The sequence below is a fragment of the Dasypus novemcinctus genome, chromosome 6, assembly GCF_030445035.2.
Source record: "Dasypus novemcinctus isolate mDasNov1 chromosome 6, mDasNov1.1.hap2, whole genome shotgun sequence".
Lineage (NCBI taxonomy): Eukaryota > Metazoa > Chordata > Mammalia > Cingulata > Dasypodidae > Dasypus > Dasypus novemcinctus.
Genome location: NC_080678.1, coordinates 17,979,905 through 18,051,993, shown reverse-complemented (window position 1 = coordinate 18,051,993; position 72,089 = coordinate 17,979,905). Strand labels below are relative to the sequence as shown.

Sequence of the window (72,089 nt, the reverse complement as noted above, 5' to 3'; positions counted from 1 at the left end):
TTAAAAGCTCTAAAATAGCAAGCTGCCTCTCTTGCTGCTGTGGTGATGCACAATCACAGGGCTCTTGACATGCTAACTGCAGCACAGGGAGGAGTATGTCCTTTCCTTAAGGAAGAATGCCATTTCTATGTAAATTATTCAAAAAAGTCCTAAACAGTATTCGAAACCTGCAAAATGAAACCCACCAATGTCAGGGAGATGCAGTCTTTGCAGGCATCTGGCCTTTTCTACTTTTTTGGTCCAGTATCCTCTTAGTGTGACCATATAGTCTCAAAATTTGAATCAAGTATATTTCTTCCAGAATCAACATCTTGTTAACCATATGGGGACTTTAACCAGCTTTGCCCAGGATGCCAGATCCATCTTCCTCCAAGATAGAATAGCAGGAGGGTTTTACACATTGTCAGGTAGGACCTACTGCCCCTAACCAGCAGGAAATAGCTACAGAAGGAAGATCATCTCCCTTCAGCAACCCTTTAAGAATAAAGGTGTAAACTCAATAGATGGATCTGGAACCTGGGAAGAAGTCCATGTGGACATCAATAACCCCAAGACGGCTGCTGGAAGACCCCCAACAAGATTCTGCCATTCAGAACAAGATTTCCTCTGGAAGCCAGGAGAAGCCCTGGATATTCCCCAAGGACTTTATCATTGGACCCTCCCAGGGGATTGATGGGTGGGGTAATCAATCAAAACAGTAAACAGCTGGGACTCTTCCTATTCCATCAGCAAAGGGGAGAATAATTAACAGTTCAAAGAGGAGACACAAGGCCTGAATTTGCTCTTTCCCCTTTGTACCCCAATTCTGGCCACCTTCTTCCCCCACATAGATCAACACACAAGTAAAACCTGGACATTTATAATCCATAATGGGAAATTGTAGTCTGTAAATCAGCCCGCTGTATCACTTTTCAGCCCCTTCCTCTTCACCTGGGGCACATGCTCTGTTATTTTCTCCCATTTCTCTTCCCTCCCTACATTAATAAGTTACTGGCCTAACTCACCCAACATGCTTTTTTCTTTTTTTAAAAGATTTATTTTATTTATTTCTCTACCCTTCCCTCCCCCCCGCCACCACGGTTGTCTGTTCTTGGTGTCCATTTGCTGCGTGTTCTTCTTTTTGTCCACTTCTGTTGTTATCAGCAGCACAGGAATCTGTGTCTCTTTGTTGTTGCATTATCTTGGTGCGTCAGCGCTCCCTGTGTGCGGCACCATTCCTGGGCAGCCTGAAATTTCTTTTGTGTTGGGCAGCTCTCCTTATATGGCACACTCCTTGCGTGTGGGGCTCCCCTATGTGGGGGATACCCCTGCGTGGTGTGGCACTCCTTGCGCGCATCAACACTGCATGTGGGCCAGCTCCACACGGGTCAAGGAGGCCTGGGGTTTGAATCGTGGACCTCTCATGTGGTATACAGATGCCCTATCCACTGGGCCAAGTCCATTTCCCCGACATGCTCTTGACATTCATTTCTGCAGCACAATCAAGAGCCTAGACAAAAATCTGGTAACACCATCTCAGGGTATATGCACATATTGTTCCTTTATATGAAATGGTCTCTCATTCTTCCTCTATCCAGTCCCTCCAAGTTTTTCCAGTTAACTTCTATTCACTATCTTTCTGGTCTTCATTTTAATTTTTCTTCTTCAGTGAAGTTTTTCATGTTACCCTAGACTAGGTAGGTCCTTTGTTGATGGTTTGATTGTTCAAAATATTTGCTGAGCTGGGCGGGGGGAAGGGAAGATGGTGGCAGAGTAAGGCGCTCCTGGAGTCAGCTTCTGCTGCTACAGAGCTATCTAAAGGACCTATTTGGGGGCTCCAGGACACCAGAAAAGCATCCTGCAACATCCCTGAATGTATGGAAGGAAGAGACTGGACATCTGCAGAAAGGAATTGAGAGTAGAGCCCTCCATGCCACAGAGGTCAGTGCCCATGGCACAGCCACCTCGGGAGCTATTCTGTGGCTGGAGTTGGAAGACCCACTTCCCAAAAAACAGGGGAGAAAGACATGGTATGTCACCTACTTCAGCTACTGATTAGTAAATTTAGCAGGCTAAAGTATAATCCCAGGAACAGCTAAACTTTGAGCCTGTCCAGGTCAGAAGGAGGCTGGTAACCACCATTTTGACTCTGTCCCTGGCAGAAGGGGACTGGGATGGACTGAAAACCACAATGTTGGTAACAAGCTTCCTTCCACCCAGATCAGATTGCAGGTCTAGCCTAAACCCCAGTCCCACCTCTGGCAGGGAGGAAGCTTGGGGGACCTGTACCACCTCTCTGGGAAACTGCAAGCCATGCTGCAGAGGCTGGTGCCCATCCTACTCTAGCGGTGCAAGCCGCCTCAGGAGCTATTCCATGGCTTGAGTTAGAAGCTCCATTTCCCATAAATGATGGAAGAGACAATTGTCCACCGACTTCAGCTACTGATTAGTGGACTTGGCTGGCTAATGTATAATCTTAGAAACAGCTAAAGTTTGAGCCTGTCCAATTGGGAAAGAGTCCGGTGGCTGCCATTTTGACTCTGGCCCTAGCAAGAGGGGAAACCTGGCTGACTGAAAATCCAGTGAAGTTAGTGACTGGCTTCTTTCCACGAAGATTGGACTGCAGCCCTAAGCTAGGCTCCAGCCCCACCTCCAGCAGAAAGGAAGCTGGTGGGACCTGTACCAGGCTCTCCAGGCAACTGGAAGTGCTTTCCACTGGCAAAGACTGAATAGTCAGTCACCTGGGGCTGTATGCCCATACCCCAATAGGACAGGAAAGAAGCTGGGTATCCTCAGCCTCTCCAGGCAATGGCAGGAATTTTAAGCTTGTTGAGTGCCTTTGAGTCCATCTCCATCTCTGTTTCCCCATAGGATAGGAGGGGGATGGTGTTCCCTCAGCCTCTCAGGGCAACTGCAGGTGCTTTCAGCCTGCACAAACCTGACCATTGGGCACCTGTGGCTCCACCCCTACCCCCAATAGGACAAGAGACTGTGTTTGTCCAGCCTCTCTGGGTAACTGCAGGTGCCTTTGGCCCACACAGCCTGGACTGGTGGGTACTTGTGGATCCCCCACACTCCCCAATAGGAAAGGAGGGGTCTGGTGTCTCTGCAGCCTCTCCAGATAATGGCAAGTACTTTAGGTCTACAGGGACTGAACTGTTGGGCACCCATAGAACGCCCCCCCCCCCCGCGATAGGATGGGGGTGGGGGGGCTGGAGCTTCCTCAGCCTCTCCAGACAATGTCGGGTACTTTCAGCCTACAGGGACTGAACTGTTGGGCGTTGGTGGCTCTGTTCCCACCTCCTAAAGGGCAGAAGGGACAGTACTCCCTCAGCCTCTCAGGGCAACTGCAGGCTTATTTGGCCCACATGGTATTGGATTGTTGGGCACTTCTGGGGTCCCATTCCCACCCTTGGCAGGGAGGAGCTCTGGTGCTACATCAGTTTATATGGGCAGCTGTGGTCATTTTGGACCTATATGGCATAGATTGCTGCACACAAATATAGCTCCATCCCTGCCCAAGGTAGGGAAGGAAGGGGTGTGAAGCTTCATCACTCTCTCTGGGCAACTACAGACAGTCTTATCCTGCCCAACTTGGATTATTTTACATGGCTGCAGCTCTATCCCTATCCCTGTTAGAGGATAAAAGTGGGAGAAGCTTCATCAATTCCTGGGGCAATGTGGGCAGCTTCAGTCTCCATAGCTTACAGTACCAACTACATCCTCAACTTCTACTACACAATGAGCAAGGGAGAAAAGACAAGAAATCCCTAAACTAAAGGGAGAAACTGCACCCAGAATAAATACATCTAGCAAGCCAGATGAAAAAACCCCAACAAAAAATTACAACCCATACCAAGAAACAGAAAGATATGGTCCAGTTAAAGGAACAAGATAAGCGTGCAGATGATATAAAAGAGTTGAGACAACTAATTGCAGATGTTCAAACAAATCTTAACAAATTCATTGAGATGGCTAAAGAGATTAGGGATATTAAGAAGACACTAGGGGGAAGCGGACTTGGCCCAGTGGTTAGGGCGTCCAGCTACCACATGGGAGGTCCACAGTTCAAATTCTGGGCCTCCTTGACCCGTGTGGAGCTGGCCCACGTGCAGTACTGATGCGCGCAAGAAGTGCTGTGCCACACAGGGTGTCCCCTGCGTAGGGGAGCCCCATGCGCAAGGAGTGCGCCCTGTAAGGAGAGCTGCCCAGAGTGAAAGAAATTTCAGCCTGCCCAGGAATGGTGCCGCACACACAGAGAGGTGACACATCAAGATGATGCAACAAAAAGAAACAGATTCCCGTGCTGCTGACAACAACAAAAGCAGACAAAGAAGAACATGCAGCAAAAAGACACAGAGAACAGACAACTGGGCGGGGAATGGGGGGAGGGGAGAGAAATAAAAAAAAATTCTGGGAAAAAAAAAGACACTGGAGGAGCACAGAGAAGAATTTGAGAGCATACATAGAAAAATAGGAGATCTACGGGAAAGAAAGATGCAATAAATGAAATTTAAAAAATGCTGGAGGCATATAACAGATTTGAGGAAGCAGAAGAAAGGATCGGTGAGCTTTAAGACATGGCCTCTCCCGTGTGCAGTGCTGACGTGCGCAAGGAGTGCTGTGCCACACAGGGGTGTCCCCTGCATAGGGGAGCCCCACGCGCAAGGAGTGCGCCCCGTAAAGAGAGCTGCCCAGCGTGACATAAAGTGCAGCCTGCCCAGGAATGGCGCCACACACATGGAGAGCTGACACAACAAGATGACGCAACAAAAAGAGACACAGATTCCTGTGCCGCTGACAACAACAGAAGGGGACAAAGAAACAAGACACAACAAATAGACACAGAGAACAGACAACAGGGCTGGGGGGTGGGGGAAGGGGAGAGAAATAAATAAGTAAGTCTTAAAAAAAAAAAAAGACATGGCCTCTGAAAGCAAATGTACAAAAGAACAGATGAATAAAAGAATAGGAAAAATTGAATAGGGTCTTAGGGAACCAAATGACTGCAAGAGATGTGCAAACATACAAGCCATGGGTATCCCAGAAGGAGAAGAGAAAGGAAAAAGGACACAATGAATATTTGAAGAAATAATGGTGGAAAATTTCCCCAACCCTACTGAAAGTCATAGATATCTATGTCCAAGAAGCACAATGTATTCCCATCTGAATAAATCCAAATAGACCAACTCTGAGACACATACTAATCAGAATATTAAATGCCAAAGACAAAGAGAATTGAGAGAAGCAAGAGAAAAGCAGTCATAACATATAAGGGATACCCAGTAAGATTTAGTGCTGATTTCTCATCAGAAACCATGGAGGTAAGAAGACCATGGCATGATATATTTAAGATACTGCAAAAGAAAAACTGCCAGCCAAGAATTTTATATCTGGCAAGATTATCTTTAAAAAATGAGGGCAAGATTAGAATATTTACAGGTAAACAGAAACTGAGAGACTTTATAACAAAAAGACTAGCTTTGCAGGAAATACTAAAGGGAGTGTTATAGCCTGAAAAGAAAAGACAGGAGCGAGAGGCTTGGAAGAGAGTCTAGAAATGATGACTGTATCAAGTAACAGTAACTAAAATTGTCAAAAATAAAATGACAGATAAAATGCAAATATCAAAATGGATGAAATAAAAGCTGCTTTTACAGTAATAACATGAATGTTAATGGATTAAATTCCCCAATCAAAAGATAGACTGGCAGAATGGATAAGAAAATACAAGCCATCTATATACTGTCTGCAAGAACACTCACCTTAGATCCCAGGATACCAATAAATTGAAAGTGAAAGGTTGGAAAAAAATATTCCATGCATTCAGTAAATAAAAACAAAAACAAAAACAAAAACTGGGGTAGCTATACTTGTATCAGATAATATAGACTTTAAAAGCAAAACTGTTATTAGAGACAAGGAAGAACATTACATATTAATAAAAGGGATGGCTCATCAGGAAGAAATAAGAATCATAAATGTATATGCACCTAATCAGGATGTCCCAAGATACATGAGGCAAACACTGGCAAAACTGAAGGGAGAAGTAGACATCTCTACAATACTAGTTGGAGACTTCAGTACACCTCTCTCAGCATTGGATAGAACATCTCGGCAAAGAATTAATAAAGAAACAGAGAGCTTGAATAATATGATAAATGGAGTAAACCTAGTAAACATGAACAGGACACTGCACCCCAAAACAGCAGGATATACATACTTTTCAAGTACCCATGAATCTTTCTCCAGGATAGACCATGTATTTGGGTCACAAAGCAGTTCTCAATAAATTCAACAAAATGAAAATTATACAAAGCACTTTCTCTGATCATAATGGAATAAAGTTTGAAATCAACAAGCAGCAGAAAAAGGGAAAATTCACATATATATGGAGATTAAACAACAAACTCTTAATCAGTGGGTCAAAGAAGAAATTTCAAGAGAAATCAATAAATATCTTGAGGTGAATAATAATGAGAATACAACATATCAGAACCTATGGGATGCAGCAAAAGCAGTGTTGAGAGGAAAATTTATAGCCCTTAATGCTTACATTAAAAAAGAAGAGTTAAAATCAATGATCTAATTACAAAACTGGAGGAACTAGAAAAGGAATGGCAAACTAATCCCAAAGCAAGTAGAAGGAGTGAAAAAACAAAGATCAGAGCAGAAACAAATGAAATTGAGAACAAAAAAACAATAGAGAGAATTGACAAAACCAAAAGTTGGTTCTTTGAGAAGATTAACAAAACCGACAAACCCTTAACTAGACTGACTAAGAAAAAAAGAGACAAGATGCAAATAAATGAAATAAAAAATGAAAACGGGAACATTGCTACTGACCCTGCAGAAATAAGAGTGATCGTAACAGGATACTATGAAAAACTTTATGCAAAAAAACTAGACAATATAGATGAAATGGAAAATTCTTAGGAACATACAAACAATCTACACTGACCCTAGAAGAGATAGAAGACCTCAACAAATCAATCACAAGTAAGGAGATTGAAACAGTCATCAAACAGCTCCCCCAAATGAAAAACCCAGGACCAAACTGTTACACAGGTGAGTTCTACTAAGCACTCAAAGAAGATTTAATATCAATCTTACTCAAGCTTTTCCAAAAAATTGAACAAGAAGGAACACAACCAAACTCATTTTATGAAGTCATTATCACCCTAATACTAAAGCCAGAAAAAGATATGAAAAAAGAAAATTACAGACCCATTTCTCTAATTAATACAGATGTAAATATCCTCAATAAAATACTTGCTAATCAAATTCAACAACACATTAAAAGAATTATTTATCATGATCAAGTGGGTTTTATACCAGACATGGAAGGGTGGTTCAACACAAGAAAATCAGTCAGCATAATATACCACATTAATAAATCAAAGAAGAAAAGTCACATGATCTTATCGATTAACACAGAAAAGGCATTTGACAAAATACAGCATTCTTTCTTGATAAAAATACTACAAAAGATAGGAATTGAAGGAAACTTTCTCAACATGATAAAGGTCATATATGAAAACCCCACAGCTAATATTGTACTCAATGGTGAAAGACTGAAAGCTTTCCTGTTGAAATCAGGGACAAGACAAGGATGCCCACTATCACTACTGTTGTTCAATACAGTGCTAGAGGTTCTAGATAGAGCAATCAGGCAAGAAAAAGAAATAAAAAGCATCTGAATTGGAAAAGAAGAAGTAAAACTTTCACTATTCTCAGATGTTATGATCCTATGCCTAGAAAGTCCCAAAAAATCTAAAACAAAGCTGCTAGAGCTAATGAACAATTTCAGAAGAGTGTCAGGATACAAGATCAATATGCAAAAATCAGTGGTGTTTCTATATACTAGTAACATACAATCTGAGGAGGAATTTAAGAAAAAAAAATCCATTTACAATAGCAACTAAAAGAATCAAATATTTAGGAATAAACTTAACCAAGGATGTAAAGCACCTGTATTCAAGAAACTATAATGCATTGCTAAAAGAAATAAAAAAAAGACCTAAATAATGGGAAGAACATTACATGCTCATGGATTGCAATACTAAATATCATTAAGGTGTCAGTTCTACCCAAATTGATATACAGATTCAATGCGATCCCAATAAAAATTCCACCAGCATTTTAAAAATTAATCATTTTTTTTAAAAGATACGTAGATCACACAAAATGTTACATTAAAAAATATGAGGTTCCCATATACCCCCTCACCCCCACCCTGATCAACAACCTCTTTCATCAGTGTGGCACATTTATTGCATTTGATCAATACATTTTGGAGTACTGCTAAATAGCATGGATTATAGTTAATGTAATTTACACTCTCCCCCAGTCCATTCAGTGGGTTATGGCAGGATATATAATGTCCTGCAACTGTCTCTGCGGTATCATTCAGGACAACTTCAAGTTTCAAAAATGCCCCCATATCACACCTCTTCTTCCCTCTCCCTGCCCTCTGCAACTCTTGTGGCCACTGTCTCCACATCATTGATACAATTTCTTCCATTGCTAGAGTCGCGATAATTCTACAATAGAATACAAGTAAGCACAGTGTGATCCATATTTTATTCCTCCATCCTGAGGACCCTGGGGTGGTGATGTCCACTCTACATCTAAGTTGAGAGGGAGCTTAGATCCCACATGGTTGGGATTTTTTAAACAAATGGAAAACACAATTATCAAATTTATCTGGAAGGATAAGATGTCCAAATAGCCAGAAACATCTTAAAAAGGAAAAGTGAAGTTGGAGGACTTTCACTTCCAGACTTTAAATCATATTACCAAGCTTCAGTGGTAAAAACAGCATGGCATTGGCATAAAGACAGACACATTGACCAATGGAACTGAATTGATGGCTCAGAAGCAAATCCTCACATCTATGGCCAAGTGATTTTTGACAAGCCTGTCAAACCCATCCAGTTGGGACAGAACAATCTATTCAACAAATGGTGCTGAGGGAAGCAGACTTGGCCCAGTGGATAGGGCGTCCGTCTACCACATGGGAGGTCCGCGGTTCAAACCCCGGGCCTCCTTGACCCATGTGGAGCTGGCCCATGCACAGCACTGATGGCGCAAGGAGTGCCGTGCCACACAGGGGTGCCCCCTGCGTAGGGGAGCCCCACGTGCAAGGAGTGCGCCCATAAGGAGAGCCACCCAGCACGAAAGAAGTTCAGCCTGCCCAAGAATAGCGCTGCACACATGGAGAGTTGATGCAGCAAGATGATGCAACAAAAAGAAACACAGATTCTCATGCTGCTGACAACAGAAGCGGACAAAAAGAACATGCAGCAAATGGACACAGAGAACAGACAACTGGGGTGGGGGAGGGAAGGGGAGAGAAATAAAAATAAATCTTTAAAAAAAGAAATGGTGCTGGGAGAACTAGATAGCCATAGCCAAAAATTATATACCTTATACAAAAATTAACTAAAAATGGATCAAGGACCTAAATATAAAAGCAAGTACCATCCTAGAAGAAAATGTAGGGAAAGATCTTTAAGACCTGGTGGTAGGTGGTGGATTCTTAAACCTAAGCCAAAAGTAGGAGCAATGAAAGAAAATATGGATAAATGGGACCTCCTCAAACTTACTTTCATTACTTTCAAAGGACTTCATCAAGAAGGTGAAAAGGGGAAGCGGATGTGGCTCAAGCAATTGGGCCCCCGTCTCCCATATAGGAGGTCTAGGGTTTGATGCCCAGGGCCTCCTGGTGAAGGCAAGCTGGCCTGTGTGGTGAGCTGGCCTATGCGGAGTGCTATCCTGCACAGAGTACTGCCCCACACAGGAATGCTGCTCTGTGCAGGAGTGCTGCCCTGAGCGGGAGTGCAGAGAGCTGGCGCAGCAAGATGACACAACAAAAAAGAGACACAGAGGAGAGAAAATGAGAGACGTAGCAGATCAGGGAGATGAGGTGGTACATTCTGGAAGGTCCCAGGATCGGTTCCTGGGGCCACCTAATGAGAATACAAGCAGGCACAGAAGAACACACAGCAAATGGACAGAGAGAACAGACAATAAGGGGGAGAATTAAGGAAATAAAAATAAATCTTTAAAAAAAAAAAAAAGGTGAAAAGGCAGTCCACTCAATTGGAGAAAATATTTGGAAACCACATATCTGATAAGGGTTTGATTTCAACTCTGTATAAAGAGAGCATACAACTCAAGAGTAAAAGAGCAAGCTATCCAATTTAATAATGGGCAAAAGATTTAAATAGACATTGCACATAAAAAATGTTCCATATCACTAGCTATTAGGGAAATGCAAATCAAAACAACAAGATATCATCTAACACTGCATAGAATGGCCATTATTAAAAAAAACAGACAAAAATAAGTGCTGGAGAAGATGTGGAGAAATAGGAACACTCCTTCACCATTGGTGAGATTGTAAAATTGTATAGCCTCTGTGGAAGATAGTTTTGTGGTTCCTCAGGGAGCTAAATAAAGAACTGCCATATGATCCAGCAATTCCTCTACTAGGAATATATCAAGAAGAGCTAAAAACTATGACCCGAACAGACATCTGCACACCGATGTTCATAGTGGCATTATTCACAATTGCCAAAAGAGGAAACAACTCAAGTGTCCATCAACTAATGTATGGACAAACAAAATGTGGTATATACATACAATGGAATACTATGCTGCAGGAAGAAAAAATGAAATTGGGACACATACAATAACATGGATGAATCTTGAAGACGTTAAACTAAGCAAAATAAGCCAGACACAAAAGGACAAATATTGCATGGTGTCATTAATTTGAACTAAATATGAAGAATAAACACATGGAGTTAAAACCTAAGTATTGGAGGGTTGAGAAGAACTACTGATGCTTAATGTATGTAGAAGTTTTCATTAACTTGACAGTAAAAGTGTGGAAATGGATAGAGTTGATGGTAGCATGTTATAGTGAGTAGTAACTAGTTTATAAATGGGATTGTGTCTGAAAAGGGTAGTCTGGGGAAGAAAATGTCAATTGAAACAAAACTAAAGAATAACCTAGGGACTGAATAACACACTGAACCCAGAGGTGGATGAGAATTTTGGTTGAAGGTACAAATGCAAGAGTATCCTTCTGTGAGCTAGAGCAGATGTAATTTACTATTGCAGGGTGGTGGGACTGTGAAGAAGCATGGGATAAATGCAATTGGTGTGACCTATATACTGGTTAACAGCAATACTATAATATTCTTGTATGAATGCCAAAGATGTATTGCGTTGATAATGGAGGTATATGGAAAAAGTGTGCCAAATGTATGCTATGGACCATGGTGGTTGGCAGTAGTCTGATATTACGTCATATTCTGTAACAAATGTTCTACCGCAGTGTGATGTATTGGTGAAAGGGTGTTGTATGGGAATTCTACATGTGTATGATTGTTTTGCAAATTCACAACCTCTGTAATAAAAATATATTTAAAAAAAATAGGGTGCGTTGGGGGAAAAAGACACCACCAATGTAAGATAGGGACTATAGTTAGTAGGAATAGTTTGATGATACTCTTGCATAGTTTGTAACAAATGTTTCACAACAATGCAAAGAGTTGGTAGAGGGGTAAAGTATGAGACCCCTGTATGATGTTACATATGTTTATTTTGTAAGTTCACAATCTTTACCATATATTTATTGTTCATGCATGTTGATGTATTAATGACATACTTCAATAAAAAATGCATTTAAAAATATTTGCTACCTCTCCCCATGGAAGAGTTACTCCTCTCTCCCGATGATGTCAGTATATTTCATAACATACTTTGAGAAATTTTATAACACTCATCACACTTTAGGTGATTGTTGTTATGTGTTCAGCTGTCTGTCCTCCTGACTAGACTGTACTCCAGGAGGGAAGGGCCCCATATTTGCCTTACACATCACTGTACCCCTAGTGTTCTGTCTGCTGCGGGCCCACTGGTATTAAGCACACCAATTAGTTACTGAATTAATAAACTTAGGTTCTACATACATGTGTAGAGGTAGAGGAAAAAGTCACATTATTTCAATGTTTCTTTTGGTTGTCTCCTCATCTAGACTGCTTGCTTGTTATTTTTTCTTTAAGAATGTCTAAATATATGAAAATAACAATTGTATCCAAGCTATCCGCAATGTATTTTGAATTAATCTAGTCATACTGCTGTAAATTGATATAGAATGCTATTTAAAAATTCACAACCCTAAATTTCAACCCCCTGGGTTCTCTGTAACAAACAAATTTTCTCCCTATGGCTTAAAAACTTCTCCGTCTTTACCATTTTTATTTCTCAGCGAACGACAAGAGTTCAGTTTAGCCTAGAAGGGCATCTGGGCTGGTTAGATGTGGGTGCGGTGGGCGAATTTGGCTTGCTCTTGTTTGCGAACTACCCGCACAACTTCTTCTTCTGTCCCTACCTCTCTCCGTCAGCGAGCGGGCAGCACTCTTGCCACTCGGCTTCTGCTGTTCGCCTAAAATCTTTGCCAGTCAAAGAACCTGTCAGTTCTTCCAGGAAGACCAGAGCTTCCCCCGCAATCCGTGACTTTTGATTCGTACGCTGGCTCAGAACCAGCAGGGCTCACTCTCCCAAGTTTCCACTTCGGTCCGGTCCCTTGGCTTGCAGCCGTCCCAGGCCAGAGGCTGAACATGTCACGTGCCAGGACTCCAGCGTGAAGCCGGTGTCGCCATGTTGATTTCTGGCGGCGCCAGCTACGGAAAGAGGGAGGACCGCTGAACAGCCGCCAGGAGTTCCAGCCCCTTTGCGCAAGTGCGGAAATACGCTGGCCCCCAGTGTGACTGGCTTCCGGCCGGTGGCGCTGCACCGGCTATCCGGAGACGTGTAACGGACGGTGGGCCCCAGCCATGGCCGAGAGGAAACCTAACGGCGGCAGCGGTGGTGCCTCCACGGCCTCGTCGGGCACTAACTTACTCTTCTCCTCCTCGGCTACGGAGTTCAGCTTCAACGTGCCCTTCATACCTGTCACCCACGCTCCCGCTGCCCAGGCCTCCCTGCTCTTGCCAGGAGGTAGTAAGGGGAGGGGAATCCCATGGGAAGAGTGTGTGCAGGGAGGCGGACCGGGGACGTGGGGTGACGAGGGCCAGACCGGAGGTCTTCTGCCGGATCCATTTCCCCAGAGAGCTTGCCAGGAGCATCAGTGGCCAGATTTGAGTGGCTTGAGAGATTTGGGATCTTGGAGGCGGGGGCTAGGTTCTGAGGCTTGCTCTTTGTCGAGCGATCAAGTTGCCTAAAGTACCGGATACTTGTGCACTGGCATTCCGCAAATCATTGTGAGCACGTATAGTGTGCCAGGCGCTTGCTGCTGGTGCTGGCAGGGAATGCAGGTGAATCAGACAGTGCCCCTTTCTTAGGAGCTCACAGCCTGAAAGAAGAGCTACAGAATGAATTCATCTTCAAAACAGTATGTCGCTTCCTCTAAGAAACTTTTTCTTGTTCTGTTAGGCCCCTTAGCTCTTTGTTCATATCTTTATTATTGTCTAGGGAGATGGTTTTTTAAATGATTATGTGGCATAATCACAGCATAGCGTTTAGGAGCCTACTCCTTCTGGTTTTCATTCCTAGCCAATAATTTGCTGTTACTCAGGCATATTACTTTAACTCTCTGTGCGTCAGTTTCCATATATGTACACCCTTATGGAGCTGTAATGAGAAATGAATTAATTTTTGTAAAGCACTGAGAATAGTGCCTGGCACATATATTATGTGTTTGTGAAATAAATCTCTCTCCCCATTTGGACGGTGGACTTCTTGAAGTTTGCACCTATGACATAATTACCTTTTATTTTCCATTAGTTTGTTAGGATAATGCCTTTTGTGTAGATTCTTATTAAATGCTCAGTATTACCAGTGAATTTATTCTTGCTTGACAGATTAGGGAAAATTTCCATGGAGAAGTGAAGAAAGGCATACTGGGCGCAGCGATATGTGACTATTCCCCTTAGGTTGCTTTATGTTTCTTACTGCTTATCACCACCAGCTGAGTGTATTTATTTGTTTATCTTACCCCAGAGGACAGGGATTTAGTTGTATTCACTATTATATTTCCAGTGCCTAGGTGAGTGACTGGCATGCATTGGCCAGTTATTCAATAGATATTGTTGAATGAATGAAAGGACAGTAGTCAGGAATATGTATGTCCCACTTTGATAATGTGACCAAAAGGTCAGGCATTGTCATCTTTGGTGAAGGACAAGCTTGGCTGGCGGAGGATGCAAGAATAAATACTGTCATACCTGGGATTTTCCAGTCATCATGCTTTACAAACGTTGCCTTGGTTCATGGCCATCTTCTTTGCGTGTGCTCATTCTTTTTCTCTTTCTCTTTCTCTCTTGTTTGGTTTGTGTTTGTCACTATATTAATGCTGAACATTTTCACTTTCAAGTACTTGGATTTACCTAGCGTTAAAACTCCCGTTTCTTGAAGATAGGGTTTATTTTTTGCGAGTAAAGTAACAGTTTTTTTAGAACCACAATTCCAAATCAAGTATTTTTCCACTCTTAAAAAAGATTTGATAGAGAATTTCCAGAGACAAAAGAAGAACCTGTATCATTGGAAGCCGGAGTTAATCAGTGAAAGAGACACAGAGGAAACAATTATATTCATAAACGTGGATTGAGCAGTTTCTATTTCCTGGGCCCTGTGCAAAATGTCAGGGAGACAAGAGCAGAGAGCCCTGCCCTCAATGACTGCACAGTATATAAGTATGCATCTATACCCAGCTGTGTAAGCAGTTGCGATAAAGGTTTATAATGGGTAGAAAGAGGGATTGATAGCCTACTTTGAAAGTTACTGGCCTCCGGTCAGCTGACCAGAGAGAGGATGACTCTTAGGTCTTCAGAGCCTCACAGTCCTGAAGTGGTGCTTGAGCTGAGTGTTGAACATAGAGAAATTAGGAAGTCTGGAGAGAGAGGCATATGTAAAAGTCAGGAAGTGTGAGAAAACGTGGAGTTGGCAAGAGTTGGTGAGGGATGCCATGGGATGATCTCCGTCTTTGTTTCTGTCTCTGTCTCCAAGTAGATCCGTGTGACTAGTGTGTGTACAGGGGAGTGGCTTGAGTGGTAGACCGCATGTGGGGGGGTGGGGAGGAGATCACAAGGAACCTCATTTATCACACTAAGGGGTTTGTAGTTCATCTGTGAGAAGTCCAGGAGCCTTTGAAGGATTTTAAACAGGGTAGTGATAGTAGAGGTATGTTTCAGAAAGACTGGATTGCCCAGGCGTAAGGCTGACTGGAGTAGGCTACCTGTAGCCAGAGCAAGGAGCCTAGAGTCCATTGTGAGAATCAGGATGGAGCTAATGGTGTGTTACCCCAGGTCTTTATTGGGTGTAAAGATCAGGGAACAGATTTAAGAGGTTGTTAGACTATTAAATTGTTGGGTCTTTATGGCCCACTGGAGGCCAGACTGCTCTGAGAGCAAGATGCCTCTCTGCCTCATTTAGTTTTAGCCCTCACACCTAGCACCCTGTCAGTATGTCTTGAGTGAGTATCTGAATGCTTAAATGAGAAGTATGAGAGAGAGGGAGAAGTCTGGGAGACTTAAGGTTTCTGGTTTGAGCGTCTGGGTGAATGTTGGCCAACACTTGTTGAGGTAGGGAGATACGTTAAGAGGAGCTTATGGGGACAGTTAAAATCATTTCGGTTTTAGACCTTTTTTGTTTGATGTATATGTGGCTGAGTCTGCCAGAAGTGCTGAGGAAGTAGTTGGAAGATAGGATCTGGAACACATGAGAATAGTTAGGGTTGGAAGTACCCCATCTGTCCAAGTGCTCATTAAAGATGTGAGTGTAGTTGTGGTATGTGTCAGTATGTAGTTAGAAAGTGTCTCTGAGTTGAGGCTAATAATATATTGAGATCAATATATGGTAGTCAGAAAAATGTTTCTCAGACCAGGTAGATCTTAAGTTTTCTTAGAGGGTTAAAGATGCCACAGAAGTTTTTTTCCAGGCATGTAATCATTGGGAAATGAGCTAAGAAATACAGATGAGTTCAAGTGAGGTTCACCTGACTGAAAAGAGAGGGTATGATCTGAAGTGTATCAGAAAAGTAGAAGGATGCAAGCAATCAAAGGGCTCTCGGTGTGAAGGAAGTGATATTTTTGTTACAAAGAAACAACTGAGAGGAATATTTTGAATAGTGGATTATCTTTGTTAAATTGATATGTGGAATATAATGGGAGCAACCTAGAAGCACAAGCCGGAATCTACTGGCTTCAGTAGAAGTCAAGAAGGAGCAAGGAATTGAAACAAGGCCAGCCCTTTGGCAGTTCTCCAAGGGCAGAGAGCATAGAGTGCTTGTGTGCTGAGTGAGGCCACCAGTGATGCACTCCATGCCTCCAGCAGGAGGAGACAGGAGGGAATGAGACAGGAGGAGGAAAAGATTAGGTGGAGGAAGGTGAAGTTACAACAAATTAAGGGCTCAAAACTAAGGGTGCAAGCATAGGGTGGACTTTTTTTTTTTTAAAGGAGGTACTAGGCATCGAACCCAGGACCTAGTACTTGGGAAGCAGGTGCTCAATCACTGAGCTACATCCACTCCCCAGTGAGAGTTGGTTTCTTCATTTGTTTGTTTTAGGAGATACCAGAGATCAAACCCGGGATTTGTACATGGGAAGTAGGTGCTCAACCACTTGTGCTACAGCCACTCCCCTTGAGGTCATTTAGGGGGGAAAATGCTTTTATTTTACAACCTGGTCTCAGAACAGAAGATAAATGGTTTGGTGGTGAAAATATGGTGAGATCAAGTTGGGCAAAGGAAGGCATTCTCTAATCACTAGTTTGTCTGTTTGTGATACTGTGTGATTTTAGTATTGGCAATTAATGATTGACCTACTTTGCCTTGGGAATACAAATGCCACGTGTTCATTTGTACAATAAGAGCTTTGTAGGTAAGAGTTCTGACACACCCTTCTTGTCAACAGTTAATATCTGCACTTTAGTTTCTGGACATTCCTATAGAAATAAATTGTGTGTATTTGAATGGTAGAATAACATTTGAATTATTTCTTACCAGGAAAAAAATAAGTATTCCAAATAATATGTGACTCTAGTAGGTACAGATTTTGTTTCTCTTTTTAAAAGAACTCTCCTACATATAAATATTTATTCAAAAAAAATGGAAAAAATATGTACCAAATTGTTAACAGTGATTGATTGTCTCTGGGAATTGGGCTTATGAATTAAATATAATTTTCTCTCCTTTTGTTTTTTCTTATCCACATTTTCTAACTTTTCTTTTCAACGATCATTTATTTTTTCTGTAATACAGAAATACAAGTTTGAAAAACAAAGAGGTTAGGTTGCTAGGTCTGCCTTCTAGAATCATCTCTCCAGAGTTATTCAGGGAATGCTGTTTGACCTGTTTGTACTCCTATTCTGTTTCAGAAGATTCCACAGACGTTGGGGAGGAGGACAGCTTCCTTGGTCAGACCTCTGCTCATACCTCTACCCCACAGACCTTTAGTTACTTCTCTCAGGTATCAAGCAGTAGTGATCCTTTTGGGAACATTGGACAGTCACCATTAACAACTGCAGCAACACCGGGCGGACAATCAGTCTTCTCCAAACCCCCAACTGCTCTCCCTTTTACAACTGGATCCCAAGATGTGTTGAATGCATTTTCACCGTCTGTTTCAAAGGCTCGACATGGTGCTCCCTCTACTTCACAGATGGGAACAAATGCTTATCTGCCTTCTCAGCCGAATAGTCTCCCTCCTTCAAATTTTGCAAGCCCTCCGCAAGGAGCACCCCACCAAGGATACAACCCGTATCGCCATACCCCTCTAAGCAGCAGGGCTAATCCGTACATTGCACCACCGCAGCTGCAGCAGTGCCAGCCACCGGGCTTCCCCCCCCACCCTCCACCCTCCGGACCCCCTGTTCAGACGTACCCAGTGCCTCCTGGATCTTTGCCACTGGTATGGAGACGTGTTTTTACATCCTAATTATTTACGATAATTTTAATTTTTCTCCCACCTTAGCTATTTTTTAGAATGCTGGGCATTTTATAACTGATATGATGGCAGATTATTTTCAGGGGAGGATATTCTGTGTAAACTACATGCTTTACAGTAAACATCTTTTAAAGGTAGCTCATTGGACAGTCCATATTTTTCATTTTAATTTATATCACCTAGCTAACGAAGTTGTAATTGATTTTAGTAAGTTACATGCCAGTATTTCTAGATTTTAGTCTAAGATACCAGTAATAAATAAGGACTTGTGAAAGTTGAAGCAATTATTAACAGATTGCCAAATTTTCATCTTTTAATTATACTGCTTAATCAAAACACTCAAACACAGAGACTAATATTGATTACTCCAGTAATTTCCTTTGTTAATGTTTATGGAATTTGATTCTAGACAGTTAAAATCTATCTCAGAATGACAGAATAATATTTGCATTGGGTATATTTTATGAAATTTCCTTAAGCCTTTTTCCCAAATGATATTTAACTAACTTCAAAAGGGAAACCAACTGACTCAAAAAAGGCAAAAGGTTAAAAGGAAGAATTAAGAAACAAATCCAGGGCAACACAGATAATAGTATTGTGATCAGAGCATAATATAGCTTCTTTCTTGGAGACAGAGAATGGGCTCTGTTTTAACATTTAATTTAAATCATACCCACACACAAAATCTTGATAATGTTGTGTTTCAAAACAAAAAACTATAAAGTAACTGTATTCATAGTTTGTAGTGTAGTTAATATACTAGTTTGCTGTTTTTTTAAACAAATCAATTTTATTGCTATATATTAAAAAAGCATACAGTCCATCCAGTGGCTTTTGGTGTAATCACATAGTTGTGCATTCACAACTTTGATCATTATTAGAGCATTTTCATTATTCTAATAATAATAAAAAACAAAAACCACATGAACAAAAACCCATCACCTTTCACTTTTCCTATGCTTCCCTGCTGGACATAGCTGCTCTTCTGTTTCTTTCTCCCTGGTTTGTTTGTATTTATATTTTATGTATATGGAGTCAAGCAATATGTTGTACCTTGTGTCTAGTTTCTTTCCCTTAGTATATTTCCTTTTTTTTTTTTTTTTTTAACGCTTACTGGAAGATTATATACTTCTGTCCATAGTTTGCTTTGGTTGTATTTTTGCCTGATCTTTACATCTTGTAACATTAACATACATTTGTTTGGTTTCAAAGAAAAACAATGTTATATATGCAATTTTACCCATATACATATTTCACATATATAGTCCCATGTTATATTTTTTATCTTTCCTTCTAATGGTATACATGACCTTAAACTTTCCCTTTCAACCACTGTCATGCCCATATAATAGCACTGCTAGTTAACAAACATTATGTTATGATTTCACCTTTTCTATTAATTTCCAAAAATTAACAGCTTTTTCTTTTTTTAAAAGATTTATTTTATTTATTTATTTCTCCTCTCCTCATCATTTGTGCTTGCTGTCTGCTCTCTGTGCTGTGTGCTCTCTAATTGTCTTCTTTTTAGAAGGCACCAGGAACCGAACCGAGGACTTCCCATGTGGGAGGGAGGTGCCCAATCACTTGAGCCACCTCCACTCCCTGCTTGTTTTGTCTCCCATTGTGTTTCCTTGTTGTGTCTCCTCTTTGTGTCATCTTGTTGCATCATCTCGTCACATCATCTTGTTGTGTCAGTTCACCATGCCAGCCCATTGTGTCAGCTCAGTGTCTTGCTCATCTTCTTTAGGAGACACTGGGAACTGAATCCAGGTCCTCCCATGTGATAGGCAGGCACCCAACTGCTTGAGCCACATCCGCTTCCTCAAACAACCTTTTTAACAATTCTGCTGATTAACCTTTAGCTTTCCATTCTCTAGCCTCATTCTGTTTTTTTTTGTAACCCATATTTAAGCTTTTAACTCCATGAGATTATTCAATATATTTAGTTCATTATAGCACAGTCATACAGTATTTGTCCTTTTGTGTCTGGCTTGCTTCACTCAACATAATGTCCTCCAGGTTCATCCATGTTGTCATATGTTTCACAACATCATTCCTTATGGCTGTACAATATTCCATAGTATGCATACATCACAATTTGTTACCCATTCATCAGTTGATGGATACCTGGGTTGTTTCCACTTTTTGGCAATTTTGAATAATGCCAGTATGATTTAAAAATTTTTTTTTTAGTTAGAGAAGTTGTGAGTTTACAAAATAATCATACGTAAGTTACTGGATTCCCATACACCACCCCACCAACCTTTCATACACAGCAAATGTTGTGGAACATTTGTTACAAATAATGACAGAACATCATCAAAATATTACTGCTATGTCATCCATAGCTTATATTTGGTGTATTTTTCCCATAAACCACCCTATTGTTAACACCATGTATCAATATTGTATATTTGCTATTGTTAATGAGAGAATGTTCTCATGTTTGTACCATTAATTGCAGTCCATAATCCACTGTTGTATGGTCACATGCCTTGTACAGTCCATCCAAAGTGTACACTCAGTTGCTCTGTTTTAGCACAGAGTTGTGCTGTTATCACCTCAATTTTAGAATGTTTCCGTTACTCCTAAAGGAAAAATTCCCTACCCCCTTATACCCCTCTATTGTTGACCCTTAGCATTGATATAGTATCTTCTTGGCCATTGATGCAAACATATTACAATATTATTATTAACTTTTGTCCATAAATTACATTAGTTGTATTTTTCCCTTGTATCATCATTTTATTAACACCTTGTAATAGTGACATATATTTGTTCTAGTTCATAGAACATTCTTGTTTTTGTATTATTAACAGTCCTGGGGAGGGGATGTAGCTCAAATGGTTGAGAACCTGCTTCCCATGGACAAGGTCCTGTGTTCAACCCCTGGTACCCCCGTAAAAAAATCCTGTCTTTTTTTTTTTTTAAGATTTATTTATTTATTTAATTTCCCCCCCTCCCCCGGTTGTCTGTTTTCTGTGTCTTTTCGCTGCGTCTTGTTTCTTTGTCCGCTTCTGTTGTCGTCAGCGGCACGAGAAGTGTGGGCGGCGCCATTCCTGGGCAGGCTGCTCTTTCTTTTCACACTGGGCGGCTTTCCTCACGGGCGCACTCCTTGCGCGTGGGGCTCCCCCACACGGGGGACACCCTTGCGTGGCACGGCACTCCTTGCGTGCATCAGCACTGTGCATGGCCAGCTCCACACGAGTCAAGGAGGCCCGGGGTTTGAACCGCGGACCTCCCATATGGTAGACGGACGCCCTAACCACTGGGCCAAAATCCGTTTCCCAAAAAAATCCTGTCTTTATCCACCACTGAGTTCATTATGTTATATAGTAACTAGTATAGTTAACTAATTTGCTGATTAAATTTTTAAAAAAATTTTAATTGATCTAAAATTTTATTTCAAACTCAGTTGCAAAAATAAAAATAGCACAAAGAACACCCATTAGCCTTTAACGTAGATTTGCCTTTTACTCCATTTTTAAAATCATTTCACTCTATTAACATTTTACTCCATTTGTTTTATAATTTGTGCATATATACACTCTCACCTGTCTGCCCACCCATGCTCTTTTTTTCTCCCTCTCTCCTCCTCTCCTTCCCTCCCTCTCTACATATACCCACACACACACACATAAATATGGAAGCATTTGAAGGTCAGTTAAATACATTATGACTCTTCTCAATACTTTAGTGTATACGTCTTACAAATAGCGATATTCTTTTATATAACAACAGCACAGTTATCAACCTCAATAAATTTTTTTAAAGATTTATTTTATTCCCTGTGCCCCCCTTTGTCCCCGCCCCCCCCCCCCCCACTCTCTGTGTCCATTCGCTGTGCGTTCCTCTGTGTCAGCTTCTATTCTCATTAGGTGGCTCTGGGAACTGATCATGGGACCTTCCAGACTGAGAGAGGTGATCTTTCTCTTGTACCACCTCAGTTCCCTGGTCTGCTATGTCTTCCTATGTCTCTCCTCTGTGTCTTTTGTTCTGTCATCTTGCTGTGACAGCTTTCTCCGTGTTGGCCGGCACTCCTGTGTGGGGTAGCAATTCCCACGTGGGCCAGCTCACCATGTGGACCAGCTTGCCTTCACCAGGAGGCCCTGGGCATCAAACCCTGGACCCTCCATATGGTATATGGGAGCCCAGCTGCTTGAGCCACATCCATTTCCTTCAACTTCAATAAATTTAACTTTGATAACACTTCCAAATGATTATTAATTAAAAAAATAAATAATTATATTCTGATTTTTAAAGAAAACTTGAAAAATGCAGAATGGTCAAGTGAATAAAAATCCACCCATAGATAATCCCTGTTTTCATTGTTCTGTATCTTTTCTCTAGGCAAACGTTGCAAGGTGCATGTTGTTTTATAATCTGTTTTTTTCTGAACCTGATTTAGATGTAATGATTTCTTTCTAATGCATTATTTTTAATGGCTCTAGAGAGTTTCAGCATTTGAATAAAGTTACTGTTAGACATTTAGATTATTTATAGTTTTACTATTAAAACTAGTAGAATGTACATCCTTGTAGGTAAGTTTTTCCTCATTTTTATAATCATATCTTTAGGATAAAAATTTAGAAATGGAAGGGGTGAGTCAAGATATAAGGACATATTGAAGGTTAAATAAACCATACAAGACATTGCTATGTTGGTTTCTATAAAGTTGGTGGTTTACTTTGGCATAAAAAAGACTGTTACTTAAATAGTTGATTTTGGGTTTTGTTAGATTAAAAAAAAAATTACAATTGCTTTGGGCCTAGTTATTAAACTAAATAGGGAAGTGGACTTGGCCCAATGGTGAGGGTGTCCGCCTACAACATGGGAGGTCTGCGGTTCAAATCCCGGGCCTCCTTGACCCATGTGGAGCTGGCCCATGCGCAGTGCTGATGCGTGCAAGGAGTGCGGTGCCACACGGGTGTCCCCCACATAGGGGAGCCCCACGCACAAGGAGTGCGCCCCATTAGGAGAGCCGCCCAGTGCGACAGAAAGTGCAGCCTGCCCAAGAATGGTGCTGCCCACGTGGAGTGCTGACAAAACAAGTTGATGCAACAAAAAGAAACACAGATTCCTGGTGCCGCTGATAAGAAAAGCAATCACAGGAGAGTGGACAACTAGAGGGGAAGGGAAGAGAAATAAAGTAAATCTTTAAAAAAAAAACAACAAAAAACTAAATAGCTATCCAGAAATATATGTAGGATAATTATTAGTAATATCAGATTTTGAATCTGAAGCATGTACAGAATTGTCCTTTTGGACAAGCCTGATGGTCTTAACTTTTTTGCCTCCTCCAGATTCCTTCTTCAGTGCAGTCAGTGCTGCCCCCATCAGCACAGCAACAGGCATTTGCCAGGCCTCCGGGTCCATCTGTACAAGCGCCATCTCCTTTTTTACTTCAAAACCAATATGAATCTATTCAGCCCCACTGGTTTTACTGCAAGGAGGTAGAACACAAACAACTCTGGATGCCTTTCAGTGTGTTTGACTCTATGAATCTTGAAGAAATCTATAATTCAGGTAAGTACTGGTTATGCAACCTCTTGTATGAGATTTGAAGAAGAGAAGAAATATGAAGAATGTTTTATCCATGTCCTAGTTTTTGTGAATATCAGATTCCTTAATCCTTGTAGACCCTACTAGACTCTGTACCTTAAGATGCTAATACTGATAAAGTTCAGCTTTACCTGAGCAAGGTATTTGAAGAAATGTTTTAGTAATTTCCTTCATTGTTTAAAGGTCTTTTAAGTCAGAGTAATTCATATATTCTAGATTTGAATTTCCCTATTTTTCTTATTCATTTTTTTTTAATGAGGTATATAAAAGCATTTTCTGTGGAACTCTTGCTTCTAGAGATAAAGTGAAAAAAGTGTTCCTTATGCAGATAGAGTTTTGGAAATGCTGCTTACTAAATCTACTTCTTGGAGAGTGACAAGTACATGGGAGCATGTTAAGGCTCTAAGTCCTGCAGTATAAAAATTATTTATTTGTTTATCTTAATATTATTTGATAATAGTACTTTAAAAATCACCTATTAATGTCCCTTAGAAACAATTTATGGAGTATTGCTATAAGTAGATATTACTCCTTTGATTAAAAAATATCTACCAGTTGTTTTAATTATTTTATGATAAATAAAAACATTTTTTATTAGAGAAGTTGTAGGTTTACGGAAAAATCATGCAGAAAATAACAGAGTTCACTTGTACCACCACCCCACAGTTTTTCCTATTAACATTTTGCATTAGTGTGGTGCCTTTTTTACAATTGATGAAACAATATAATTATACTCTTAACTATGGGCTATAGTTTACATTAGGGTTCACTGTGTTGTACAGTCCTATTTTTTAAAAAATTTGTATTCTAGTATACAAATTTATAGGTATAACATAAAATTGCCACGTTTAACCACAGTTCAGTGGTGTTAATTATATTCATAGTGTTTTGCTACCATCACCAACATCTGTTGCCAAAACTGTTCTGTCTCCTCAAACAGAAACTGCCTGCCAATTAAGCATTAACCCCCCTTTCCGTATTCTGGCCCTGGTATACTGTTTTCTAGTTTCTGACACTATGAATTTACTTATTCTAATTATTTTGTGTCAGTAAGATATGATCATATGTTTTTAAATTTTGCCTTAGTTATTTCTTTTCCACTTCAGAAGAGTCATAATTTTTAGCAGCACAGATTAATTTAAAATTTCTGTTTTAAACAAAAATGAGCTTAGTTCTTTGTCTTTAGGGATCAACTAGTAACTGTATTTATTATGGATTATTTATACACACGCTTTTTAACTGCTGGGTTAAATTGTGGACTTCATGCTCTAGTCCAGCCAGACCCTGAGAGTGTGGTTCTGGGGACGGATGGAGGGCGTTATGATGTTTACCTTTATGACCGAACAAGGAAAGCTGTGTACTGGGAAGAAGAGCCAGCTGAAGTGAGACGCTGCACTTGGTTTTACAAGGGTGATACAGATAGCAGATTTATTCCCTATACGGAGGAGTTCAGTGAAAAACTGGAGGTATGTGTGTTTTATTTGTGTATGCATTTCTTTAAAGAAATATAAGCCCAGTGTACATTGGGGCTTCATGTAAAACCACATACTAGGAAACTGACTTTATTACAAGAGAGCCTGTCTTGATCCTCTTCCCAAGGAAGGTTGCTTTTTAAGTGGTAGTCATTCATGAAGTGCTAAGTTGTCACAGGGGACCTGAGTGCTTTATTGTCCTGAGGCCTCAGTGTCTAAAGGTAGAATGTATTTTACAGTACATCACAAATCTAATCAGGTGCCTGTATCAAAACTTCAAAAGACCTTAGGCTGCTGGGATTTGTTGTTGACAACAGATGCCATGCATGTGGCCATTTTTCAAATTAATACTCAACAAAAGCCCTGAAATTAACCTTTGATTTGTGAAAATAAATAGAATAAGAACAAATGTCATGAGACTTTTGGCCCTTTTAAAACCTTTGGTAGGATCCTGCTGGAGATATGATGTCCTAAGCGTGAATGTTTTGTTTTTTTTTATTATGAAGCCAATGTATATACTTTCAAGTCTAAACACTTAATTGAAAGTATATACTATATCTTAAAGACATTTGATCATATAAGGTGACACAGGCTTTGGAAGTGGGATTTCTTTTTATGTACTGACTACCAACAGAATGTAGCTCTTTGTAACCTAGGTAGATCTTTCCTCCTGTTCAGCTGCTTCCAAGAAATCCAAACCAGGCCAGGGAGGAGGCAGAGGAGCTTAGGAAGTGAGAAAACCAATGACAGAAGAGAACAATACACCAGCAGAACTGCAGGTTACAAGGGGGAAAAATCAATAAAAGATAGGCATGAATTTTATGGTGGGAAAAAAATCACAAAACAAAATTAGCCATAAAAGATAACCTTAATAAATAGAACTAAATATTATGTTTATGTATGTACAGTCTCAATACCATTGAGATATCAGTTCTTCACAAATTATTTTATAAATTTTATGTAATCCCAATAGAATGCATTAGGATTATTGCTAAAATTTGCAAATGGCTCCTAAATTTGTATAGATCAAGGATCAGTACCATTTTGGAGATTGACATGAGGAAACTTGCTGTGTCAGACAAGACTTAATACAGGTTGAAAGGAAGTATGAAGAAGTGAAAATAATTCCTAGGGTGGTGAAACTTTTTTTTCTTTAAACATTTTTGTTGGTGATGTTGCTTTTAACTATTATAAATAAATATGTTCAAAAATTTAAAAAAAGGTAAAGCGAGGAAGAGAGTCAGACGGACAGAGGCTGATGGAGAGGAATTGTTACTGATTGCCCAGAAGACAAAAAAAAAAAGACTTCCGTATTAACATGGTTGCCAAATAATCACTGTTGCTAATTTAAAAAATACTTCTTTTTGGCCAGTGGATGTTCCCCTTCAGACTTTTGCTTTATAGAAGGTAGAGTAGGATATGTGGAAGAAGAGTAAGGAAATGATTGAATGGTCAAGGCTTTGGAGTTAGAAAGTCCTTGGTGGGACTAAAGCACAGTTCTACCATTACTGCTCTCTGGTTGTGCATCTGTGTTCTAAATCTTCTAAACCCTGGTTTTCTCCTTTATAAAATGGGAGTAATATTATGTAGGAGTGATTGAGAATAATTAATTAAATGAGGTAATGTATGTAAAGTGATCAGCACAGTATTGTTATTTTTATCACCATATTTATTATTGTCATTTTCTTTCATTCTTCCTCTCAGTGTGATAAAGGTTTGTAATATTGGGTTATATGTTGTTTCCAATATTACAGGCTGAATATAAAAAAGCTGTAACCACTAATCAGTGGCACCGCAGATTAGAGTTTCCCAGTGGAGAGACAATTGTTATGCACAATCCGAAGGTAATGTGACTGTTTAAGATATTAAAGTGTTAGGTTTCTTTTTTTTTTTTTTTAGGAGGTACTAGGGATTGAACCCAGGACCTTGTACATGGGAATAGGCACTCAACCACTGAGATGTATCTGCTCCTCAGGTTTCTTTTTTTAATTTAATTTTTAAAATTTTAATATTTTAAACTCTATCATCCATCCATCTACCCACCCATCTACCCACCCACCTACCCATACATCCGTTCATCCATCCATCCACCCATTTGAACCTGGGACCTAATATGTGGGAAGCAGGTGCTCAACTATACCCACTCCCCTTAAGTTTCTTTCTTTTTTTTCCCACTTTTTTTTAATTGTCTTTTTTTCTTTAAAGATACGTACATCACACAAAATGTTATATTAAAAAATGTAAGAGGTACCCATATACCCCACTCCTCCCACATCAACAACGTCTTTTATCAGTGTGGCATATTCATTGCATTTGATGAATACATTTTGGAACTCTGCTACACCACATGGAGTGTGCTTTACATTGTAGTTCACGCGCTCCCCCAGTCCATTCAGTAGGTTATGGCAGGATATACAGTGTCCTGCATCTGTCCCTTGCAGTATCATTCAGGGCAACTCCAAGTCCCGAAAATGCCCCAATATTACACTCTTCTTCCCTCTCTCTGTCCTCAGCAACCCCCATGGTCACTGTCTCCACATCAGTGGCACAATTTCTTCCATTGCTAGAGTCACAATAATTCTATAGTAGAACACCAGCAAGTCCACTGTAATCCATATTTCATTCCTCCATCCTGAGGACCCTGAGATGGCAATGCCCGCTCCACCTCTAAATTGAGAGGGGGCTTAGATCCCACATGGCTGACGGATGGGATTCTCTTGATTGCAGTTGTAGACTCTCAGTTCCCTGGTGTGGTGGTTGACCATCCTTAAGTTTCTTTTTAATAGTTATTTTGCTGGATGTATTTGATAACCTCTGCAGTGGGGAATATATTAATAACAGGAGCTTTTAAAATCACTTACTGTAGTTCAGGTTGTTTATGGAAACAAAACAATTTAAATTTTTTCCCATTAAGTTTCTATTTATGGCAACATGTTAGCTGAAGCTTAGTGTGCACCGTAAGTTGCTTGATAAATTTTTGCCCTTGATCAGGGGTTGGCAGAATGTTCTGTAAAGGACCAGAGAACAAATATTTAAGGCTTTGTAGGACAGGCAGTGGGTCACAACTCAATTCTGCCATTGTAGTGTAAAAGTAGACATGAATAATACATAAGTCAATGGGTGTGGCTGTTCCAGTAAAACTTTATTTACAAAAACAAGCCATAGACTGGATTTGGGCTTGACCCCCTGGCCTTGATGATGGTTTGTTTTTTTAACCTTTGAAGTAAAAATGTGTCCTTCCTCTTTTTATCTGTATTGTCTCCATGAACTTTTCTTGTTCTGTACCCTCCCCCTTTTTAAAAAATATTGATTAGTGGTATTGTATTCTGATTCTTTCATTTACCAAGCTCTCTAAGGTCCAGGTTCCTTACCTGTAATAATATTTACCTCCTAGAGTCATATTTTAGAGGAAGTGATTTATGTGGAAGTGTTTAGCACATGGCAGCTTCTTAGAACATAGTTTTCTTTTCACAGGAGTGTATGAAGAGAGAACAAAAATAACCCATAACCTTATTACCTCTAAATCCTTATTGATAAGTAAAATAAAAACATACTCATAGGCCAACAAACTATAAATGGTATAAAAAGGTATTAAATGAAAAATAAAAACCTTTCCCTGAATTTGGCTATTTAAAGACTTTTGCTTTACATGTTTTTATAAAAGACCTCTCTGTTGCAGGTAACTTTTCCTTAATTTTTTATGCATAAACTTGGATTTTTATATTAGATTCTTAAATCGAGATATACTACTGATTTAGTTGTATTATATTATAACATAAGCATTGAAAATAATGGTATTGATTTGCTTGGCTTTAATGGTTAATAAGCTCTGGCAGGCCTCTTATAAATTGACTTTGGGAGAATAGTACTGATACTTGATCTATAAACTATCCTTACTACCAATTAGTCTATTGTGTATTTTAATTAATGATGTAGCCCACAATGGGAAATAATTTGTTCATGAGTTTGTCATAATCCTACTGTTGTTTCTTGAAGGTTATTGTTCAGTTCCAGCCTTCCTCAGTGCCAGATGAATGGGGAACCACCCAAGATGGACAGACAAGGCCCAGGGTTGTAAAACGTGGAATTGATGATAGCCTTGATGAAATTCCCGATGGTGTGTATGGTTTGTTTAGGACTGAGGTGCAATTTAGTTTTCTCTATTTTAGTACCATTCTTTTGAATGATGAAACAGAAATACAGTTATTAAAATTACCTGCCAGGATGTACAGAAATCAGCCAGTTTTGTACATATCTTTCTTTTTACATTTATTACTTTGACACCTTTATTTTTAAATTTTGAGTTCTGTTGAAGATAGAAAAACTATTTAGTATTATTTCTAAGATATGTATTGTTGCCTAAAAGCACTTTGCTGTTGAAACAAGGCCTCTGGCAATATTTTTGGACTTGTTTTTTCATACCTCAGCTAGTTTGTATAACTCTGGTGCAGGTGCTGGCAGACTTTTTCTGTAAAGGGTAAGATGATGAATATTTTAGGCTTTGTGGGCCTAAAATTCAGCTGGAACAACTCAATTCTGTTGTGTGAAAGCAGCTACAGACAATATGTAACCAAATGGGCCTAGCTGTGCCCCTATAAAACTCTATTTAAAAAACAGGCGGTAAGCTGGATTTAGCCCTGGGGCCATAGTTTGCCACACTCTGCTTTAGTGTAGTGCTTTGACTTCTCATACTGTGCCATTTAAAGTAAAGATTGTATTTTGACAATCATGTATATTTCATTTTGTTTCATTGCCTTATAAATGTATAAGATAAATAGGTACTTATATTATGAAATCTGAGTGAGATAACTAGAGGAGAAAAAAATAGTAGATTTACCTTGGAGGTGTTCTTCAGTGTGTCTGAATCTTACAAGTCAAGGGGAATGATTTTGGGAAAAGATTTTAAAGTTTCGTATTGGTAATTTGATTCTCCATGTAGGGTTTAGTGCCCTGCGGAGTTCTGAAAAAAAAATTAGGAGGTTATGGAGCCTGGAAGTATAGTTTCTAGTCACTATGTAGATAGCCTCTGGGAACAGAAACAGCCTGCTTCCTCCAGGTCTTGGTCTAGTTATTTGCCAGAATGGACTTTGAACTTTGTCCCTCTAATTTAGTGGAGGATAATGAGTTTCTTTGGCAAGTTTGTGGATAGCAAAAGGAATATTTAGAACATTACCATTCCATTAAAACAGAACAAAATAAATTCCCAGCATTTATTTATGTGCATATATAAGTGTTGTGTGTGTGTTTGCATCTTTATTTTTATAGGGGAAATGCCTCAGATTGACCATTTGGTGTTCATGGTACATGGCATTGGACCAGTGTGTGACTTGCGCTTTAGAAGCATTATTGAATGTGGTAAGTGTTAGTAGATTTTATTTCATAGAATGAATTGAGAACAAAAAGAGTTTCAGTGTTCATTTTTAGGATAGTTCTTAGGTCTAAGCTTCTTGCCTCTGAAGAAGCAGGTCTGTAGAAGCAGGTTTAAATGATCAGTGGGAAAAATTACTTTGTGCTTGATTTGCTCTTATGACATATCTAACTTAGAAAATCTTAGATGCTGACAAATTAGAAGGGATCATGGAAACAATTCAGTCTAGGCTTTTTGACAAACAACCTCTGTCTGAGCACTTCCAGCAACTGAACTTATTCACAGTGAGGTTTAGTTGTGAGAGATTGTTCAATGAGACTATGAATCTGCTAGGTTTACTTAGATTTTTGAAGTTTTATGTTTATGTTTTATGTAAGAATAGTTCATATTTATTGTATACTTGATATTTGGCAAGTACCTTGCATATATTATATCATTATCTTAACAAACCTTTGGGTATAGGAGCTATTATTATTATTTTTTAAGATTTATTTTATTTCTCTCCCCCTCCCCCCGCCGTTATATGATCTCTACGTCCATTCGCTGTGTATTCTTCTACACCCACTTGCATTATCAAGTGGCACTGGGAAACTGCGTCTCTTTTTTTTGTTGCATCATCTTGCTGCGTCAGCTCTCCATGTGTGCGCCACTGATCCTGGGCTGGCTGTGCTTTTTTCACGCGGGGCAGCTCTCCTTGCAGGGTGCATACCTTGTGCGTGGGGCACCCCTATTCAGGGATGCCCCTGCGTGGCATGGCACTCCTTGTGTGCGGCAGCACTGCGTGTGGACCAGCTTACCATACGGGTCAGGAGGCCCTGGGGATCCAACTGTGGACCCTCCATATGGTAGACCGATGCTCTAGCAGTTGAGCCACGTCCGCTTCCTGGTGCTATTATTATTATTATCCCATTTTTAAGTGAGGAACTGAGGCTCAGAGGGGTCAAGTCACCTCTTCTTGTCACAGTCAGTAGGTGGTAGGACAGAAATCCTTAAGCAGGTAGTTTGACTCTAGAGTCTGCCCACAGTATCATGCTGCCTTCTAGCATCATAGCTTAACCAATGTTTTTCACTTACAAAGAACTTCGTAAAGGTTGGTTATCTTTTTTTATGGATCTTGTCTTCATTTTTCTTTTTTTGGAAAAGTTAACTTTAGGTTATAAGAAATACTGGCATATTTGAGGTAATTGCTAACTAGCTATTATGCTAGGACAATTTCATCAGTTTAATTTATCTTACAACCTAATTGTTTGTTTGTTTGTGTTTCTGAAGTGGATGATTTTAGGGTGGTTTCTCTCAAATTGCTGCAGACACATTTCAAGAAATCTTTAGATGATCAGAAAGTAAGCAGAGTGGAATTCCTTCCAGTTCATTGGCATAGTTCCTTGGGTGGGGATGCCACGGGTGTTGACAGGTTTGTGAATTTTGGTAACTTATTTCTCAGATTAGTTCAACGTAAGATTCAAAATTTAAACCCATAATTTGAAATAGTTTATTATGACATTAACCAATGCATTTCTTATTTTATTGAATACCTGCTCAGACACATGTTTAAATACTGTTTAGTTTGTATGTGTGTGTATGTGTGTATGTATTTTAAACTTGTTTCTATTGTAAATATTTCAGAGCGTCTAAAAGAGTTAAGCCAGTTTTATTTTGGGGGGGCTATTTTTTTTTTTAATTAAATTGTCTTTTTTTTGTTTAAGATACATAGATCACAAAAAATTAAGCCAGTTTTAAAATACTATTCTAATGGTTTAGAAGGCAGCTATTAGGACAATGCAAAGTATACTAGAGAAAAAGCAATAAAGGATAAGGTCTTATTTATAAGAAGATAATACATACAAGACAATTTATGAAGAATAGTATTTTTTAGGTAAAATTTGTAGTATAAGATATGATTATGGTTGTTAAGTTTTATATAAATGAGCTGATGGTCAAATCTTATACTGTATTTTAAGGCATACTGAATGACTTGTGTAAGTGAGTGCAACTATTTCTAGAAAATATACACAGATTGGGGAGAATGAAAATTTAAGAATTTTAAAAACAAAGTCTCATGGTTATACCATAGATTGTACACTTTGGATGGATTTATGCTTTATTAATATGTATCAATAAAATTGATTTGTTTAAAAAATGTATCAGACTTATACTGTATTTTTTAAAACTTGTTCCTATTGTAAATATTTAAGAGAAGTTCAGAAATTTAAACCAGTTTCAAAATACTCGTCTAATTTAGAGTGGTTTCTAGGGGGCTCTATTCTATATACTGTAGGATATTTAGTGCCATCCCTAGCCTCCTCTACTAGATAACAGTAACAACACCCCTTCTTCCCCATTTTGACAATCAAATATATCTCCAGTTGTGCCAAATGTCCCCTGGGATGCAAAATTGCCCCTCATTGAGAACCACTGATTTTAGATGCTCTTGGCAGGCCAGTTCCATGATGTGTGCGTGGCAGACCATTCAACATCCTTAGTCTTTGCCCCCTGAATGCCAGAAGCACTTATGAGGCACCATGACAACTGAAAATGCCCCTGCATAGTTTTGAATGCTCCCAGTTGAGAACTACGGATTTAGGTAATACTTGTGCTGGAACATGGAGCTAATAACATTCTCAAATCAAGAAGGGTTTCCATTCTCTGTAGCTCCTTTCTTTCTCTTTGTTACGTTCTCTATTATCTTTTCTACCCATGATTTTTATCAGGTATCCTGATTTTCAGTTATTTGAAAGAAAAATAGGTTAATCTTTCTCCTTGAAAAGTAAAATTAAAGTCTCTTTAAATGTCTTATTTTATATAATATAACTCATCAGTGAATTCCCAAAGGCATAGTACTGTTATAGGCACAAATAACTTTTTTGCTTTATCTTGGTTTATCAACTCATAATTATTCTGTGAAGTTTTCTTTAACTCAGTATTTTTGGGAATCAAAATCTAAATGTTTAAGAACCAACAGATTTAAGGTGGATACTGACTGAATATAGTTTTTTTTTTTTCTTTTTAAACAGGAATATTAAGAAGATCACTTTACCAAGTATTGGTCGGTTCCGTCACTTTACCAATGAAACCTTGCTAGATGTTTTATTTTACAATAGCCCCACCTACTGTCAGACAATTGTGGAAAAAGTGGGAATGGAGATAAACCGTCTGCATGCGCTCTTCATGAGTCGGAACCCAGACTTCAAAGGAAGGGTCTCTGTTGCTGGTCATAGTTTAGGTAAAAACTGTCAAATATGCGCTTGAAACATAATTTTTCTTGAGCCATCATTGCTTTCAGTGTGTGTGACATTGCTAGTATAAGATTTAACATTATAGAAATTAAGTGTTCTAAAACTTAGAAGTTAATACTTTTTGTTCAAATTCTGCCTTTGTTATTCACCTTAATATTACCTAGGAATGGTTTATATTTTATTTTTTTAAATTTTTAAAAATTTATTTATTTATTTAATCCCCCCCCCCATTGTCTGTTCTCTGTGTCTATTTGCTGCGTCTTGTTTCTTTGTCCGCTTCTGTTGTCGTCAGCGGCTGGGGAAGTGTGGGCGGTGCCATTCCTGGGCAGGCTGCACTTTCTTTCGCGCTGGGCGGCTCTCCTTACGGGCGCACTCCTTGCGCGTGGGGCTCCCCTACGCGGGGGACACCCCTGCGTGGCAGGGCACTCCTTGCGCGCATCAGCACTGTGCATGGGCCAGCTCCACATGGGTCAAGGAGGTCCGGGGTTTGAACCACAGACCTCCCATGTGGTAGATGGACGCCCTAACCACTGGGCCAAGTCCATTTCCCTCTGCTTTATATTTTACCTTACGGTGTTTGATAAAGCAAGAATACTGATTATGAAATTTATCATCTATCTTTTGTATGACTTCTACCTATGAACTTTGAAAATGATGAGAGGAGAATTTAGTGTTATAAAAGCATTTGGTACATTACTAAGCAGAATGCTTCTTTTTCTTAGGTTCTTTGATATTGTTTGATATACTGTCTAATCAAAAAGATTTGAATTTATCAAAGTCTCCTGGGCCTCTTGCTGTTGCTAATGGAGTTGTGAAGCAGCCACCTTTTCAAGAAAAGCAGGTATGTCTACATGTGGCCTAATTAACATTTAGATTTGTAGTTGGAACAACTACAAATGAGGAAGGAACAGCTTCCCCAGTCTGAACTTATTTCCTGAAATGTTCCTGTAAAAATACTCTGAGATTTAGAAATGTAGTAGAATCATATAACTAGTTGATTGACTTTCTCATTTAACTTTTCTTCCTTATGGATTGTAAATTAATATGTAAGGAAAGATTTAAAATAAAGTAAATTATTGTAGGAAATGGAAGCCTGAGTGTAATTTATCAAATTTATATACTTTTCAGAATATTCAAACTTTGGGTGACAAAGTACCTAAAATTATGGTTTGTGTGCAGAACAAAATTAAGATTTTTCTATAAACCAGGAAAGATGTCTTATGAGAATTTTTCTGAGTTTTGTGATCTTCCTCTTTTTGTTTTTTAAGATGACTGAAGAACCAGCGCTGAATTTGGATGAATCTTGTGACCTTGACGTTGAAAATGAAGAAGTCCTAACTTTGCAAGAAACTCTGGAAGCACTTAGCCTTTCTGAATACGTTAGCACTTTTGAAAAAGAAAAGATTGATATGGAGTCTCTGGTATTGATGATAGTTTGATTAATTTTTGTTTAAAATTGTTTTTTCTTAGTATAAGATTGAAAATTAAGGGTGTTTTAGGCCTGCTCATGGTGCCCTGTTGGGCCCAAACCAAGAGGCCCTGCATAGCCGCATGCTCCTGTTTGCAGAGGGAGGGCAGACCAGCCAGGCCACACTGGGTGCTCTTTCTCTTTCACTTTTCTTCTCTCTGGGCCTGGTATGGCTACCAAAGGAAACACTTGGTGAAAGATTTCAACCTTGAATCACTTGCTATATCTGTAAAGGATCTCTGCCAAGCCAGCTATGGTGATGGAATGCTTCCATACCTTTTACAATACTTGTATTGTCCAGCACTTTTTGGATAGCAATGATCATCTAAGGGGTGGCAACCAAGTTCATGAGACAAACCCATTAGAAATGTTGAGGTTGGATAATATATTAGAAAAAACTATTTATTCTGATCTCTGAATAACTAGACAAGAAGTTGTGTTTAGATCTGAATTTTGGAAGAAAAATAAGACTCAAAAAAATGGATAAGATGATACTTCAAAAGTTGACAAACCTAAAGTAGATGAAGATAATGATGAAAAACAATATGATAAAGATTATCACAGAAGTGACTCACAAATTGTGACTCACAACCTAGATACACTTTTGAGAGTTTACATAATTGTTTACATAATGTAATGTAAACAATTACACAGTCAGGGACAGTATAGTAAAGGGTTTAATGACGAAATTCATCCAATATTCTACACGTGACTATGGGAACTATTAAAATTTTTCTAATTTTGAAATTAAAATTTCTAAGTTCTTAGGAGTTGGATGTGTTTAGCATTGGTGAAATTATGGTGAAGGCTCATACTATGGAATTCATCTACTTGACAAGCTGGCAACTAGGAAGCGAAAACTTTTGGTGTCTGAATTGCTCAGATTCACGAGTCTGTTCTCACGATGGCCCTGTTTATCCTTCATACCCCATAGTATTACAGTATTGATCAAGAATTAATTGTGGTTAGATCAAGGAGCCTAGAGCCCATTGAGGTGAATCCTATACTATTTGTTTACTCATTACAGATTGCACAGTGAAAGGTGTGTGAGCTAGAAGGACAAACTTGGATTTTAAGCGTATATATTGTCTGTCTCTAAATTATCAGTTACATCTATATTGTTTCTATTAAGAACAAACCAGGGAAGCAGATGTGGCTCCTGCCTACCACACCAGAGGTACCAGGTTTGGTTCTCGGTGCCTGAAGAAGATGAGCAAGACAGCAAGCTGATGTGACGGGCTGGCGTGGCAAGCTGATTCAACAAGATGACGCAACAAAGAGACACAGCTAGCAAATAATGAGAGACAACAAACAGGGAGCAGACGTGGTTCGAGTGATTAGGCTCCTCCTTCCCACATGGGATGGTCCTGGGTTCACTTCCCAGTGCCTCCCAAAAAGAAGACGAGGGAAATGGATGTGGCTCAAGTGATTGGGCTCTCATCTAACATGTGGGAGGTCCAAGGTTCAATTCCTGGGACCTCCTGGTGAAGGCAGTTTGGCCCACGCGGTGAGCTGGCCCATGTGGAGTGCTCTGGCCTGTGCAGTAGTGCTGGCCTGAGTGGAGAGCTGGAGCAGCAAGATGATGCAACAGAAAAAGGCACAGAGCAGAGACAATAAGAGACAGCAGACCAGGGAGATGAGGTGGCACAAGAGATTGAGTACCTCTCCCACTCTGGAAGGTCTCAGGATCGGTTCCCAGTGCCACTTAAAAGACAAGCAGGCATAGAAGAACGCACAGTGAATGGACACAGCAGACAATGGTGGTGGGGGGAATAAATCTTAAAAAAAAAAAAAGAGCACACAATGGACAGAAACTGAACACAAAACGGGTGGGGAGAGAAATAAATCCTTAAAAAAAAAAAAGAGCAAATGAAGTGCTACTCTGTTAAAAAATAAACAAAAAACTAAGATTTGGGCTCTCATATCAAAATGCATTCCAAATCAAAGATTTAAATGTTAAATAAAAAATGCAGGCAATTTTTTTTTTAGTATAATCTAGGAAGTCTTTTCTAGTATGACACAAAACTCAGAAGCCACGAAGGAAAAAAGAAAAGTATAGCAGAAGACTCAATAAACAGCATCAAAGGGGTAATGACAAATTAGGAGAAATGTTTGGAATATGCATTACAAAGGACTTATTTTTTTAATATTCAAAGCGTCTAAAAATAAGTTGTAGAAAAAATTAACCCAATAGAAATAAGCAAAACTAAGAACAGATATGGCTCACAGTAAAGGAAATAACATATGACTTCTTAACTTATGAAAACTCGTAATATGAGAAATACAAATTAAAAGTTCAATGAGATTTTTTTTTAACCTACCTGGTGGGCAAAAATAGTATGTTTGATAATGTACTATGTGGCTAGGATGAGGAGATGTAGGCACTGTTACGAGAGTAACTTGTTCTAGCTTCTATGGAGGACAGCTTTAGCAGTAGCTTTTAAAATATGAAAAGTACATACCATTGCTGGGAATATTTCTTTTTTTTTTTTTTTTTTCAGAATTCACATTTATTGAATAGCCAGTGTGATACAATCTGGAATCTCAGATTCTAAATAAATTTCACTTTTTGAACATTTGACCTGTTAGTTTTAGCACCAAGAGGCTTTGAAACAGCCCGATGTTGACCTGACAGTAGATTGCCAACCTTCTCCCACTGGCACTTTAATCTGCCTAATAACAAGTCCTTTGCTTCGGTCATTCTCTCAGGGAATGGCCTACTACCCTCCTTTGTACAGTCTGGCAAGGGTAGTGTTGATGAAGTAGTCCACACAGCTAGAGAGACAATTTTTAGTGCAAGAGTCTAGACAATTCCCTGGCTTCTCCACACACTTATCCCAACTTAGCTCCATAAAGTGATGCACCTGTGCAGTGAACTATGCCTTCTGCTGTTCACCCACCGTCAGGCGCTGTAATTCTTCTTGGTCTGCCTCACCAAGCTCTTCATTGTCCAGGAATATTTCTTATACAGGTATTCATACAAAAATTATTTACAAGAATACTTGGTGCGACATCGTTTGTAACATCAAAACCTTGGAAACACCTTCAGTATCCACCATAGGGCATTAGTTAAGCCAGTTATGGTGTGTACACATAATGGAATACCTGGCAGCTGTTGAATGAATGAGGTAGTGTTAGAGATTCTGGAGTGAAAAGATCTTTAAGATCCCTTACACGGAAAGAGCAAAGCTTAGTACATACAAACACACCCATAAAAGCATGTGGATGCTGTGTATATATAAAATATCTCTGGAAGGAGAGCAAATTGTCAGCAGTTCCTGCCAAGAGGAGAATTGGGTAGTTGAGACAGGAGTGGAGACTTGACTGTATGCTTGATTACAGCTTTTGAATTTTCTACAACATGCATGTATTTTCTGTTAAAAATTGATAGAATGGTTTAGAGATATGGAGACCAAAGACTGTACAGCCTAAAGTAATCTGTGACTTAAAAAAACAAAATATTATTTTTTTAATTGTCTGAATCTTAAATTACTTTAGATCAGGGGATCTTAACCTTTTTTTGTTTCATGGACTCCTTTGCCAGTCAGTTGAAAACCATGGACCCCTTTCTAAGTCTACACTATACTGTATATTATTTAATAAATATGTCACACTTGCACCAATACATTCCCACAAGAATAATGTTTTCTTGAATTTAAATTCAAGCTCATGGATCCCTTAAGAATCCCTGCTTTAGATGATATGGTTTCTTTTATAATTTTCTTATTCCAATTTCAGAACACTTATCCATTGAAAGATTAATGTGCTTCTTTGTTTTCCTTTAAAGCTTATGTGTACGATTGATGACCTGAAGGAAATGGGCATACCCCTTGGACCCAGAAAGAAGATAGCCAACTTTTTAATACATAAAGCAGCCAAACTGGTAAAGTTCATTTCTGCCATAAAAAAAAAGAAAGTCGTATTTTGAGACCAGACCTTTTATATTTTGGAAGCTTTTGTTATTACCATAAGGACCAAGCAAGCTAGTTTGATCCCTCCCTAGAGCACAGTAATGAAGTAGATGGAAGTCCAGACTTTGGAGTCAGTCAGAATAGGATTGATATGTTAGGTTTTCCCAGGATGAAGAGTTCCTAGGTTGCAAGACTTTTGATTTTAAAATTGTTATTTCCTGGTGCAAAAACTGGGAAAGTCCTAGGCAGAATGGGGTGAGTGACCAGTCACTTCCAGTTCCCAGTTCCCATTTCTTTTTTTTTTTAAAGATTTAGTTTATTTATTCCGCCCCTCCCCCCCATTGTTGGCGCTCACTGTGTGCTCTCTCGTGTCCACTCACTGTGTGCTCTCTCTGCTCATTTCTGTCTTTAGGAGGCAACAGGAACTGAACCTGGGACCTCTCATGGGGAAGAGAGGCACTCAATTGCTTGAGCCACCTTAGCTCCCTTCTTTGTTGTATCTCTCATTGTCTTTCCTCTTTGTGCCTCCTTGTTGTATCATCTTGTTGCGTCAGCTTGCCACACCTTCCCTTTGTGCCAGCTTGCTGTCTTTCTCATCTTCTCCAGGAGGCACAGGGATCCGAACCCAGGACCTCCCAGGTAGCAGGCGGAAGGTCAATTGTTTGAGCCATATCCACTTCCACTAATTCCCATTTCGATCACTTATTAACCACATATACTTGAGGAATTGGCTTCACTTTTTTTAAAGATTTATTTTTATTTATTTCTCTCCCATTTCCTCCCCCCTCAGGCAGGCTGTGCTTCTTTCACACAGAGTGGCTCTCCTCACTTGGTGCATTCCTTGTGCATGGGGCTCCCCTACATGGAGGACACCCCTGCGTGGCAGGGCATTCCTTGCACATGGCAGCATTGCGCATGGGCCAGCTTACTACGTGGGTCAGGAGGCCCTGGGTTCGAACTCTGGACTTCCTATATGGTAGGCGGACGCTCTCTGAGTTGAGCCACGTCCGCTTCCCTGCTTTACTTTTTGATCCTTGGTTTTCTTTATTTCTTAAATAGGAGTGATATTACCTTCCTCATGTGGTTGGAATGAGGATAAAATAAGGCATGTTGAACTTAGCATCCGGTAAATGTCAGCTCAGATCCTTTCATCCTAATCTTTCTCACTAGCTAAAAGGGTGAGAAAATACACACACACACGTGTTTTATTAAATAAGAACCAAAAAGCAAAAATTCCAAACAATACAAAACAAGAGCAGCAACAAAAAAGACATTTAAATAAAACAACTGGGAAAAACTCACTTGTATTATTTGATATTAATTTATTGCTTAAATTAATTTTGTAGGGATTTTCTAACAAGAAAAATTAAATAATAGGGTAGCTATTTTATTTTTGTTGTTCACATGGTCTGAGGATCCTTCCATATTTTGAACTTCTGTCATTCTTTGATTTGTGCTACCTATTTGGAACTCAACATATGCCACTTCTTTTTATATAATGTGGCTATTTTATGTGTTGAGTTTAAGGAATTGAATCATGCAACTGTTTATTGAATATCTCTTTTGGGTCAGGCACTGGGCTCAGTTCTTGGAATTTGGAGATGAACAAGGGCGCACACAGCGGGAGTGAAGTGACCTCTCGATCCTGTTACAGAGGGCTTCCTGTGCTGTCGGAGCCAGATGAGGCCAGGGAGAGAGGGACTGGGGTTTTACTATGTATTGGATCATATAATTTCAGTTTACAAAGAGCTTTTCATCTCACTTGAGCTGCACAGCAACCCTTTGAGGTCTACCCAAGGTATTAATCTCTGATGAGAACGTTGGTTAAACTTAGACTAGGACGTGAATGTTATAATGCTCCTTTACATCATGGTGGGACTCCATAAGTATGAACATTTATCTCCACATATACATCAGTGAAGTATTTTCTCAGGCCTTACATGCCCTTGCTTTTACCTTGTAACAAAAAGAAAAAAAGCAGAAAGTATTCTGCAGGGGTGTATGTGTTTTGTTTTTTGTTTTTTTTAAACCATACTTTATTCAGATAGTATTCTATGTTTTTAAAAACTTTTTGGAAAAGGAACCCAGTTTATAGGATGCAGTTGCTTGGATAACTGTGGCATTGTAAGAATATTTTGAAAGAAGGGAATATTTATAAAATGATATTGTTTTTCAAATTCAAAAGTAATTGCCTCAGGATGAGCCAGTAAATTTTCTCAGCCAAGTTGCCAGTGGTCACTGCGTTTTTCACAGATAACAAGGTGCTACCAGATCAATAGTAACATAACGTGATGCGTGCTATTGACTTAACTGTAACTAGAATAATGGGATAAAAATTAGTCAATTGTTTTATAACGAGAGCAAATATGTGTAGCCTGTCCATTTTTTGTTTTTTTCTTTGTAAACCATCTTAGTGATTTTCATTTGAAGAGGAAGTGTTTAGTGTTAGGAATAGTGATAGCCAAAATGTACAAGTTTACTTAGTTTTAAATTATTGCTTGTGGCTGGGAAAACAGAACAACTATTGACAGTCGGAGAGTTTATGATCTCTTCAGACAGCTCTCTTAGCAATTTAGAATGTTAAGTTCTGTGACAATAATGGGAGATATTTCTGAGTAAGAAGGTAAATTTAAACCAAAGAACACAGAATGTTCTAGATTTTAGACTTAACTCTGTCCCCAAAGGACAGAGATAACCAGTTATGCAGTTTGGTGGTAACTCAGCTTCCAAAACATTAATGGTGGGAATCAGTTACAAGCTAGTTGTTGGAGAGTTGTCTTTTCCTACATTAATGCTTGAATTAAACAGTTGGACTTTTTTCCCGATTTCCTGGTGTTTGGAAATAATAGCTAAAACAGGTTTGGGCTTTTTTTGTTTACACACTAGTGATAGCTATTTAAACAGAGACTTACACATGGTTGTTCACATCCTAAGGAAGGAGGGAGCAGACAAGTCCACCACAAGTCATACATAGTCCCGTGACGTTGCTGTTGCTGAATTCAGGGAGCAATTACAAACCAGTGTGAATGAATTTTATCTCATTATTATAGAAATACACCTTTTATTTAGTGCCCCCAAAGCTTTTATCAATTTATTTATGGAAATACATAGGTTTTAAGTGTTCAGTATAGTAAGTTTTGACAATTGTATATACATCTATATAATCACCACTGAGAGAATAGAACATTTCTGTCACTTAGTTTCCTCGTGCTTCTTTTTGGTCAGTTCTTTCCCCCAAATAAGTAGTACTCTTCTGATTTTTGTCACTATAGAACTGTTTTGTTTGCTCTAGAGGTTCATATAAATGGTATCTGGCTTCTTTTACTCAAAATATTGTTTTTTGAGGTTCACCCAATTGTTATGTCATTTGTTGTTTGTTTTTCTCTATTTCTGAATAGTATTCCAGTATATGAATATACCCTGGTCTATTCATTCTTCCCAAAAAGCTTTTCATGAAAACCTGTCAGGGCTCTGTGTAGTCATAATGGGTGTAAATGTTGAATGAGGAATTTACTTCTAAGTTACAAATCTTTGCAGGTAGCATAAGTTTTACAATTAGAGAGTGCTTCTAAACTGTCTAAAGTTGAGATTATAAACGGGAAAGTTTACTTTTATTTTTTAGTTTTAAGTTTTTTAATTATGTAGAAAGTACAATAAAACTAATGATAGCTAATAGATTTATTTGTAGCTGTTTGGCTATATTTGCTTCTTAAGTTTTGTTTCTTTAAGAATTTAAAAATAAATTTTATCATGGCATCTCTTCCCTAAATATTTAGTATGCATTTCTAGAACGGACATTTCTCTAGGGACCACAATGCCATTGTCACACCTATCAGAGTACTGATCCTTAGTATCAAGATGGCATGTTTTGTAGTCATAGCTTGTAACTGAACTTTTCCTCAAGGTTATGTTACAAAATTTTGGTATTTCACAGGAACAGAAAAAAGCAGCATCAGAAAAGAAGGCAGCAGTTGCCTCTTCGACAAAAGGACATGAGGGAAGTGCTCTGAAAGCTAAAGAAATGACTTCTGTCCCTTCAGAATCAAAGAGGAAACTACCAGTTGGTGCTTACATATCTTCTGTGAATGTTGATTATGAGTCTTTTGAAGTTGGCACAGGACAGGCAAGTTTACATACTGACTAAAGCTGCACGTTTTATGTAGGAATCATCTATCTTTATGATTTGGATTGACTGCGAGGCAGTCCTTTAAATTCTTTTAAATATTTATTCAACATTTATAAACTGATTTTCTCTTAATAAAAGTTGTATGCTTCCTTAATATTGTTCCAAATAGGGGATTGAACATGTGTTTAACATATTATTGAACTGTTCAAATTATCTTTACTTCATTTTTTCTATCACTTAAGATTTTATAGCATTAGTTTCTCATAGCCACTAACAACAGAGGTGCCAACAGTTAGAAAATTATGCTCAGAATATGTTTAAGTTTCTGCAAGAGAAACTTGCTGCATTCGCTTAATTTATATTTTTCAGTACTCAAAATTCTTCCCTTAGCAAAAATATTTCTATAAAAATTATCCAACAGTTGATAATGCTACATTTAATAATATTGTGTAATATACTTTTCCCTTAATGGTTTGGAAATTTCAAAATCTTTGTAGACAGTTACTTTCAGTATACTTGTAGTTGTGTATGTAAGGATCCATCGCCACAAATGAGTACATGATTGATTTAAAGAAGGCAGAAAATGGAACTAGCAGTTTACTGTAACCTGTTGAACTTTTAAGTCTAGTTTATTCTTAAGAATTGTGTTTTTGAAAGGCATCTCTGTTTTTTAAAAGAAACAAATAACAAACCTGAACAAACTTGAGCAAATAAAGTGTAGGTATTTCCTCACGTAAGTGCAAGTCGGCAGCGTAGACAGGGATTCATGGAGCCAGAGGTTCCTGCCGCTAGGTCCCTCCCCTGCACTCCTCTGCGGGAGCTGGATCAAGGGTCCTGGGGCTTGGGGCTCATAACCGTACAGCTCTATGACCTCAGACGAAAGGAATCTACCCATTTAGGGAATTTTCAAGCAGGGATTTTACTTGACTTGGTTTGTTTCACAAGTCCATTCTGAGCCAGTGATTTTGGCCTCGGGAATAGGTTCACATGCCATCCTTCCATGGGAATGGGTCGAAGTGGGCAGGCAGGATCTCTTCACCAAAGGTTGGGAATCCAAACAATAGCCACTACATGCATCATTCATTACCAGAAAGCTAAGAAGTACTGTTTCACAAAAGAAGATTAAAAGAAAAAAAATCCCCTAATCTCATCAAGCAGCACTAATGACCATTAATAGAGAAGTTGTAAATTTACAAAAAGGTCAGAGATAGGGAGAAGAGGTGGCTCAAGCAATTAGGTGCCTCCCTTCCACATCAGGGGTCCCAGGTTCAGTTCCTAGGGCCTCCTAAAAATAAAAACAGCACAGAACAGACACAGCAAATGCAAGCAATGAGGGGGTGGGGAGAAATAAATATAAAATAAATAAATCTTAAAAAAAAAAAGTCATGGATAAAATATAGGGAAGAATATTTTATTAATGTGCCATTTTCAGTGTACTGTGACTATATCCCCATGTCAATAATCTTACTTCGAAAACATCATTTTTAATTACTGCTGTGTTCAACCAGCTGGAAAGATAATCATTTATCCCATTATTTCTTTGTTATTTGACATATGGGCTATTTCCAGTTTTTTACTCCTTTAAACCATTCAGTGATGAGCACTTTTTTCATTTAAACCATTCAGTGACGAAAACCAATTTTCTGTGCACATTCTTTATTATTTCTTTCAGTTAAATAGGTAGAGGTAGAATATCTGGGTCAAAGGATGAGCACTTGAAACTTGCGTAGCATCTGCTTCTTACTCCAGACAAGGTTAAACCAATTTATACTTCCACAGGCAGGTTATAAGAGTGCCTCTTTCCCTTCTCACTTGCAGTACTGCTATTATCATTCTCCTTTAAAAATAGGTAGTATTCTCCTTTTCATAACTTTGAAAGAAATTTATTTTTGATGAGTTTTTACATGATGAAAGTAGATTTTTTAAACTTTATTCTTAGTATTTCACTTATATTTTTGATATAGAGAAAATGGTATCTCATTCTACTTTTTTGAGTATTAGAAAATGTACATACTTTGATAGTACTCATAATAGTTTAGCCTTTTTTTTTTTAATAGAGTGCAAGTTTTACCTGTTTTTCTATTGGGTTTCTTTTTTCCTTACTGATATTTAAGAGTTCTGTGTATATTAAGGCTATTAGCCTTTGTCATATATGTTGTACATATTTTTTCTACTTTGTAACTTTTAACATTTTCTTTTGTTTTTGCTGGTGCTGGAAGAAAATGTATAATTTTTTAAAGCAGTTTTATTGAGATATATTCATATACCATACAGTCCATTCAAAGTCTACAACCAGTGGCTTTTAGTATAATCACAGTCTTGTGCATTCATGACCACAAAATATTTTAGAGCGATTTTATTACTCCAAAAAGAAAAACTCCACACCCCTTAGCAGTCACCTCTTAATCCCTCTATCATTCCCCAGCCCTACATAACCACTAATCTAATTCTACCTTTATAAATTGACTTATATTTATATTTTATATAAATGGGAACATATAATATGTAGTACTTTGTGTCTGGTTTCTTTCACTTAGCATAATGTTGTTTTTTTTCTCTCTTTTTGCCTCATATCAATATCTTGTAACACATACATTTGTTCAGTTTCAAAGAAAAACAATTTTATATATGCAATATTATCCATATTCGTATTTCATAGGAGGTTTCACTATGCTGTACAGTCCCATGTTACACTTTTTAGCTTTCCTTCTAGTAAGAAAATGCATAATCTCAGGGAGCGGATGTAGCTCAAGTGGTTGAGTGCCTGCTTCCCATGTATGAGGCCCTGGGTTTGATTCTTGGTACCTCCTAAAAACAAAACAAACAAGAAAACCAACTCTCACTGGGGAGCAGATGTAGCTCAAGTGAGCACCTTCTTCCCATGTATAAGGTCCTGGATTCAATCCCTGGTACCTCCTAAAAAAAACAAAAGAAACTATATAATCTTGAAAGCACCTGCTTTGTGGCCCTCCTCAATAGCACAACTTAATGAATTTGCAAATGTAAGGGCAAGCCTAGGAGTGTGAAGTCTAGAATTTGTTAGAAGGGGCAACCTAGTGTGGCAGAAAGAGCATTGGCTTTGGAATTAGATGTCCTGGATCTTAGTCCTCGTTCTGCTTCTCACTGGTTGTGTGTTCACTGGCAAGTCAAACAACGTATCACAACTTTGCTGTCTTTATTTGAGAGGTGGGGGAGATGGTTCTTGTTCTGCCTACCCTTTCAGTGGACCTTTGTTGAGCACATGGATTCTACCATTCATTGTACTTCTCTTTCAGAATACTAAAATAATGAAGGCAGTTTCCTGCTTCTGAGAACGTTTGGAAGTGCTTTGTGGACTATAGAGTGCTATACCGATGTCGTGTTTTTTCTTACTAGGGACTTCTCAGTGAGCTAAGAGGCTGTAATGCAAGCTACCGCAAAACAAGCTCTTTAGGGGTGATTCATTTTTCTAATACAAAGTAAGGTAGTTATAGTAGTGGAAATGCTTGTTGAATGCTTAATGTATGTCAAGTTCTGTGCTAGGCACTTCACATGGATTAAGTTACTCATTCTTCAACCACAGTATGAGTTTGGCATTATTTCTGGTCCTCATTTTATAGATGAGTAAACTGAGGTCGAGATGAGAGAGATTAAGAAACTTACCTAATGTCACTCAGTAAATAAGGAGTGGTGCCAAGATTCAGATCCAGGCAGTCTGAGTCTAGAGCCTGCAGTTTTAACCATATTTATAACCATGAAGAATAGAATAAATACCATACACTATAAATTATGCTATAAAAGAAGTATAAGTATAGCAAGAGGATGTGATGTAATAGTCTGTAAATTTTCTTACTTTAAAGAGTTTTTTAGTCTTTTTAAACTAGCAACAGCTGTCCATCACAGTGATTATAAGCATTCATAAACACTCCTTGGGGGGCAGCGTCTGTGTTTGGATGATTTTAATTAAGTGCAGTTCCAGGAACTTTTGAAGCTTTTGAATTTTGTATTATGTAACAGTTGAATGTTCATCTTTTATTGTTATTTGGTTCTTTTCCAGGTTTCTGTTGTTTACAACTCATTAGACTTTGAACCGGAAATTTTCTTTGCCCTGGGATCTCCAATTGGTATGTTTCTCACTATTCGAGGAGTGGATAGGATAGATGAGAACTACAGGCTTCCTACCTGTAAAGGATTCTTCAATATTTATCATCCCGTGAGTGAACTGAATTTACTTTTTATTTTGAAGAAGATGAAGAAACCTGTCATTTTTATTCTAATAGATTCTCACATTCTTATTTCTTAGGAATTAATACCAATCTTGATTTTGTATGATACAGCTCTCTGTCCTAAGCCTTCAGTCAGATACTTTCCAATTAATTTTTCTATCAGAAATCCTTTGTTCAGGGAAATAATTGTAACGCTTTGCTTGTAAAGTAATCCATAGACTTGAAAATCTTCTCACAATTATCAATATTTGAATAAAGTGTGAAAAATTAAAGTCTATGGTTTGCTATTCATTTTCTTAGCCAACTAAGGTATATAACTCAAAATAAAGCAACTTTTCATAAATTTACAATTCCTCTATTTATAGCTTGATCCAGTGGCATATCGATTAGAACCTATGATTATTCCAGATTTGGACCTAAAAGCAGTTCTCATTCCACATCACAAGGGCAGAAAAAGACTACATTTAGGTAAAAAGCAAATACTATGAAAATTTGTTTTCTTCCTGTCATTTATATTCTCTAATGAATTATGAAATGAAAATTGTAGCACTATGACCAAGTTAATGTTATTTAAGTGCCTAGGATATGCAAACCTTTTACTGAGTGTTTTAGTTTGCCATAGAGCTACTGATGCAAAGTACCAGAAATCTGTTGGCTTTCATAATGGGGATTTATTTGGGGTAAAAGCTCATAGTTCCAAGGCCATGAAATGTTCAAATTGAGGCATCAGCAGAGATGCTTTCTCACCAAAGTCACATACTATTGATCCTAGCGTTGTTGCCATGCGGTGAAGCAAGATGGCCGCTGACCTCTGTGGAGGTCTCTGCCTTCCCCTTCAGAATCTGCAATCAAAAGGTCTCACAATCAGAGGAATAGATTAATTTACAAACATAATCTTTCTCTTTGGGGATTCATAAAATAATCTCAAACTGTCACACTGAATATTTGGTGGAGCTCTAAGGAAAGTTACTAATGAATGTAAATTGATGAATTTACATTCTTGTTGTTGAGATAATTAGGAATGGGGGAAGATGGTTATAAGGAGCTAAGATGCATTATTGTTGGTTTTATCTTATTTTTAAAAAATTTTTTATCCCCATTATAAAAAACAACAGATTTCTATTGGGGAATGAACCTGGGACCTTGTATGTGGGAAGCCTGCACTCAACTACTGAGCCACATTGGCTCCCCTGAGTTGGTTTTTTTTTTTTTTTAAAGATTTCTTTCTTTCTTTCTCTCCCTTTCTCTCCCTTTCTCTCCCCTCCCCCCCGCCCCAGTTGTCTATGTCTGTTTGCTGCGTGTTCTTTGTCCGCTCCTTTTGTTGTCAGCGTCTCGGGAATCTGTGTTTCTTTTTGTTGCAGTCATCTTGTGTCAGCTCTCCGTGTGGGCGGTGCCATTCCTGGGCAGGCTGCACTTTTTTTCGCGCTGGGCGGCTCTCCTTACAGGGCGCACTCCTTGCACGTGCGGCTCCCCTGCGCGGGGACACCCCTGTGTGGCACGGCACTCCTTGCATGTGTCAGCACTGCGCGTGGGCCAGCTCCACATGGGTCAAGGAGGCCCGGGGTTTGAACCTCGGACCTCCCATGTGGTAGACGGACGCCCTAATCCCTGGGCCAAGTCTGCTTCCCTGGTTTTTTCATTTGTTTTGCTTTATTTGTTTTTAAGAGGTACCAGGACCAGACCCAGGACCTCCCGTGGGGAAATAGGTGCTTAACTGCTTGAGCCACATCTCCCTATTAGGTTTTGATGTAGTTTGGTAATAACTTTTGGAATTGGAAGGGCAAGAAACCTTTGAACTAATGACCACAAAATGACAAATAAATTTGATATTATCTAAGAAAAAAGTGAGCTGTTATTTCCTTGCTAACTTAAACTTTTCCTATTAATTCATTAAATGCAATGTATTGCTAAAAACTCTATGAGGAGTTTAGGTTTCTCATACTTATTAATGTTCTATATTACCCATCTCTAAGTTTAAAGATTAGGTAGAAGCGATTAAAGTGGGAAGGAGAGGGGAAGGAAAAGTGACCATGCCTTCTTATTTAAAAATGTTTTTTCATGCTGTCATGCTTTTTTTATTCTTGTCAGGTTAATGAGGAATTTGATAACTCAAAGAACTTGAGTTCAAAAATTCACATATGATTTTATTAGATAAAAGTAGAAAAAGCAAAGGGATGACGGCCCATTCATTTCAAAATTAGAAGTCTAAGTCCAGTGGTATCAGAATTTCAAATTTTCAAAATAATTTCTTTTACAGGTTAGAAAAAAGTTGATTTTTTAAAAATCTCGTGGACCCATTTTTTCAAGCTTACAGTAAAAAAATACATGAATATGCTTACATTTTTGTGCTGTTTGAATTCCTTCTCATTGGAGAGAGAAGAGATTTGTAGGTATTGCCGGATTCATTTTAAGATATTGAGGTTTCTTGGGTGAGAAATTCCATATATTTGAAATATAAGAGAGAATTAAGAGGTCTTATCCTCTCTAAAATGAGTGTTAACTTTTGTTTTAATTTTTGTGGTGCAGAATTTTACCCAGTGATTAATTTGGTATGTCATTTTAATTTCTTTAGAGTTGAAAGAAAGTCTCTCTCGTATGGGATCTGATTTGAAGCAGGGTTTTATTAGCTCTCTGAAAAGTGCTTGGCAGACATTGAATGAGTTTGCCCGTGCTCATACCTCTTCAACTCAATTGCAAGAAGAATTGGAGAAGGTAGCCCATCAAATCAAAGAAGAAGAAGAAAAGCAAGTAGTTGAAGGTAAATTTGACATTTGAGGAATTTTCTAGTACAAATGTATTTGAACATAAACATGTAGAAATTATTTAATGACGCTTTTCCTTTTTAGATTTTTTCTAAAATGTAGAGGCTCTCCCTGTAAAAGAAAATCTGTTAGATAAACTGTACAGTCAAATGCATTACTCCAAAATGCATGTTACTGGGTTTTTACTTGATAGTTAATGAGCTTTTTACTTTGCAATTTCAGTATTTTGTTAAGAAACAGAAACCTAGAGTGGAATTTCAGAGTTGAGAATTAGGTTATGTTAGGGCATTTTAGAGTGCTCCCTCTGAGAAATTATCTTCCTGATATCATTGTTTAACTGTGTCATTCTAGACTTTACATGCAATGTCAGGCCATTATGCCATGATGTTTTTTGCTTTTTCAGATTCTAATTCTCTTTCCTTCTTTCTGCAATGCTCTCTCACCCCTTTTCTTCACAACTTCTGTCAGCTCGTTGGCTCTTTCTCTTCTGTCTTGGGTAACCAGCTCCTCTTCCCTTGGCTCTTTGAAGGAATGGAGAGTGAGCCTGGTAGCTCCCCAGGTTGCTACGTGTGTCAAGCAATATTCTCATTGAGCCCAGAAAGTCAGCTAAAGTCAAAGGATAATGATTAAGTGATTGACTTTGATGTTGAAATGGTTTAAATTCTAGCAGAAAAGATTGTTGAAAGTCCAGATTTTTCCAAGGATGAGGACTACTTAGGAAAGGTTGGAATGTTAAATGGAGGCCGCCGAATTGACTACGTTCTTCAAGAAAAGCCGATAGAGAGTTTTAATGAATATCTTTTTGCTCTTCAGAGTCATTTATGCTATTGGTAAGTATTTTCAACTTTGTTTTTGAATGTATTCACGTTTTAGTTTTTCTTAGCCACCTTTTCAAGACTTATTAGAACTTGTCATTTTGGATAACATTAATGTTCCTTTAGTTGCTAGATCATACAGCATTTTTCATGAGACTTACTGATTTTTCATTTATTACAGAACACTAATTTGAACTCCCATGTATTCAATCAATTTTTTTTCCCTTTGGTTTAGTTATCCACAAGGTGGCAGTATGTCATTTGCTTTTGACCAAAGGCCTTGGGTACTTGCACACACTTCTTTTCCCATGCCTTTCACAGAATGGGAGTGGTAGGGACTTTGAAAAGCCAGCCTTTCTTATCCCTCTGTACAGCTCTGAGCTTACACTACTTTATATTCATTTGCTCGTTTCAGGTAGGGTTGAAGTGAACAAAAGCTGCATTTTCAACCTTTGTGTGTAAAGGCAAATTTCTAATAATTGCCTCTTAAGTAAATGTGCTTTTCTTTTTGATAGGGAATCTGAAGACACTGCCCTGTTATTACTTAAAGAAATTTATCGAACAATGAACATTACTCCAGAGCAGCCCCAGCATTGACCCGACTTCAGTTTCACTGTGTGAGTTTTTCTTTATTGTGTAAATTCTGAATGTTTGCATTCCAAAGTCTTTTATATGGATGATTACTTTCTCTTTACTCTTTTCTATTTCTTTTGAGTGTCTTTTTTCTTTTTTCTTTTTTTTTAATTCAGTATAGTGACATTAAGGAAAGGGATTGGTTCGCAGTATACATTTCTGACATGTTACTTCATTCTTCTTACTAATTCAGCATAGACTTTGAATTTCTCTTTAAAATAGATTTCCAGAAATATCAGTTAGGAATTCCTTTGGGTGTAAGTAACAGAACCCAACTCAAATACCTTAAACAGAGATTCATTTTTCTTATGTAGCAGGAAGGGTCATCTGTTGAATGATGCCACCAGACATCCAGACTGCGTGCATCTTTTCACCTGCATGTTGGCCATGGCTGCCTCATAGTTACAAGATGCTCCCATAGTTCCAGACATCATTTCTATATTCAAGGCATGAATAAATGGAGAAAGGGCAGTATCAGTCATCTCTCTCTTTTTAAATCGAGAAAGCAAAAGCAAATTTAAAAATTTGCTCAGGCCTTATTGACTAGGCCTGTGTCACATGCCCCATATGCAACTGCCTGCCATAAGCTGCATGGAAGATTGGAAAAGTGATGTTTTAAACATTCCTAATCTTTGTAAAGGAAAGGAAAAGAGAAGGGGAATAATCTATGATGGGTGAGCTAACCTGGAGTGCCTGCCACAGTCTGTGTTCATAACTGTCCTAAAATACCTGATATTTGTTTTTCTCACTAGATTGTGGAACATTTTAAAATATAGGTAATGTGTTTTTTTAAAAGTTAGAAACTTTGATGCCTTTTAGAGAGTGGTATACAAAGTGCTGACCTCTGAATTGATGAAATTAAAAGTAATTCCTAGCACTTTTTGGTCTTCTAAAAATAAATGATAAGTGAAGATTCCTTCAACCTCTGTTTTCATTTTGAAGAGAAAATTTTTAATAGAATTTCCTTAGATAATTTCTTTTCTGTGCATATCCAAGTAAAAATGTATTTTTAACATGAAATGAATTTTATTGAATATATTGTTCTGCACTTGATGTTTTCAATCACTTATAGCTTGCACAGCTTTCTGTATTATTATGTGTAGGTCTTTTTCATTTTCTTTAATGGCTACATAGTAACGCATTTTATGGCTCTATCCCATTTCATTTAGCCAGTTTCTGTTAATGGGCAAATAGATATCTTCATTGTGTTTTATGTTACATATTAGGGAGTCTTAGTCAGTAGGTTAGAGAAGTCATTTTTGTAACCAGCCTCTTGATATCATTTATCAGTACTCATTTCTGATATTTTAATATTAAAATAAACTAAGAATAATGTAAAAAACGACCACAGTCCAGATTTTCAATTATAAAATAGTCATTCAATTGGTTGACAAATATTTGTTCAGCCTTGATTATGTGCCAGGCATGGTTTTCATAGTGGGGGTAAATGGTAAACACGATTTAATTCTCACCCTCAAGAAATTTACCTTCTCCTGGGAGGAGATCAACATAAATCTGTCTTCTAATACATAAGTAAATTTCAAATATTGGTAAATTCTGCAGAGAAGATAACATTTTAAAAAATGTGGTAGAGTGACTGGGATTGCTTCTGGGGAAGGTCTTGCTGAGTTAATAGCATTTGAGTTGAAATTTGAATGAGGATGTGGGGGAAGAACATTCCGAGCAGAAGGAAGAGCAGCTGCAAAGGTCATGAGATGGGAACAGACATGTCCTGTCTGAGGGACAGAAAGCAGGTGAGTATAGCCAGAGGGCAAGGTGTGGAGGGCAGAGTGGAGGGAGATGAGTCAGATCAGTAGATGGGTCTGATTTTGAGGAAACTGATAAGGTGTCTACCTTGTATTCTAAGTGTAATGGAGACACTGGAGACTTGTAAGAAAAAGAGGGACAAGATTTGTTTATGTTTTAGAAAGACTGCTTTGGATACTAGGGGGAGTGTAGAGTCTTGGAGGGGCAAGAATGGAGACAGGGAGAATAGTTAAGGGGTTGGTGGTAAAAGTTAGAGATTGGTGGTGTAGTTGTAAGTGGTAGAGTTGTAAGGATGGTGAGCTGATTGTACTCAGCCCTTCTGTGGCGGTGGAGTTGTTCAGGACTTACAGATGAAATTCCCATTAGTCCTGAGGAGAAGGAGGGGTAAGGATGACTTTGGGTCTTTGGTGTAAGCAACTGGGTAGATGGTGGTGTCTTTTCCTAGGAGGGCTTGAGGAGGGAGCAGATGGGTTTTGGAGGTAGAGGGTGGGGTAGAGAATCAGAGTTCTGTTTTGTCAAGTTAGCAGTTGATGATACTGGTTTGAAGCTCTGAAGAAAACTTAGCGCTAAAGATAGCAAATTGAGGACGCGGACTTGGCCCAGTGGTTAGGGCATCCATCTACCACATGGGAGGTCCGCAGTTCAAACCCCGGGCCTCCTTAACCCATGTGGAGCTGGCCCATGCGCCATGCTGATGCACACAAGGAGTGCCGTGCCACGCAGGGGAGTCCCCTTGTTAAGGGAGCCCCACTTGCAAGGAGTGTACCCTGTAAGGAGAGCCGCCCAGCGCAAAAGAAAGTGCAGCTTGCCCAGGAAAGGCACCGCACACACGGAGAGCTGACACAACAAGATGATGCAACAAAAAGAAACACAGATTCCTGTGCCGCTGACAACAACAGAAGCGGACAAAGAAGAACATGCAGCAAATAGACACAAAGAACAGACAACTGGGGTGGGGGGGGGAAGGGGAGAGAAATAAATAAATAAATCTTTTTTTAAAAAAAATAGCAAATTGAGAATCACCAACATATATGTGCCATTTGAAACCACGAACTTGGTGAGATACCTAGAAAGAGGGTCTTGATGGAAAAGAGAAGTCTGCTGGAGAAGGAGGAGCCAGTGAAGTGGAAAAGAATCTAGGAACCTGTGGTCTCTTGGGAGCTGCAGAAGATTGAATAGTTGGTCAACTATGCCAAAAGCTGCTGAGAGACCAAATAGGAGGACCAAGATCTGGCCATTGGCCTCAGGAAAATACAGGTCATTGATGGTGACCTTGACCAAAGCTGTTTTAATGTCATGGTAGGGACAAAAGTGAGTTGAGGAGAGGTAAGGCACCAGAGAAAAGAGCTTTTCTGCAAAGGGTAACAGAAATAAGGCACTAGTTAGAGGGGAACATTTTATGATATTAAGAGATGTTTTTTGCCAATAAGAATGATCCATTATTGAGAGACAAATTGATAATGCAAGAGAGAAAGAAAATGATTATAGGAAGAAATACTTGAAAAGGCAGTGGAGGTGGGACCAGGGCAGGATGGAGGGCTTAGTCTTAGAAAAGGAGAAATCTTGCATCTTCACTGGTTCCAGGAGGAAGTACACATACAGATTGGGGGGTAAAATTGGTGGTGGGAAGAGCAGGGATTCTCTGGTAACTTCAACTTTTAGAAATGTAGGGAGGTTGTCAGTTAAGAGCTAGGCCACCAGTGGAGGGCTTGTTTGAAATTTGAGAAGAAGCAGAATGATACTCATCTCAGAGTGGGAAAAGGGGATTTACTAGCAAACTGAAGTAAGGATTGTTTTGCAGGCTTGAATGTCCATTTGATATTTTGATCATAAATTTGGGTGAGTACAGTTAGCACAATTGCATGGCTTTTCTCTGGCCATGTTCCATTGCTTGGTTGAGTTTCTGAGTAAGCAAATATTTAAATTTAACAGGGTTAGGGTTTTGTGAGACAAATCAGACAGGAAGAAAAGTGCAAGGAAATTAAGGGAGGTGATGGAGAGTGAACAAAGCGGGACAGTTGGTGCCAGGAAGAGGTTGGGGAGTTGCAGGAGTGGGAGGGAGCCAACAGGATGGGAGGTTGAATGGAGTGTTGAACTATAGATTTGCAGAGGTAGTGTAGGACCTAACTGTGTAATAGGATCCAGTGTGGAAGATCTTTCACTGAATTATCAGATTCTTTTCTAGATAAATGCCCTTTCTACATACTTAAAAAAAATTTTTTTTAAAAATCATAAAATAGTGTCTCATGCAGAAACCTTAGAAAATAAATTAAAGAGCAAGAAGCAGCAGAAGTCACCTGTAAACTTAAACCAAAAATATTAACAGTTGTTCTAGCTTTCTAAGCTTTTTGCTTAGTATATATATTTTTAATATAATTTTACTATTTTGTAACCTGTTTTTTCCCGCTCAAGGATATATTGTGTAATTTCCCTTATAAGTCTACAGTGTATATGTGTGTATACATGTATTTACAATTAAAAAAAAAAATTAGATCCATTCCTGTAGGTTTGAACCTTTTTTTATTTTTATTAAAAATTTTTTTTTTTATTTTTAAAGATTTATTTATTTATTTCTCTCCCCTCCCCTCCACCCCAGTTATCTGTTCTCTGTGTCTATTTGCTGCGTCTTCTTTGTCCGCAGCACGGGAATCTTTGTCTCTTTTTGTTGATTTATCTTGTTGTGTCAGCTCTCCATGTGTGCGGCACCATTCCTGGGCAGGCTGCACTTTCTTTCGCACTGGGCGGCTCTCCTTATGGGGCGCACTCCTTGCGCGTGGGGCTCCCCTACGCGGGGACACCCCTGCGTGGTACAGCACTCCTTGCGCGCATCAGCATTGCGCATGGGCCAGCTCCACACGGGTCAAGGAGGCCCGGGGTTTGAACCGTGGACCTCCCATGTGGTAGATGGACGCCCTAACCACTGGGCCAAGTCTGCCCCCTATTTACAATTTTATTTTTATTTTTTCTGATTAGTTCAACTTTATAAAGTGAGAGAAGTGAAGGATCTCTTTCTTATACTTCTTCCCCTCATTTCCCTGCCCAGAGGCAATCCAAGTAACAAGTTTTATGTATTCTTCCAGGCATGTCTTAACACACATTCATATGTAATTAATAAAAATAATAGAAAAATAGACATACTGTTCTTACCTTTGACTCTTGGAGAGTGTTCCATATCCATCCATCCATCTGATATTTATTGAGTGCCAGGTAATATTCTAGGCACTAAGGTTCTCAAAAATGGACTGGAGTCTCTGCCCTCAAGGATCTTACTTCCTCGGGGGGAAGTAAACGAACAGTGTGCTAGATGATAATAAATGCAGGGAGGAAAAATAGAGCAGCAGGGTAAGGGGAAGAGGGATGGGAGCAGGTTGCTTATGTATATGAGGTGACATTTGAGCAAGTGAGCCGAGTGGATATCTGGGGGTGAAGTGGTGGTGGTGGGGAGATCATTTCAGGAAGAGAATAATATATATCAGAACATAAGAACTTACCTCATTCTTCTTTAACAATGGTGTAGTATTCTATTTTTAATGATTATGTGATTTAACCAGTCCCCAACTGATGCACATTTAGGTTATTCTAATATTTAACTAGTATAAACAGTGCTTAATGGTATTTAATAGTTGCATCATTCCACTCTGTAGCTCTACATTTATATTTAGATTACTTTCTCACTATTTGCTATTAAATAATGTAGTTGTACATACTTTTTGTATATCTGTGACTATTCATTTGAGATACATTCCTGGAAGTACCATTATTGGCTACAAGAATATCGCACATTTTAAAAAGCTCTTGATCCATATGTGTTGCTAATTTGCATCCCAGAAAGGTCCCATTTTCATTTCTATTATCAGTAAGTGCTTATTTCCCTGAACCCTTGTCAGCACTGAGTATTGTTGTTATTTTAAATTTTGCTAGTTTGATACATCATCCTTACATTTTTTTTTTTTTTTTAGCATTTCCACTACTAGTGAGGTTGAATATTTTTGGTATATTTACTGGCCATTTGTATTCCTTTTGTCATTTGTTTGTTCCTAACATTTTTTCAGAGGTGTGGAATAGGATGTTTTTATTTCTTACTGATTTATAGGTATGAAATTTAAGGATATTAACCCTTTGTTAAATATTTTCCTCTAATTTGACACTTGCCTTTTAGTTTTGCTTAGGCTTTGGATTTGTGGGGGGTGGGAATTGGAGGGAGGTGTGTTAAAAAAATATTTAGACCAGTCTTTTAAGATTAATCATTATTGAGATATTTACATTTATTTTCTTTTAGTTGTTATATGGTTTTATTTTATTTTATTTTTTAAAAAATATTTATTTATTATTATTATTTTTTAATTACATTAAAAAAAAATATGAGGTCCCATTCAACCCCACCGCCCCCGCCCCCCACTCCCCCCACAGCAACACTCTCTCCCATCATCGTGATACATCCATTGCACCTGTTAAGTTCATCTCTGAGTATCACTGCACCCCATAGTCAATGGTCCACATCATAGCCCAGACTCTCTCACGTTCCATACAGTGGGCCCTGGGGGGATCTACAGTGTCCCGTAATTGTCCGTGAAGCACTATCCAGGACAACTCCACATCCCGAAAACGCCTCCACATCTCATCTCTTCCTCCCGTTCCCCACACCCAGCAGCCCCCATGGCTACCGTTCCCACACCCATTCCACATTTTCTCTGTGGACATTGGATTGGTTGTGTCCATTGCACACCTATGTCAAGTGAGGGCTTAGATTCCACATGGGTACTGATGCACTCTTCCCGCTTCTAGTTGTAGACACTCTAGGCTCCATGTTGTGGTGGTTGACCTTCTTCAACTCCATGTTAGCTGAGTGGAGTAAGTCCAATAAGTCAAAGTGTAGGAGCTGAAGTCTGTTGAGGCTCTGGGCCTGGGTGTCATATTATCAGTCCAGAGATTCAAATCCCCTACATATATCTTAAACCCAGCACCAACTACAATTCCAATAAAGTAGCATGCAAGTCTTGTGAAAAGAGATCCCCTCTGAGTCCATTTCCATCACGCAGAAACACCAGCTCCAAAGAAGGGCCATCTGTCATGGCAGTGAACCCCTTCTGCCATGACCACAGAACCCGTGGGTCTCTTTATCCCTCAAAAGAACCAATACCTGGGGTTGTATCTACCTTATCTGTCTCTTAGACTCTGTTCAGTTGTACATAGGGGTATTCCTTCTGACAACCTCCAGACTCTTTTTTAGAGACTCACAGCCGTATAATCTCATTTCTCCTTTCCATTTCCCCCTTACATTAGGTCAAACCGCTTCCCGAAGTCATGTTATTATATGTAGACAGGTATATTCTGCTGTTCCGCATTGAATCTTTAATTCAAGGTCATTTTCTAGTTGCTTCTTCAGCTGGTATGTGGTAGTGATCCCTCGGTGCCAGGGAGGCTCATCCCCGGGTGTCGTGTCCCACGCTGGGGGGAATGCATCACATCTACACGCTGAGTTTGGCTGTGAGAGTGGCCACATTTGAGTAACATGAAGGCTGTCAGGAGGAAACCCCCAGGCACAATGCTACTCTAGGCCTTGTTCTTATTGCAGGTGCATAGGCTCAAAAGTGTAGCCATTAGTATCAAGAGCCCACTGTTGGGCCCTCCTTCCTTCCTGGTTCTTGCCATTGCACCTGGAGGATTGCCGCTGCTCTCCCAGGGCCCACAACAGTGACCCCCCGGCCAGGAGCCCAGTACCCCCCCAGCTGTTGTTTTTAATTGTTTCCACTATGAGTATATATAGACATTACCATATACCCTGGGCATATGCCCTGTATAACTCCTTGTCAACCATATATATCCTGTCAATAACATCCCATATCAGTATTCCTCCGCTGCCATTGTTGAACCACTCTGTGATCCAAAACTTCCCGTAAAGTGAATCCCAACATAATGTCAGCTTCAGAAGAGTCTTAGATCACCAAAATTCATATATACAATATACAGTATTTCCCCAGATCCACCATAAAACCTTTTCCCTTCCACAGCAATAATCTTTTAGCTTATTCATATCATATTTCCTGAAACTGATGTACAGATTCCGAAACTATAGTTTTCAAACAAGGTAACATTTGTGCTTACTATGTGGTCCATACTTTAGGTTGTACAGTTTTCTAAATTTTTTAGTTATCCTATGTTTTGTCTTATGGTTTTCATTATTAGTCTGTCGTCCCCTATATGTTTTTGGTGTAATATTAGCTGTTTTATATTCATCCTCGTGTACTCTCACATAACTCCTCTTTTGCCCCCTTATTTACCTTTGTTCCATCCATTGCACGTCCATTTTCCCCTCCCCTTAGGGCCCACAACGCCTGCCAATCTAATGCCCTGGGAGCCGTCCTTTCTCACGAGAGATACAGTTCTCTCTATTCAACGGCATTAGTCTTCCCCAGGATATGGGTCCACCCCACCCAATGGTAGAACCCACCTTGGCAAAATGAGCCTTCAGCTATTCCCTCCGGAGTCCGTCCCGCATCAGACCATACCCCCTGAGCGTCCTAACCAGGTAACCCTCCTACTTATACTTTGATACGTTTTACTCAACATTTAGTTCTCAACGAACTTCTGGCACTCTCCCATGTTTGTATGTTGCCCCTCCCTCCCACCTATTTCTTGGACCATATTACCCCTCTTCCCATCCCCAGCCCCCCTCAAACCCAGAAAACCCCACCCGAAGGTAACCCCTTGCCCCCATTTTGTCCCTTCTTTGTGCTCATACTTACCCCCAGCTCATCACAGATTCCACCCCTACAGACATTAACTCACATCCTTCCTCCACCCCCCGATTTCCAGTAAGCCACTTTTCCAGACTCTAGCTCTCTGAGGCAGTTAACTTATTTCATATCATTGAGGTCATATAGTATTTGTCCTTCAATGCCTGGGTTGCTTCACTCAACATAAGATTCTCAAGGTTCATCCATGTTATCACGTGCGATTGTAGTGTATTGGTTCTTACAGCTGAGTAGTATTCCATTGTGTGTATATACCACATTTTATTGATCCACTCATCTGTTGATGGACTTTTGGATTGACTCCAACTTTTGGCGATGGTGAACAATGCTGCTATGAACATTGGTGTACATATATCGGTTTGTGTCCTTGTTTTCAGATCTGATGGGTATATACCCAGCAGTGGTATTGCTGGGTCATATGGCAAATCTATGGATAATTTTTTGAGAAACTGCCAAACTGTCCTCCAGAATGGTTGGATCCTTCTGCATTCCCACCAGCAATGGATGAGTGTTCCCCTTTCTTCACATCCTCTCCAGCATTTGTATTCTACTGTTTTTTTCATGGCTGCCAATCTTATGGGAGTAAGATGGTATCTCATTGTAGTTTTGATTTGCATTTCCCTGATAGCTAGGGATTTGGAGCATTTTTTCATGTGCTTTTTAGCCATTTGTATTTCTTCTTTGGAGAAGTGTCTGTTTAAATCTTTTTCCCATTTTTTAAATGGGTTGTTTATCTTTTTGTTTTCGAGATATATGAGTTCTTTATATATGCAAGTTATAAGTCTCTTATCAGATATATGGTTGCCAAATATTTTCTCCCATTGTGTGGGTTCCCTTTTTACTTTCTTGACAAACTCCTTTGAGGTGCAGAAGGCTTTAATTTTGAGGTAGTCCCATTTATCTATTTGTTCTTTTGCTGCTCGTGCTTTTGGTGTGATATTCATGAAGCCATTTCCTATTACAAGGTCCTGTAGATGTTTCCCTACACTGCTTTCTAAGGTCTTTATGGTCTTGGCTCTTATATTTAGGTCTTTGATCCATCTTGAGTTGATCTTTGTATAAGGTGTGAGATGGTAATCCTCTTTCATTCTTCTACATATGGCTATCCAGTTCTCCAGGCACCATTTGTTGAATAGGCCATTCTCTCCCAGTTGAGAGGGTTTGATGGCTTTATCGAATATTATATGGCTATATACATGAGGTTCTATATCTGAACTTTCAATTCGATTCCATTGGTCTGTGTGTCTCTCCTTATGCCAGTACCATGCTGTTTTCACTACTGTAGCTTTGTAGTATGTTTTGAAGTCAGGAAGTGTAATTCCTCCTATTTCGTTTTTCTTTTTCAATGTCTTTGGCTATTCGGGGCCTCTTTTTATTCCAAATAAATTTCATAGTTAGTTTTTCTAGTTCCTTAAAGAAGGCTGTGTTGATTTTTATTGGGATTGCATTGAATGTGTAGATCAGTTTTGGTAGGATAGACATCTTAATAATATTCAGTCTTCCTATCCATGAACAGGGAATATTCTTCCATTTATTTAGGTCTTCTTTGATTTCCTTGAACAATCTTGTATAGTTCTCGATGTATAAGTTTTTTACCTCTTTAGTTAAATTTATTCCTAAGTATTTGATTTTTTTATTTACTATTGTGAATGGTATTTGTTTCTTGATTTCCTCCTGATCTTGCTCATTATTGGTGTATAGAAATGCTACTGATTTTTGCGCATTGATCTTATAACCTGCGACTTTGCTAAACTCATTTATGAGTTCTAGGAGCTTTGTTGTAGATCTCTCAGGGTTTTCTATATATAGGATCATGTCATCTGCAAATAATGAAATTTTGACTTCTTCCCTTCCAATTTGAATGCCTTTTATATCTGGTTCTTGTCTCAGTGCTCGAGCCAGTACTTCCAAGACAATGTTAAATAGGAGCGGAGACAATGGGCATCCTTGTCTTGTTCCTGATTTTAGAGGGAAGGATTTCAGGATTTCGCCATTGTAAACAATGTTGGCTTTAGGTTTTTCATATATACTCTTTATCATGTTCAAAAAGTTTCCTTGTATTCCGATCTTTTGGAGTGTTTTTATCAGGAAGGGGTGCTGTATTTTGTCAAATGCCTTTTCTGCATCTATAGATATAATCATGTGGTTTTTTTCTCTCAGTCTGTTTATATGGTGTATTACATTGATTGATTTTCTTATGTTGAACCATCCTTGCATACCTGGAATAAATCCCACTTGGTCATGGTGTATAATTCGTTTAATGTGTTGTTGAATACGATTAGCAAGTATTTTGTTAAGTATTTTTGCGTCTAGGTTCATTAGAGAAATTGGTCTGTAATTTTCCTTTCTTGTGGTGTCTTTGTTTGGCTTTGGTACTAGGGTAATGTTGGCATCATAGAAGGAATTAGGCAGTGTTCCTTCTGTTTCGATTTTTTGGAATAGTTTCAACAGGATTGGTGTTCTTTCCGGAATGTTTTGTAGAATTCACCTGTGAAGCCGTCTGGCCCTGGGCTCTTCTTAGTTGGGAGATTTTTAATGACTGATTCTATCTCTTTGCTTGTGATTGGTTTGTTAAGATCATCAGTTTCTTCTTTCGTCAGTATGGGCTGCTTATGTATTTCTAGGAATTTGTCCATTTCCTCTAAATTGTCATTTTTGTTGGAATATAGTTTTTCAAAGTATCCTCTTATGATAGTCTTTATTTCTGTGGGGTCAGTGGTGATATCACCTTTCTCATTTCTTATTTTGTGTATTTGCATCTTCTCTCTTTTTTTCTTTGTTAGTCTCGCTAAAGGTTTGTCAATTTTGTTGATCTTCTCAAAAAACCAGCTCTTGGTCTTGTTTATTTTTTCAAGTGCTTTCTTATTTTCTATTTCATTTAGTTCTGCTCTTATCTTTGTTATTTCCTTCCTTCTTCTTCCTGTTGGGTTACTTTGTTGTTGTTTTTCTAATTCCTTCAAATGTGCAGTTAATTCTTCAATTTCTGCTCTTCTTTTTTGATATATGAATTTATGGCTATAAATTTCCCTCTCAGTACTGCTTTTGCTGCATCCCATAAATTTTGGTATGTTGTGTTATCATTATCATTTGTTTCAAGGTAGTCATTGATTTCTTTTGAGATTTCCTCTTTGACCCACTGTTTTTCTAAGAGTGTGCTGTTTAATTTCCAAGTTGTCGTGTGAAGTCTGGGTCTCTGTCCCTTGCAAATTTCCAGCTTGACTCCACTGTGGTCAGAGATATTGTTTTGTATGATTTCGATCTTTCTGAATTCATTAAGCCTTTCTTTGTGGCCTAGCATATGGTCAATCTTGGAGAATGTTCCATGTGCGCTTGAGAAAAATGTATATCCTGCTGTGTTTGGGTGTAATGATCTATATATGTCTATTAGATCCAGCTCTTCTAATATATTGTTCAAGTGTTTTGTTTCTTTAGTGATTCTCTTTTGAGATGTTCTGTCCAGAGTTGATAGTGGTGTATTAAAATCCCCCACTATAATTGTAGATGAATCTATTCTTTCACTTAGTTTTTCCAGCGTTTGCCTCACATATTTAGAGGCGCCCTTGTTAGGAGCATAAATATTTATGATTGTTCGATCTTCTTGACAAATTGTCCCTTTCACTAAAATATAGTATCCTTCTTTGTCTCTCACAATTGTTTCGCTTTTAAAGTCTATTTTGTCTGATATTAATATAGCTACTCCTGCCTTTTTTTGGTTGTTGTTTGCTTGTATGATTGTTTTCCAGCCATTCACTTTCAACCTCCATGAGTCTCTGGGTCTAAGATGTGTCTCTTGTAGGCAGCATATAGATGGGTCATATTTCCTTATCCAGTGTCCCAGTCTGAATCTTTTGATAGGTGAGTTTAATCCGTTGACATTCAGTGTTATTATGTTTAGAGAGTTATTTATGGTAGCCATATTTTGGTTGGATTTGTGTTTGTTATATTTTGTTTGTATTATTTTATTTTCCCCTTCTATTTTTGTCTTTCTTGTTGCTTTTACACTCTCCTCCATCTCTGACTGTCCTGTTTTTTCCTTTCTTCCTGCAGAATTCCCTTAAGAATTTCTTGAAGGGGAGGTTTCTTGTTGATATACTCTTTCAGTTTCTGTTTATCTGTGAATATTTTGAACTCTCCATCATTTTTGAATGCTAGTTTAGCTGGATAGAGTATTCTTGGTTGGAAATTTTTTTCCTTTAGTACCTTGACTATATCATACCACTGCCTTCTTGCCTCCATCGTTTCAGATGAGAAATCAGCACTTAATCTTATGGAGTTTCCCTTGTATGTGATGGTTTTCTTTTCTCTTGCTGCTTTTAGAATTTTTTCTTTGTCTTGAGCATTGGATAATTTGACAAGTATATGTCTTGGGGTGGGCCTGTTGGGGTTTATGACCAGTGGAGTGCGCTGTGCTTCTTGGATATGTACATCTGTCTCTTTCAGTAGATTTGTGAAGTTTTCATTCATTATTTCCTGCAACACTCCTTCTGACCCCTTTCCCTTCTCTTCTCCTTCTGGAATGCCTATAATACGTATGTTTGAGCGTTTTGCGTTATCATTCAGGTCCCTAAGTCCTATCTGGATTTTTCCTACCTTTTTATTGACCACTTCTACTATCTGTTTGATTTCCAATGCACTGTCTTCCACATCACTAATTCTCTGCTCTGCCTCTTCTAGTCTGCTGATATTTGCTGCAAGTGTATTTTTGATTTCTTGAATTGTGGTGTTCATTTCCATCATATCTGTTATTTTTTTGCGCATGTCTGCAATTTCCCCTCCAAGTGTTGTCTTCACGCTGTTAACCTCTTTCATTACTTCATCAAATTTGTCGGTGATAAATGTTCTGAGATCTTTCATTGCTTGTGCGAAGTCCTGCCCCCCTTCCTGATTTTCAGTTTGTTGATTGGATTCAGCCATGTTTTCCTGATTACTGGTTTGGTTTGTAGATTTTTGTTGCTGTCTTGTCAACATTTTTTCTTGACGGGTTTAATCAGTTCCTTAGCTTCTTTGTCTAGTCTTGGAGATTAATTAGCTGTTGTTTTTGCGTAAGTGTTATATCTTCTCTTTGTCACTTTGTTCTTCTTATTCCAATTTCTTATTGCTAGTTAAGCTCACTTTAAAGGAAAGTATTAGTGCTGGGGAAAGTCAATTGTGTAAGGAAGGAAAAAGTGTGAAGTAGTATTGGTGATATATGTTTACAAAGCAACAATATGAGTTCTGAGAGGATGGAGGTTAGATCCTGTAAATTGTGTAGAGTTATAGTAGTAGGAAAGTACCTATAATGAGGTAGACGACTGAATATGGGAGGAATGTGGTACGTACTAAGAGGCTATTGTTTTCGTGAGAGAGGGAAAGAGAAAAGAAAGGTAATAGTTTCAGGGACGAATACCAGATGGAAAACTAAACAAAGGTATTAGAAATTAAGAGTTAGACACTTTGTGGATCAAAGAAAGGGAGATGGAATATAGGAGAGATAGCAGATGGTGGAGAATATCAAGTTGTAGGGGAAAGGGGATAGTGTAGATAGGTTAAATCTATTCACAGAGAAATGAGGCAGTGGAGGGTGAGGAAACCCAGCAAATGTGAGGTATTTCCTGTAGGACCTATTGTATTGTTAAGGTAAAATAGTATAAGAAGAATATTGGGGACAAGAAAGAGAGGATTGAAAAAAAGAAAAGAAAAAAAAAAAAAAGAACAACAAGAACAACAACAACAACAACAAATAAAAAAACAAAAAACAAAAAACAAAAAAAACCAAAGAACAGAAACCCCGCCGACAGGCTCGGCTGGGCTCAGCTGGGCTCCAGTCCCCTGCCCGCCGCGGCTCGGCTGGGCTCGGCTGGGCTCGGGTCCCCTGCCTGCCGCCCGCCGCCCGCTGCGGCTCGGCTGGGCTCGGCTTTCCCGCCCGCCGCCCGGCGCGGCGCAGCGCGGCTCGGCTCTCCCGCTCGCCGCCCGGTGCGGCGCGGCTGGGCTCGGCCGAGCTCAGCTGGGCTCGGCCCCCCCCCCGCCGCGGCTCAGCCGGGCTCGGCCGGACTCGGCTTCCCCGCCCACCGCCCGCCGCCGCGGCGCGGCTAGGCTCGGCTGGGCTTGGCTCCTTTGCCCGCCGCCCGCCGTGGCACAGCGCGGCTTGGCTCTCCCGCCCGCCACCCGCCGCGGCGCGGCTAGGCTCGGCTGGGCTCGACTCCCTCGCCCGCTGCCCGGGCGGCTCAGCACGGCTCGGCTCTCCCACCCGCTGCCCACCACGGCACAGCGCGGCTCGGCTCTCCCACCCGCCGCCCGCCGCGGCGCGGCTGGGCTCAGCTGGGCTCGGCTGGGCTCGGCTGGGCTCGGCTTCCCGGCCCGCCGCGGCTCGGCTGGGTTCGACTGGGCTCGGCTGGGCTCGGTTTCCCCGCCCGCCGCGGCGCAACGCTGCTCGGCTCGGCTCTCCCGCCTGCTGCCCGCCGCGGCGTGGCTCGTATCCCCCGCCCGCTGCCCACCTCGGCCCAGCTAGGCTACCCTGGCCGCCGCCTGCCGGGGCTCTGCACGGTGCTAGCTGCCTCGGCTCTGCCTACCCAAGGAGGGAGTCCTCCACACGTAGCTGGGATCTCCGTGTATATTTCACAGATGGATCCTCTCTGTTACCTTCCCTCCAAATCGATGTCCAGACACCTCCGGACCAGGAAAAATCCCGAAACAGCCGGTCCCAAAGAGTCTCCGACGCCTCCCAGCCGATTCCCCCCAGGAGCTAGTAACCGGGAAGTTCACTCAGCCGCCATCTTGCCTCCCCTCTTGAAAAGTCCCAAATTATATCTTATAGACCAGTCCTTTCCGTTACCTTCCCACCAAATCGATGTCCAGACACTTCCTGCCCTGAAAAAATCCTGAAAAAGCCTGGTCCCGGAGAACCTCCAGTGGTGCCCAGCTGCCTCTTCCCAGGAGAGACGGCAAGGCAAGCTCACTCAGCCACCATCTTCTGTTATATGGTTTTATTTTTCTCATTTGACTTTATAGTTAAGAAGAGTATGTATAAAGAAGGAATATAACTCTTTTCTTAAATAGTTAATCCTTTTTTCTTGTGCTGTATGTAGAATAACATATCCTTTTGTCATTGGTTCGATTTTTTAAAAATCATATGCCAAATATTTATTTTCTAGACTTTCTGGTTTCTTCTTTTGACTTATTTGCCTACCATATTTCGTTGATTATATTTTAGCATCTTTAAGTTTGGGATGCACCTTAAAATCACTGACTTCATGTAGTCAGCTATTGCCTGGATGGAAGTTGAGTTCCTTCTGAGAGGGTTTGTGTTTTCATCTGTCAGTCGCTGGAGAGCACTACCACCCTGAGTCTGCTGAAGCTAAATTCTCTGCTTGAGATTTTTTTAGACTATGCTTGTAGTGTGAATTCAGACCACAAAATTTGTGGGGGCTGCAGATTCCAATTTCCACGGATTTTTTCCTCCTCTTTCCATTGTCAAGGAAGAAGTGTGCTGTCTTCTTTGCTGTCCTTTCTGCATGGAGGGTTATTTGTTTGTTTGTTTGTTTATTTATTTATTTTACCACTCATTGAGGTTTTTGCCATTTGGTGTCCCCATTTTTTTGTGAGGGTCTCTGTCTTTTAATTTTTTATTACTATTTTTTAAAGATTTATTTTATTTATTTCTCTCCCCTTCCCCCCCCCCCCCCCAGTTGTCTGTTCTTTGTGTCCATTTGCTGAGTGTTCTTTGTCTGCTTCTGTTGTTGTCAGTGGCACGGGAATCTGTTTCTTTTTGTTGCATCATCTTGCTGTGTCAGCTCTCCGTGTGTGCGGCGCCATTCCTGGGCAGGCTGCACTTTCTTTCGCGCTGGGCGGCTCTCCTTACAGGACAAACTCCTTGCGCGTGGGGCTCCCCTACACGGGGGACACCCCTGCGTGGCACGGCACTCCTTGCATGCATCAGCACTGCGCATGGGCCAGCTCCACGCGGGTCAAGGATGCCCGGGGTTTGAACTGCGGACCTCCCATGTATTAGGCAGACACCCTATCCACTGGACCAAGTCCGCTTCCCTCTGTCTTCTTTTAGACTTCCTATCCTAGGTATCTTTTCATGGCATATAAAATAATGGTGTGTCTTAGATTTAGTGAAATAATAGTATTTTAATAATTTTAACACTTTTTAATATCTGGAAGTGCCTGTTCTCAGCATACCATAGTCTCAGCTAGTATTCCAAATGAATTTTGACATGATTTTGTTAAAATGCCCTGACATTCTCATCCCTTGATAGAACAAAGCAAACCCAAACGATAATCCTAGGGTTTTTATTTCAGGTAATATGAAAAAGCATTTTATTTTGCCAAAAGGAGGCTGATGCAAAGTACCAGAAATCTGTTGACTTTTATAAAGGGGATTTATTTGGGGGTAAAAACTTACAGTTCCAAGACCTTGAAAAGTCCAAACGGAGGCACCATCAGAGATGCTTTCTCACCAAAATCAGCTACTATTGATGATGGTGCAGGAAGATGGCCTTTGATCTCTGCCCAGGTTTCAGCCTTCCCTTCTGGGCTCACTCTTTCCTCTTGAGCTGTTCCATGGGTCCAGGCTCTTGGGGCTTCATGCCTAAGCAATCCTCTCTCTTACCTGCCAGGATCAAATAGGGTGGCTTCCTTTTCCTGTGTCTCTCTTTGTGGGTCCATTTATATCAGACCCAGCAAGGGGGCAGGGCCTCAGCCTGAGTCACACCTCACTGACCTAATCTAGTCAAAAGCCCCAAGCCGGGTCCGCGGTTCAAACCCCGGGCCTCCTTGACCCGTGTGGAGCTGGCCATGCGCAGTGCTAATGCGCGCAAGGAGTGCCGCGCCACGCAAGGGTGTCCCCCGCGTGGGGGAGCCCCACGCGCAAGGAGTGCGCCCGTGAGGAAAGCCGCCCAGCGTGAAAAGAAAGTGCAGCCTGCCCAAGAATGGCGCCGCCCACACTTCCCGTGCCGCTGACGACAACAGAAGCGGACAAAGAAACAAGACGCAGCAAATAGACACCAAGAACAGACAACCAGGGGAGGGGGGGAAATTAAATAAATAAATAAATCTTTAAAAAAAAAAAAAAAAAGCCCCAAGCCAATCTTATCAAGTAATCTAATCGAAGACCCACCCACTGAATGTGATATAATCAAAGGATAGCACACCTAGAGGAATAGATTAGTTTGCAAACATAATATTTATCTTCTTGAGATTCATAAAATAATTTCAAACTGCCACACCTAGTAAGAACCTTTTATTTCCTACATGATTTTTTTCACTTGTTTTCACTTGTTTTTTCAAAACAAAATAATTGTTTTATTTCTTCTAATAATGGCTGTTTGTCAGTTTTGGTGTCTGTAAAATTTAGGTAAGAACCTAAGTTCCTAACACTATAAAATATTTAATGAAAAATTTAACAGTCTTCCTGTTTTATATATGGTTCATTTGAGCATAGATCAGTAAGTATTTTGCTGAATAATTCTTTGATGTTTATGTTCTTTTAGTTCTTTTAAATTTGTTCTTAAAAAAGCCTCAAATTAACCTGACAGGTAATAAACTTTAAGTTTGTGCTTTTACTCTCCATGTCATGGTAGTTAGCACTGCTTGGTGTAGTGTGGTTCTGCTGAAGGCATGTCTAGGACCAGCGTGTGGTCTCTGGAGGCAGCTTAGCTCACAGTGTGTGTGCAGTGAAATTGCACACCAGATGGTGTTTTTACTTCAGAAAGGAACAACAATGTATGATATTATTACTGAAAGTTTGTAAAGTTCACTGAGGATTCTTTTTTCTTTTATAAAGTTTGTCTTCACAGAAAATCCCAGTATAAATTACATTGCCAAGAAACTCCTCAGAGGATGTTCCCAGTTTGCTCCTGTGATGGATGGCAGAAAAGTGATTCCTCGACAATTTCTTATGATATAAATCTCAGACGCAGGGATTTATTTAAAAGAAAACATACAGAACAAAAAGACAATGAAAAAATTGGTACCAAATTTGGACAGTATAGATGAGAAAATGTAATTATAAAAATGATACAATTAAAATTTCTCTGGTCATTTTAATGTACAATCGTCAAAGTAATGTGTGATCAATGAAGAAATATTTGTAGCATGCAGACAATTTTTTTTATTTCTTAAAAAACTTGACAGTGGGCTATTAAACTTGTATTTTTAAAATGAATGCAGTATGTTCTTTTTCAAGTATGGACTTGAGAAACTACGTTAATATGATTTTCAAAAAAAAATTCATGTTCTATTTTAAATGTGAATTGTAGTGCTGAGCCTCTGTAATGCAGGGTTATTTGTATTTGTTAAGAGGAAGTAACTAAGATCACTTTTATTCCAAGCTAAAAGTGAGGTTTTTATAAAACCTTTCGGGCTATTGCTGGGAGTGTGGTTGTGGAAGGAAGTAAAATGCTCTTTTACTCCACAGAAATCCGATCCATGAAGAGCTCTCCCTGCGTACTCATCTCCACTAGGAGAGAGGAGCAAATGAGAGGTTTTCCACTTTGTCATCTAAAGTAACTGCACAATCGCCTGATTTTTAAAGTTCTAATTAATATGAGAACCAAAGTAGATGGGTGGGGTTTTTTTGTTTGTTTGTTTTGCTTTGTATTATTAATTCACTTATACCAAAGGTATTTGAAGGTATGAAAGGTATACTTCTAGATTATAGAGCTAAGTCATGAAATTACTCCTGTGTAATATTTCACTTTGCTTTACTATAAATTCAAATTATCTAAATATTTTCCTAATACTGAGTGGGAATGCTGATTTTCTTCTTTTGTTATGCAGTAGAAACATTTTACATTGTTTACACAGTTCTCACGGAACATGGAATTTTTTAAAAGCAACATGATACACATTTTTTGTGTATATTCTAATTAAAGTAAATAAAATGGTAACATCAATGCATTTTTTTAAACAGCAAACTTCTGTATTTCTCTTTTTTTCCTTGAAAGTATTCCTGTGTGTTCACTGTTCATTCACTTTTCATTGTGATTGGTCATGATAATAGAATTAACACAGTAGACCTTTAGAGCGCCAATTGACCCAGACAACATATTCCAACCATCTCATTCTAGAGCTGAGGGTATACTACACTCCTTTCCCGGGCTGGTTAGTGGCAGATGTGGGCTCCAGTACAATTTTACCAGCTCTTGTTCGGGCTTCATTTCACTACACTACTACTACTGCTACTACTACTTTTTACTTAACTTACCCATACTGAAGAAATAAAGAAAAAGGAGGGCTATTTGTGTATAATTTAATAAAATCCAGTTTGATTTTTCAACTCACAACTGGTTTTGTTTGTATCATTAAGCCTAGATCTTCTGAGTTAACAGGCAGAGGAGAAGGAACACTTGAACCAGTTTCCATAGAAGAAAACATGTACCAGCTGAGTTTCAGGAATCTTGCGACCTTATTTTAATACTTGGGGAAACAGAATTTTCTGGTGTCTGTGCCTGTGGACATCTATATCTATATCACTCTTCAATTTCTTTAAAAAACAAAACACTGAATGGTAGAGGATCCTGGATTTATTAACATTCATTGTTGTAACCACTACACCTAATACAGTCTTATCAAAGAGTAAGGCACTTTCCAAGTATTTGTTGAATAAATAAATTTTAAAAACCAAATACATACTTTTTATATTTGGAAGAGACCTTGGAACACCATCTAGATCAGGGGCTTGCAAACTTTTGAAAAATAATAGCACCCGCTTTTCAAATGAAACCTTCCCAAACCAGTACATAAAATAGGAGAGAGTATAGCTGCTAAGTAAAGCTTTTTTCCCCAGAATCAACTTGTTCCATTCTGGAATTTTCTCACCTCCTATCCCCTAAACTGGATGAATTCCTTCATTTTCCCCAGATGAGGAAATGCAAATCTCTAGCGATTCAGAAAGTGTTTTATATGCAGAGTTTGGAGCTAAAGTTAAAAGGTGTTCACATCTGAAATTGAAGGTAAAATAGTCATCATAAAACAGGATGACAGCTCAGGTGGTTTGTTAAGAAAAAGCGGTACTTATAATGAGGAACCTCATAGACCATCCATGAGATTATTGTCTCAGACCAGGTAAGAAGGGCAACTTCTCAACACCAGA

General features: G+C 39.3%; 1 protein-coding gene and 1 pseudogene across 4 annotated transcripts; both read left to right on the top strand.

Moving 5' to 3' along the window:
• Nucleotides 1-12,724: 12,724 nt before the first annotated feature.
• SEC23IP (SEC23 interacting protein) lies at nucleotides 12,725-70,911 on the top strand. 4 transcript variants are annotated; one of them, XM_058298278.2, is made up of 19 exons: nucleotides 12,725-12,993; nucleotides 17,368-17,900; nucleotides 23,240-23,462; nucleotides 24,771-24,964; nucleotides 26,725-26,814; nucleotides 28,967-29,087; nucleotides 30,236-30,325; nucleotides 31,608-31,749; nucleotides 33,350-33,558; nucleotides 34,294-34,412; nucleotides 34,840-34,992; nucleotides 38,827-38,922; nucleotides 42,885-43,073; nucleotides 47,113-47,268; nucleotides 47,647-47,749; nucleotides 49,854-50,039; nucleotides 50,711-50,873; nucleotides 51,374-51,475; nucleotides 69,780-70,911. In XM_058298278.2, exons 1-18 carry the CDS (start codon nucleotides 12,831-12,833, stop codon nucleotides 51,453-51,455), a joined length of 3,012 nt encoding a protein of 1,003 aa, XP_058154261.1. In that variant the 5' UTR covers nucleotides 12,725-12,830; the 3' UTR covers nucleotides 51,456-51,475; nucleotides 69,780-70,911. The 4 variants fall into 4 exon arrangements, with proteins under 4 accessions (XP_058154261.1, XP_058154263.1, XP_058154265.1 ...); XM_058298280.1 differs by having other exon boundaries at nucleotides 12,735-12,993; nucleotides 17,371-17,900; XM_058298282.1 differs by having other exon boundaries at nucleotides 12,751-12,993; nucleotides 17,371-17,900; nucleotides 50,714-50,873.
• LOC111766446 (polycomb group RING finger protein 5-like) lies at nucleotides 35,003-36,094 on the top strand (annotated as a pseudogene).
• Nucleotides 70,912-72,089: the final 1,178 nt, after the last annotated feature.

Coding starts and splice junctions, on each gene's coding strand:
- SEC23IP (XM_058298278.2), top strand. CDS start 12,831: ATGGCCGAGAGGAAACCTAACGGCGGCAGCGGTGGTGCCTCCACGGCC. Junction 26,815..28,966: donor TTGTTATGCACAATCCGAAG/GTAATGTGACTG, acceptor TGTTTCTTGAAG/GTTATTGTTCAGTTCCAGCC. Junction 34,993..38,826: donor AGATTGATATGGAGTCTCTG/GTATTGATGATA, acceptor TTTCCTTTAAAG/CTTATGTGTACGATTGATGA.